Source organism: Juglans microcarpa x Juglans regia, chromosome 7D (assembly GCF_004785595.1).
Source record: "Juglans microcarpa x Juglans regia isolate MS1-56 chromosome 7D, Jm3101_v1.0, whole genome shotgun sequence".
NCBI lineage: Eukaryota > Viridiplantae > Streptophyta > Magnoliopsida > Fagales > Juglandaceae > Juglans > Juglans microcarpa x Juglans regia.
This window is the reverse complement of record NC_054606.1, coordinates 21,761,374-21,822,321: the sequence shown is the minus strand read 5'-3', so window position 1 is coordinate 21,822,321 and position 60,948 is coordinate 21,761,374. Positions and strand designations below refer to the sequence as shown.

At 37.0% G+C, this 60,948-nt stretch overlaps 6 protein-coding genes across 22 annotated transcripts; 2 read left to right on the top strand and 4 right to left on the bottom strand.

Annotated features, from left to right (window-relative positions):
• Nucleotides 1-314: 314 nt before the first annotated feature.
• On the bottom strand, nucleotides 315-6,630 carry LOC121239815 (protein NRT1/ PTR FAMILY 4.5-like). The gene is made up of 7 exons (XM_041137142.1): nucleotides 6,456-6,630; nucleotides 4,637-4,861; nucleotides 2,448-2,517; nucleotides 2,128-2,345; nucleotides 1,611-2,033; nucleotides 1,395-1,519; nucleotides 315-1,258 (listed from the first exon to the last, which is right to left on the bottom strand). Exons 2-7 carry the CDS (start codon nucleotides 4,658-4,660, stop codon nucleotides 415-417), a joined length of 1,704 nt encoding a protein of 567 aa, XP_040993076.1. The 5' UTR covers nucleotides 4,661-4,861; nucleotides 6,456-6,630; the 3' UTR covers nucleotides 315-414.
• A 6,511-nt stretch (nucleotides 6,631-13,141) lies between these two features.
• LOC121239541 (stomatal closure-related actin-binding protein 1-like) lies at nucleotides 13,142-31,815 on the bottom strand. 5 transcript variants are annotated; one of them, XR_005935316.1, is made up of 14 exons: nucleotides 31,405-31,542; nucleotides 30,352-30,651; nucleotides 29,759-29,920; nucleotides 29,387-29,479; nucleotides 25,192-25,332; nucleotides 24,512-24,580; nucleotides 22,880-22,963; nucleotides 21,336-21,516; nucleotides 19,317-19,433; nucleotides 18,932-18,990; nucleotides 16,160-16,294; nucleotides 14,997-15,146; nucleotides 13,206-13,340; nucleotides 13,142-13,165 (listed from the first exon to the last, which is right to left on the bottom strand). XR_005935316.1 is itself a non-coding variant. In XM_041136807.1 (13 exons), exons 2-13 carry the CDS (start codon nucleotides 30,631-30,633, stop codon nucleotides 14,829-14,831), a joined length of 1,518 nt encoding a protein of 505 aa, XP_040992741.1. In that variant the 5' UTR covers nucleotides 30,634-30,651; nucleotides 31,557-31,813; the 3' UTR covers nucleotides 14,519-14,828. The 5 variants fall into 5 exon arrangements, 2 of the variants coding, with proteins under 2 accessions (XP_040992741.1, XP_040992742.1); XR_005935315.1 differs by lacking the exon at nucleotides 31,405-31,542 and adding an exon at nucleotides 31,557-31,815 and having other exon boundaries at nucleotides 13,143-13,165; XR_005935317.1 differs by lacking the exon at nucleotides 31,405-31,542 and adding an exon at nucleotides 31,557-31,813 and having other exon boundaries at nucleotides 13,147-13,165; nucleotides 29,792-29,920.
• A 5,663-nt stretch (nucleotides 31,816-37,478) lies between these two features.
• Nucleotides 37,479-43,079, bottom strand: LOC121239160 (protein FAR1-RELATED SEQUENCE 4-like). 12 transcript variants are annotated; one of them, XM_041136303.1, is made up of 10 exons: nucleotides 42,873-43,079; nucleotides 41,955-42,069; nucleotides 40,914-40,986; nucleotides 40,727-40,831; nucleotides 40,564-40,659; nucleotides 40,408-40,497; nucleotides 40,242-40,337; nucleotides 39,982-40,171; nucleotides 37,888-39,899; nucleotides 37,573-37,796 (listed from the first exon to the last, which is right to left on the bottom strand). In XM_041136303.1, exons 3-9 carry the CDS (start codon nucleotides 40,971-40,973, stop codon nucleotides 37,888-37,890), a joined length of 2,649 nt encoding a protein of 882 aa, XP_040992237.1. In that variant the 5' UTR covers nucleotides 40,974-40,986; nucleotides 41,955-42,069; nucleotides 42,873-43,079; the 3' UTR covers nucleotides 37,573-37,796. The 12 variants fall into 12 exon arrangements, with proteins under 12 accessions (XP_040992235.1, XP_040992237.1, XP_040992243.1 ...); XM_041136301.1 differs by lacking the exon at nucleotides 41,955-42,069 and having other exon boundaries at nucleotides 37,479-37,796; XM_041136309.1 differs by lacking the exon at nucleotides 40,727-40,831.
• Nucleotides 43,080-43,166: 87 nt separating this feature from the next.
• On the top strand, nucleotides 43,167-46,715 carry LOC121239162. The gene is made up of 3 exons (XM_041136314.1): nucleotides 43,167-43,924; nucleotides 45,156-45,319; nucleotides 45,419-46,715. Exons 1-3 carry the CDS (start codon nucleotides 43,303-43,305, stop codon nucleotides 46,505-46,507), a joined length of 1,875 nt encoding a protein of 624 aa, XP_040992248.1. The 5' UTR covers nucleotides 43,167-43,302; the 3' UTR covers nucleotides 46,508-46,715.
• Nucleotides 46,716-51,815: 5,100 nt separating this feature from the next.
• Nucleotides 51,816-55,425, top strand: LOC121239208 (elongation factor-like GTPase 1). The gene is made up of 2 exons (XM_041136372.1): nucleotides 51,816-51,954; nucleotides 52,081-55,425. Exon 2 carries the CDS (start codon nucleotides 52,127-52,129, stop codon nucleotides 55,229-55,231), a length of 3,105 nt encoding a protein of 1,034 aa, XP_040992306.1. The 5' UTR covers nucleotides 51,816-51,954; nucleotides 52,081-52,126; the 3' UTR covers nucleotides 55,232-55,425.
• An 897-nt stretch (nucleotides 55,426-56,322) lies between these two features.
• Nucleotides 56,323-58,894, bottom strand: LOC121239989 (putative pentatricopeptide repeat-containing protein At1g69350, mitochondrial). Of its 2 annotated transcripts, XM_041137413.1 has the most exons (2): nucleotides 56,901-58,894; nucleotides 56,323-56,819 (listed from the first exon to the last, which is right to left on the bottom strand). In XM_041137413.1, exons 1-2 carry the CDS (start codon nucleotides 58,768-58,770, stop codon nucleotides 56,326-56,328), a joined length of 2,364 nt encoding a protein of 787 aa, XP_040993347.1. In that variant the 5' UTR covers nucleotides 58,771-58,894; the 3' UTR covers nucleotides 56,323-56,325. The 2 variants fall into 2 exon arrangements, with proteins under 2 accessions (XP_040993347.1, XP_040993346.1); XM_041137412.1 differs by having other exon boundaries at nucleotides 56,323-58,889.
• Between the last annotated feature and the right edge of the window lie 2,054 nt (nucleotides 58,895-60,948).

The window sequence follows — 60,948 nt, the reverse complement described above, 5'->3', positions numbered from 1 at the left end:
CTGATGTAATTTGAGGAAAGAATCTGTATTTATCATGATCACTATCTTTCTTTGCAAGACTTTGGCCTATAAATGATTTGCGTAAAGCTAATTAGAAGGTGTCATTCTTCTTTCCTGTTAGGGACCGAGTTGTTCATCAGTAGTGCCTATGGATAAGAAACAAAGGGTGCACATGATTTGTAGCAGTCCAACTCAATTTTACTTTTATTTTTTTTTATGAAGATTGAATGAAAGTTTGGGGGAGTGGATATGACAAGTGATTTATGGAATGCCAAAACATTTCTCAATTCTCACATTATTACATCTTTCTTTCCTTAAAAGATCACAATCCATTGTATTATTAAACAAAGGAATTCAAATGCTTATATTCTGGTTCTCTGTGTTGCAATTGCCACCAAATTCTTCTTCCCTGAATCATTTATCTCCATTCTGTGTCTTAGACTTGATCCCAAACTCTGCAGTACTGTCTTCCTTGTACTTGTACCATGAAGCACAATAAAGATAGATTGCAAGGTTGAGGGTGCTAAGGATAGCAAGGAACCAGTAAAAAAGATCCAAGTTGTTATCATTCAAGTTGTTTCCATGTAGCCACCCTTGTTTACTTGGAGTAATCTTCTTGGTGATTGAGTTAATGAGGTCCACAAATATACTGCTCAAGAAGTAGCCAAATGATAGGGATAAAAAGGTGAAGGAAGTAGATAGCGATCTCATTCCCGAGGGAGCTTCCTTGTAGAAGAACTCCAGCAATCCCACAATCGTGAACATGTCTGCAATTCCAAAAATGCCATATTGGAAGGAAAGCCAGAACAGACTTAAGGGCTGTAATGGGTTTTTGTGGGCATGGTTCCTTCTCTTCACTTCAACCATGGCGGCTACTGCCATTGAAATAATGGAGAGAACAAGCCCCACTCCAACACGTTGAAGCTGCGTAATGCCTGATGGATGGCCGGTGATCTTCCGAGCAAAAGGGACCACGAGGAACTCGTAGATGGGTATGAGGAGTGACATGAAGAAGAGTGGTATCACTGGTATTGATGATGTTGGGAACTTGAATGAGCAAATATAGGGATCCATGAAGTAGCCTTGGTGCACTGAGAATGTTTGCAACTGTGCCATGCATGTGTTCATTATGATTGTACTTCCAATAATGGGCAGCATTCTTGTTAATATCTTGACTTCTTCAACTTGGGTAACTGTGCAGGCTTTCCATGGCTTTGGAGTCATGCCCTCGAGAAGAATAGCAGCTTTATCGAGCGACCTGATTCATTAAAAGCAGACTTATAGCAACTGTGCACTGGAGTTGGAAGATGCCAAGAAGAGAGAATCTAAAAAATTGTGCCACACAATGATGCAATACCAGCTGTTACATTTCTGAGTAAAGTTTACACCATTACCTAAATTGGCTTGTATGTGGAATTTTTTCTTCAGATGGATCTCTATCTTCATCATCGATCTCGTACAGTTCATCTGGACTAGTTGGTATTGACAACCTTCTGTTTCTAATTGCAACCACTATAACCTGAAGCAGAAACACGAATCATTCCTTGATAATAGCTACAAATCTAAGTAGATAAAGGTCAAAGAGAGGGAGAGAGAGAGAGAGTAGCAACTTGTGCAATCTTCACTATAGGGCTACTTCCCAAGGGTTGGAAACAGTAGAAGGGATTCCCAATGGCAAGAAAGATGAATCCAACAACAGCAGTGACAGTGCCAATGAGGAAACCCCAGTACCAATCTCTGTTCATGCTAACCCACACAACGACTGTAACTCCAACCATGGATCCAATCGTTGTACTGAGTAAGTACCAATTAAAATAGCTTGCAAGAAGCTTCTCTCCTTTCTGGTCCTTGCGATCAAACTGGTCGGCACCAAGTGCTGGAAGAGACCCCTTAACTCCACCAGAACCAACTGCTAATAGACAAAGGGAGGCGTAGAACATGGCTGCTTTACCACCTTTGACACAACTTGACTTGCCACAAGGATCAGGATGCAGGCTTTTATCGTAAGCTTGAATAGTAACCATTATTAAACCCTGCAAGTTAAAGTGGTAGTTTGAAATAGTAAGGTAAAATTTGCCCCCAATAGAAACATGGATATGTAGTTGGGGTTTTGACATTGAATCTTACCAGTACTTCGAATGTTCCAAATGTCAGACACGTTTGTAGTCGGTTTAAGAAAGTGTCTGAAATGAAGCCTCCCAAGAGTGAGAGAAGCCAAACTGAACCCATGAAGTTCGTGAGAGTATTTGAAGAAGCAGATAGATCAAAGTGCATCACAATCTTAAAATACAGAACCATGGTCACCATGTTAGCTACAAATCCTATATTCTCAAAGGTCCCCAACACTGCAAATCAGAAAAGTAGTATGAGTTAACCATGAACTCTAGCTTTGCATGCATTGCTTACTTTAACATTAAAAAAAAAAAAAAATACAGGGATGTTCTTACCAAACACAAACATGCAAGCCAGGAATCCACCTTTTCCCTTGCCCCGTGGGCTGATGAGCATATCCATTTCCTTGTTATTCTGCAAGTAAAATATAGAGAAGCAACAATCAGCAAGAGACACAGAGAGAGAAAGGTATGGAGATGAGAAAGCATAGTACAGTGCTTACCATTATTTAGAGCTTAGGAGAGCAGTAAGAGTTGCCAATAGCTTAGGAAGATTCAAATAACTGTGAAGTGGGAGTGGCTCTGAGTATAAAATTGAGGGAGTGGTATATATAGTGTGTCATGTCGACTACACACCAAACTGCTAGACTTTATCATGGAATTTTTGAAGTTGTTCTTTCTAAATAATCCAAAAACTCTTTTATTCCCTGTTTTGTACTTCTAGCCGCTACCTCTCTCCTCTGTGCCGGAGGAATATTCATTTTTCTCAAATTTTTTTATACTTCCCCTCAAAATGCTGGACAATTATTAGTACCACAAATTGGATTCAGACAATCTGACTATTATTCTTACTTTTGGAAGTGTACCTTCAGTTTAACATTATAATAAACTTTGCCACTCTATTTGATAAGTACAACCAATGGCATCTCTTAGTGGGAGAGTAATAGCTTCTTGAGCAGATTTTCTAAACCCTCAAAAAGAAGATTAATCATCAATTAATAGAATTTTCCATGGTTCATATGTTTCTTATACATGCCTTGAGGAAAACTTTGACCAATCTCTCTGATCTTCAGGGCTAGAAGGCTTTTCCCTTTTCTTTTCTTTTTTTCTTTTTGTTGGCTTATTTTCATGTACCAAACGACCAGAAAATTGAACTCGGAATAGATCCATCTCTGCATTAGTAAAATCAAAACCCACAAGAGAATATTGAGGGAATACTCTACGAATATGTCTTGTGTATTAAACTTGCTCAAGCTCATTTAGCAATTTAGGACCGCAAAATAGCAACTTAAGTTCAAAAAGTTCTTCAAACAAGACATTAAAGATAAAGTTCGACCTATTTTTATGATGTCATAATTTTAACAGAGACTATTAAGCTTCGTTTGTTTTCACAACTCTTCTCAACTCATCTAATCTCATCTAATCATTATAATTTTCTCAAATTCTCACACAAAATAAAATAAATAATTCAATTTTTTCAAATCTCAAGACAAAAGTAATATAAAAAAATATATTCTAACAATATTTTATTCAATTTTTAACTTTAATTTCAAGTCATCTCATCTCATTTGCAAAAACAAACTAGACCTTAAAGTACAAGCTTATCCATGGAGGAGGGGGGATTCTAGGAATCTAAGAGGGAAAATCCAAAAACTACAGGCACAATAATTATACAAATCAAGAAAACCTTTTCATAGAAACAATTGACAAAGGAGTCACATGTAATATGGTTATTCGCCAATGGATGCTACCAACGCACCAAATTCACATGAGTCGTCCGGCGTTATTTTCAAGAACTTACGTTACTCAAATCTTGAATGCTCTCAAAGCCTCAAACACTAGGTTTAAGACAAAAAGGTTTAAAAATTCCAGGTCTAAAATTACAAGAATCAGAATGCCATTACAAGAAAGAAAGATTACTGCAAATGAATGGGGTCTTCCCCATACTCAGCTTCACTGGACCCTCCATGATCGGTTCTGATGTTGGCAACTCCTTCCTCATTCACCTTAACCTTAGCCCCACAGCAGCCCTTTCTATCGTGTGCCTTGAACTCAGCAGCTTTTCCACACCTGCCCCCATCATTTTTTCCAAGCTCCAGCCTCCTCTCTAAGAACTCAGAATTCTCCTTCCAGATCTCTCCATTAGCATAAACCTCTTTCTTCCATATTGGAACTGATGCCTTTATTTCATCAATTACATACTTACAAGCAGCCAATGCATCAATTCGATGAACTGACGAGATTGCAATGAAGACGCTTGTTTCTCCAACTGGAACTGGGCCCAGGCGGTGAGAAACTGCAATGGAGTGGAGATTCCAGGAGGATCTAGCGGATGAGCAAATGGATTTAAGGCATCGAATTGCCATGGGTACATACGCCTCGTATCTCAGCTCCAAGACTGTTTTGCCATCGAAAGAGTCGCGTGTTGTGCCGGAAAAGGTTGCTATGGCACCAGCTTGCGGAGCACTTACATAGTTTATGTATTTGGCAAGGTCAATTGGATTATGCTCTTCCAAGATTTCAACCAGAGTCTTCTCCTCACAGGCCATCGTTTTGGCTACTGTTGTACTTATCCTGAGCTCCGAACAATTATGCAACTTTTGGTGATTTCTTGTTTTATAATATATTATAAAACTGCCTATGTTTCACATGGAGTACTAGAAGTAAAGTATATGGTTCCCTAGTCCAAACCCTAGACAGAATCATTCTCAGCCACAATGTTGCATAGAAGAGTCAATAAAAACCTTCCCCTGTAAAGTTAGGATGTCAGATATGAACTAAGCAACAAAATCTTTCAATATAGAAGAAAAGGAAAATGTTATTTTTCATCTTAGATTTTGTAATCCTTAATCACACATGTTGTGTGACAAATTTTTTTTATTGGTACTGGGTGTCTGAGAACAAAGTCCTGACTAATCCCAAGGGTGCACATACCTTTAGTAAGGAGTTTTCCGCATGTGAACCTCAGGTAATTCAAATTCAAGGGGAAGCAAAAATATAAAACTACTTAAAATGTGCCACATCAGCAAGTGTGATTCGAGAATGACAAATTATAAGATGAAGAATAACATTGTTCAAAAGCTTGAGTGACATCGCTACAAGTGATTCTTTGGCTCTTGAAAATTGGGAGAGGCTGTTTCCAGAAAACTGAAAGATAACAAAAATCATAGTTGATGGCACTTAAACTGACATTTAGACATAATCAGATGAATTCCTAAATGAAAACGACCTCACTTCAAAACTGTATCTTGGCGGAGCTCTGTACAAAAGACAGGAAAACTTTTAGTTCAGCTCAAACACATTCTCTTTTCTCAAACATGTTCTCTTTTATAAGGGCTCACCACATAATATGTGAAAGGGTAAAATCATCTACTCCATCAAATTGCTCAATTGAAGGGAGAAATAAAAACCTTGCACATATGCAGTGGATAGGAAAGAGTTTTAAATATAATAATCCCATTTGGGGTGTAGATTTACATTCAGAAAATGAACTTTGCCAACATAAAATTTTAGCAGGCCTAGTCACTGAAGCCAACATGTTAACACTGAAGAGACAGAGATTATCATATTTCACAAGTGAGCAACAGAGATGATAAGTGTATTCTCGGCAAGTTAACCAGACACAAGTCTAGATAGGGCCCCAATCAAAGCTTTTCCATGAACAAAATACAGAAAATGTCCCCTAGAGGCAAGTATGAAGTATGGCCACGCTATTGAAAAAAATCCATTCATTCAACTACACACATTATATTTTGCATACAATTTTGAAAATGGCAAATACCAAATGATATAGGTTTATACATATAGATATTTTTGTGAAAAATATGCCTTTTACCCACCAAAAATTACCGCTCCTTTTCATTTTACACCAAAACTACCAGTATGTATGTTTCACTCTGTACCCTCAATTCAAATCTAACTGTTAAAATCTTTTTTTTTAATATATGTAGGAATAAGGCCTGAAAACACCATAGAGTTGTTGAGCCATTCCTAATTGCTTCGCCTATGTCATCTCCAGCAACTCAAATGTCTGAAAACTCTCAATAAGGTATATCTGAGATTATCAAGAGTTTCGGGTACATAATTACTCAGTGTATGCGATTTCAAAGAAAAGGTCAAGATCATTACTCAGACTGCTTTCAAAAACTAAACAAAATTACTGAACTTAAGAAACATTAAAAAAAAAAAATCAATAAAAAACGAAAAATAGAGACCCTTTCACTAAACTAACGAAAAATAGAGACCCTTTCACGAAACTAACAGACATCGAACAAATATCGGACAGCCAAAAGATTTTAGCATCCAAAATAAAGGAAAAATAATAATAATCAAAAGTTCCAGTACCTGTAGTTTAGGAGTAATGGGGTTTTGTTCGAATCCTCAAACAGTCCGCGACTTTCATCTGGTCGGCCGATAAAAACATGGAAACTTCAACTTTATGAAAAATGGATCCACCCACTCGTTACGCGGTACACGACAAAAATGGTAAATACACATTATTTTTTAAAATATTTTAAACAATAATATTTTTAAAAAAATGTATTTTTATAAAAAACCTTACAAAATTAATATTACTTATAAAAGTATCCTTATTTTATAATATGTATTGTGACATATATTATGAAATTGTTGTGCGGATATCATTACTCATCTAATTTTACCCTCAAGGTGTATGGTCCAAAATTGAGAATGAACTGTGGCAAGCCGTAAGTCTTGGATTCAAATAGCCGTAAACTCGTAATGGTGAGTTTGGATTCCAAACTCATTTCAACTCATCTTAACTCATCATTACAATTTTTTCAAATCTCAACACAAAATATAATAAACAATTCAACTTTTTCAAATCCTAAAATAATAATAATATTAAAAAATAATATTCTAATAATATTTTATCATCTAAACTCAACTAAATTCAACATCCAAACGCATAATGTCCAATCAAGACTCAGCTCAATAGTTAAAAGATAAGCTCGATTTAAACTCAAATAAAACTTGTTTAAATGTTCAAACTCAATTCGAACAGGACATTCTAATATCCAAAATCGAGACTCGATTAAGGGCTTGATTGGGGTTGTGTTAAAAGTTTTAAAAAATATTTAAATAACTTTAAAAGTTTTTAATAGAAAAATGAAAAATAAGATTGTTTATGTGTTACAAATTAAAATACTTTTTAATCTCAAATAAATTAAAAAGTATGTTTGAGAAAAAATATCTTAGTTTAAACTATTTCACTACTATTAACAAACTATTTTACTACTATTAATTTCTCAAACTCTCATTTCATCATATTACCCAAACATGCCCTTAGTAGTCGAGTCTATTTTTTTTGTTTACAAACAGCCTATTTAATAATATAATTGAGTCGAATTAGAGTACAACTTAGAAATTGAAGTCAACCTCGAGCTGGATGTTCTAGCCTGAATTTTGTATAAGTCGAACTCGTGCCAAGTTTTAAGATACTTAAACCCTGTTTGGAGAGTCTCAATTCACCCGAACTCGACTTGAATACAGTCGTCATATTGGAAACTGCAAATGGAGTTTTGGACATAGTTAGAGTTGTTACATTTATGATTTGGTATCCACAGGCTTCCAAGCAAAACGCTTCTAACAACTGCAGCAAAAACATTCTCACCTCGTTACTTCCACACTCAATCTTGCACCCCATTTTACCTTAATACTCTGGTGTAATATAGGGCCAAGCTCCGTGTAAGGTGCAGAGGGTGGGATGTCATGGTAGCTGGTATGTAGAAGGGAAGTTGGCATCGAAAGGAAATAAGGAACAAAACGGTGCGTAGCATTTGATAACAGAAATAACAGAACTTAAGTGAAACGGTGCGTATTGATCAATAGCAACGCGTAACAGAAATAACTGTCTGAACACTACAGACTGGCTCTTAACGACGACGTTTTAATCTTCTTCTTAGTTCTATAAATACAATCAGCAGAGCTGGTATCGAACTATCTTAGTGAAATTCTTCATTTCTTGTAAGGAGGTTTAGGGTTCCTCGAAAACCCTTGGCAAGAATCAATAAAGTGGTTCTTGATTTTATGTTATGATTTGTGAGTGAGAGAGTAGAGTTACTGAACAATTCTCTTGAATTCTATTGTTTCTGGTTTGGTACCTTACAAGTTGGTATCAGAGAGGCAATCCTCTCCTGAAGATTACTCTGATGGCTGAAGGTACAAGATGGGCTCTCAAGTCGCAGGCTGAGGGCAAACAACAAGAAGCTGTTCAAAAGCAGTTGGATGATCACAATGATGCACTTCATACTCTGGCTAACAGGTTAGATCGAATTTATGAAATTCTTACGACTGTGTTAACAACTCGAACAGTTGTTTCCAATGATAATGTACAAGATAATGGCAGGAGAGATCATGAAGAGGGAAGACCAGTCTTACCTCGAGGAATGAGGTTTGATTTACCTCATTTTGATGGTACTGATCCATTAGCATGGGTTTTTAAAGCTACTCAGTTCTTTGACTTCCATCAAACACCTTTGAGAGAAAGGTTAGTGATAACAGGTTATCACATGAAAGGTCAAGCTTTAATTTGGTATCAAGATGCTTTGGATGGGGGGATCTTTAGGTGCTGAGATACTTTCATTAAAGCAGTAAATGTTCATTTTGGTCCCACTGCTTATGATGATCCTATGGAGGCTTTAAATCGCTTCAAGCAGACCAATTCAGTGAACAATTATAAGGATCAGTTTGAGTTTTTATCAAATAGGCTTAAAGGTCTTTCTGAAAGGCACAAGTTGAGCATATTTTTGAGCGGACTGAAAGATGAGATTAGGCTTCCAGTCAGAATGCTTGCTCCTATTGACCTTAATGTTGCATTTGGATTAGCTAAGATCCAAGAGGAATATGTCTTAGCTTCACGGAAATCCACTAGATTCATGAATAATAATTTTGATAAAACACAGTCTGAGACACGTAATGATCGTGGTCAGAGGTTTGTTGGACCAGTCAGGAGGGTATTTTCTACACAAATGGATTAAAAAAGAAAAAAAGGCTTGTGTTACCATTGTGACAATAAATGGAGTCCAACTCATGTTTGTAAAAAGCCTAGAGTGTATTTGATCCATGGGGATGGGCAAGAAGATTCTGTGCCTCTGGATTCTAGTGAACCAGAAGAAGTTTTACCAAAAGATAGTGAAAAGAATGAAGGGGGAATGGAAGTTTCATTCCATGCATTGTCTGGCTGCATTAACAGCAATTCTATGAAGTTGTTGAGGAAAATTGGTGCTGTTTCTGTTGAGATATTGGTGGACTCTGGATCCACACATAATTTCCTTGACCCTCTTGTTGCTCAGGCAACTAATTTAAAAGTTGATGAAACTACAAAATTGCAGGTTCAAGTTGCTGATGGGAATTCCCTTTATAGTCAAGGTAAATGTGAAAAGCCTCTTAAAATTCAAGGTTCTAAGTTTCTAATTCCATTTCATGTTCTGGAATTAGGAGGTTGTGATGTGGTTCTTGGAGTTCAGTGGCTTAGGACTTTGGGACCCATTATTTGGGATTTTTCAACAATGTCTATGACTTTTTCTATGGGGCAGTCTGAAATGAAACTGAAGGGAGTATTGGATGCTCAATTGAGGATCTGCCAAGGAATGAGATGTTTTAAATCTTCCTTAATTAACCAACAAGGGTGGTTTTTACAAATGTTAGCAGAAGAACCTGTTCAAGAAGGGGACTCTTGTCTGGAAGAAGTAGCTGCAGTAGTAGATGAATTTTCTGATGTCTTTGCTGAGCCAGCTGGTTTGCCACCTAAAAAAAGTTTTGATCATCAAATTCTCTTGCAAGATAACACCACTCCTATCTCAGTAAGGCCTTACAGGTATCCCCATTACCAAAAACTGAAATAGAGACCATTGTTAAAGACTTGCTCAAGTCTGGGATAGTGAGGCCTAGTCAAAGCCATTTTTCTTCACCTGTTCTTTTTGTGAAAAAAGCAGATGGTTCATGGAGAATGTGCATTGATTACCGTGCACTTAATAAAGTGACCATCAAGGACAAGTTTCCAATACCTGTCATTGATGAACTTCTTGATGAGTTGTTTGGAGCAAATATGTTTTCAAAACTGGATCTTAGGTCTGGGTACCATCAGATTCGAGTCAAGGAAGAGGATATTGAGAAAACAGCTTTTCAAACTCATGAGGGCCATTATGAGTTTTTAGTAATGCCCTTTGGGCTTACTAATGCACCTGCAACTTTCCAAGGTTTAATGAATGAAATATTTAAACATTTTATAAGAAAGTTTGTTTTGGTGTTTTTTGATGATATTCTTGTGTACAGTTCTTCCTTGACTGATCATTTGGAGCATTTGAAGGTAGTGTTGGGGGTTTTAAGGCAGCATACTTTGTTTACAAAGAGGTCAAAGTGTAAGTTTGGCTTACAAGAAATTGACTACTTAGGTCACTTAATTTCTGAAAGAGGGGTGAGAGCAGATCCTTCTAAGTTGGCAGCTATGCTTGATTGGCCCATACCTGGTTCCTTAAAAACTTTGAGAGGCTTTTTAGGCCTTACTGGGTATTATAGAAAGTTCATAAGGAACTATGGCACCATTGCAGCACCTTTAACAAACTTGCTTAAGAAGAATGCCTTCAATTGGTCAGAACTAGCAACTAGAGCATTCCAGAAATTAAAGGAGGCAGTGACTGAGCCTCCTATTTTGAGGCTTCCTGATTTTACAAAGTGTTTCACAATTGAATGTGATGCCTCAGGCATTGGTCTTGGAGCAGTCCTTATGCAAGAAGGACAACCTATTGCTTTTTATAGCAAAGGTCTAAAGGGCAAGGCATTACTGCTGTCTACTTATGAAAATGAGCTTTTAGCTCTTATTTCTGCAGTCTCTAAGTGGAGACCTTATCTGTTAGGTCAATCTTTTAAGATAAAAATAGATCAACAAGCACTTAAACATCTTCTTGAGCAAAGAGTTGGTACTGAATTCCAACAGAAGTGGTTATCCAAGTTGTTGGGGTACAACTTTACCATTGAATACAAACGTGGCAAGGAAAATGTAGTTGCTGATGGGTTGTCAAGGCAGTATGAAGATGATTGTGTTGTGTTGGCTTTAATTACTTTTCCCACTCCTTTATGGATTCAGGAATTAAAGGATAGTTATAACCTATCCAATGAGTTAGTTGAGATTGTATCCAAACTCAATTCTGGGCTGTTGGGCCCTAAACATTATAGCTTGCAACAAGGGTTACTATTGAGAAAGGGCAAGTTGGTATTGGTTCCTAATTCTCCATTTAAGTTGAAGATTCTTGATTATCTTCATAACAATCCTCAAGCTGGACACGTGGGTTATAAGAAGACTCTTCAGAAAGCTAGAAGAGAATTTTATTGGCAAGGGATGAGGGTTGATATTCGAACCTTAGTGAGGGATGTGCCATTTGTCATACTACTAAACATGAAACAGTGAAGCCTGCAGGTCTTTTACAGCCATTGTCAATTCCTCATTCTCCTTGGTTAGATATAGCCATGGACTTTGTTGAAGGCCTTCCTCATTCCAATGGCTTTTCTGTCATTCTGTCTGTTATTGATAGATTGACTAAATTTGCTCACTTCTTTCCCTTATCCCATCCATTTACAACAGCTAAAGTGGCTCAGATTTTTTTCTCAGGGGTGTTCAAACTTCATGGAATGCCTAAGTCTATTGTGTTTGACAGGGATCCACTTTTCACTAGTTCATTTTGGAGGGAAATGTTTAAACTCCAAGGGATCTTACTTCATTATAGCTCAGCTTATCACCCACAATCTGATGGGCAAACTGAGAACTTAAACAAGAATGTGGAAGGCTATTTGAGATGTTATGTGAGTGATAAACCCAAGGAGTGGAGTAATTAGTTGTCCATGGCAGAATGATGCTACAATACAACACCCCATTCTTCAATAGGGATGTCCCCTTTTGAAGCACTCTATGGGTATGCACCTCCTAAGCTGCTGACTTATGTGCCTGGAACAACTTCTAATGCAGCTGTCGATCAACAATTGAGGTCCAGAGATGAGCTTTTGTCCTTGTTGAAAGACAATATCCAAAAAGCTTAGCATCGAATGAAGTTCTTTGCTGATGCCAAAAGAACTGGGAGGGAATTTCAGATTGGGGATTGGGTGTTCTTAAGGCTTCAACCTTATAGGCAAAAGACAGTGGCTTTAAGGCATAATTTAAAGCTGTCTCCAAGATTTTTTGGTCCATTCCAGGTGTAAGAAAGAATTGGGTCTGTGGCATACAGACTGGATTTACCTAGCTCATCTAAGATTCATCCTGTCTTCCATGTTTCTTGCCTCAAAAAGAAACTGGGTCAGGGTGTTTCTCCTTTACCAGTCCTTCCTCCAGTTGATATACAAGGGAGAGTACAGCCTGAACCTGAAGTAATCCTTGAGATAAGGATGAAAAGAGTTGGGAATCAAGCTGCAACCGAGGAATTAGTCAAGTGGGTTGGTGCCCCAAGTGAGGACAGTTCTTGGGAAGTTTTGTGGAAATTGATAAACTTGTATCCACACCTTGTGGGCAAGGTCCTTTGACGAGGGGGAAAATGTTAGGGCCTTGTGGGCAAGGTCCTTGAAGGGGTGGAGAATGTAAGGTGCAGAGGGTGGGATGTCATGGTAGCTGGTATGCAGAAGGGAAGTTGGCATCGAAAGGAAATAAGGAACAAAACGGTGCGTAACATTTGATAACAGAAATAACAGAACTTAAGTGAAACGGTGCGTATTGATCAATAGCAACGCGTAACAGAAATAACTGTCTGAACACTACAGACTGGCTCTTAACGACGACGTTTTAATCTTCTTCTTAGTTCTATAAATACAATCAGCAGAGCTGGTATCGAACTATCTTAGTGAAATTCTTCATTTCTTGTAAGGAGGTTTAGGGTTCCTCGAAAACCCTTGGCAAGAATCAATAAAGTGGTTCTTGATTTTATGTTCTGATTTGTGAGTGAGAGAGTAGAGTTACTGAACAATTCCCTTGAATTCTATTGTTACTGGTTTGGTACCTTACACTCCGATTCTAATGGATTTAGAATCCATAATTCCGATTCCGATTTCAACTATATATTGTATTGGATTCAACTTCGATTCCGATTTCAATTATATATTGTATTGGATTCAACTTCGGCTCTGGTCGATCCTCCGACTTGATCAGAGTAAGAGTCGAAGGTGTTTTCAGAATTAGTTCATTTCAAAATTGAGTTCAAGCATATATAGGCTTCCAAAATTTGTTAGCTGCTGTTCAAGATTGATGAGTTAAAAACATCAAAATAACTAACTTTTGTACGACCTTCTGTTAAGACAGGAGAACCATCTGCTGCTGCTATGCACGAGCACTACTCAAAGAAGAGCCTACGGCAGCACACTCTAGAAGAATCAAATATCGATGCCTAAGAGAATATTTGTGTAAAAGAAAATATGAGCTGGCACATATTTTGGGTACAGTTTGTTATGGCTATACGCCTATAAATGTAGTCACTCTTTGTACTGGGGATAAATGAGAAACACACAGCAATATTTGATTCTTCTACTTTTTCGTTTAGAACTTTCTCCATACACTTGGGTTGTTACTTTCTTTGTTACCTTCTATAGCTGCTATGTAATAATTCATAAAAGATTCATACCCTGCAAAAATACTATACAGAACGAAGAAAGCTCTAATTAGATGAAAAAAACATTCATGTTTAAATAGAGAGGATACCCCATTGATTGTCCCCAAAAGTCTCATGTGCATTTAAGAGAATCTCCAAAGAATAGGCACTTTTTAAGAGAATCTCTAAAGGAAGTATGATGCTACTATGGTTGCATCCTAATACCTTTAATCTTCCAAGTTTCGTGAGTTGAGAGAAGAAAATGTAAAACTCTATGCTTCCAAAGTTGTGTGTGTGTGTGTGTGTGTATATATATATATATATATATATATATATTTTTTTTTTATGTCGGAGAACTTCTCCAAAGCAGGATCCTTCGGACCCACCCCTACAAAGTAAACCCCGATCCCGTACACCGCACCCTCGGAAGTTTCCATACACAGAACTAGTTAAATCGCTGGCTTTTCACCACGGGGTGTGGCCCCAAAGGATTGTTTGCACCCATGAGGTATTGAACATTGGACCTTGAAGGGAGTGATACCCCAAGACCAAGGCCTTCACCACTTGGGCCAACCCCTTCGGATTAAAAGTTGTATATTATAAAAATGCCCTATTACATTGAAAAAAATAAATGCCTCAGACCACACCAAAAGATCCACATCAACTGAATTCACATGATAATATACTCTTAAGTTCGACTCAGCCAATGAACAAAGATTGTGTCTAAATGGGATGGGATGAAAGGAAAATGTAAATACCATTAACAGTGAACTATGATACTGATGCATACATGGAAAAGGTCGCCAAATCTTCATAGAAAAATGTCGCAAATTGAACTCCAATAGATATGATCAATCATGCACCAGTCTTCCAATATATCAATCATTCAAAACCTCATGTAATGTCTTAAAGATTTACAATTAGCTGCAGCTATTTTTCTAACGGAAGTAGGAAACTTGACACTCTGGAAAAAACGGCAAACAAAAAAAATGCCTTGGTGTTGGTGAAAAAAACTGCCGAAACCCATCTTACAATTATACAGCGCCATCTCTACTATTGCACACGATACATGATACATGGGAAAGACACAAATAATTACAATTTAGTAGAAGTAAGATCCTCGGAAGTTTGGTTAGTTTCCCAAAGAAGCTGTGTCATCTGGCCCAGCTAGTATGATCTGGCATTTTAAATGTTTGCAATCGATTATATAAAAGATGACGGCAGGGGAAGAGAGATTAAACTGATAACTAGAAGTTTTAATGTAAGGTATGTTGCTAGAAAGAATTTAGAGAGCACATACATTACAGTCAAACGCAAACCTCCTGGCCAGCATAATGGCTGCATTCCTCTCTCTCTCTGATTCAAAGGCTATTACAAAGGAAAGTCCTTTCTTTGCTTGCCAAAACAATGCCTGGGCTGCAGCATTCCCACCTCCTCTAACTCCACATAGCTAAGGCATGAAAGAATAGAATCAGGAATAACTGGCATGAGATGTAACTTATACCAGTTGAGACAAAGGAAAAACACTTTTACTTTCAGAAACACAAAAACGCAAGCCTGTCACCAAGGGAAAGGCTGGAATAAACAATGGTCTACCATAAACACATCACAATCACAGAAAATCTCCACTAAATTAGTAGCAAAGAACTTCAGATAATCAGACCCACCTACGACACTTTCGAGAGGTAATATTGAAAGGAAAACTTTGTTTCGATAAAAACAAATGCAGGAAAAATACAGAGAGGAAAAAAAGTAAAAAGGGTATTCCAGTTAGAGTGGTTGGGTACCAAAGATGCAGGTATAGAACTCGGTTCTTGAAAAATGTTTAATCAGCTAACCATAATTAAAGCATATGCACACCAGAGAGAGAGAGAGAGAGAGAGAGCTGAATTAGGAACATTATTTCCACTCATTTTAAAACTCAGTTCTATGAGAGAAAAAATATACTTTGATGGATGTTATTTTTCCATATTTTCGAGGTTGTCAAGGATGGCTCGCTGCAAATTAAGAAATGAAGCTTACATTGTTGCGAAATGTTTAAAAAGCTTTCATCTCTAACCAGTTTGTTTGAAGTTGATTTGGCTACCTTTTTTTCCTATTGTGTATTTCTCTTGGGAGACTCAAGGTTTCAATGGTAAGCTTTTTTAACATATTTTCCGACAAATATTTCAAGATGACCCAATACAGTTACCAACAATGTTTCAATGTATATATATAACTGCATATTCCATGTGCTCAACTATATTTGATTGAGTAGTGCTTCAGCCATAACAAGATTTTATAAAAGTAAACTCACAAACTGTCGTGGCTTCATGCGATACGTTAGATTTACTTTATAATAAAAGTAAATTTACAATCTGATGTACCGCATCAAGCCACATTAGTTTATAAGTTTACTTTTGTGAAATCATTTTTTGGCTAAAGCATTTCTCTATTCAATCCCTCACCCAACACTTTCTATACCTGCATCGCAGACCAATAGTATTCTTTGGCAATTGTTGTCTTTCCTTTACATAATTTTATCCTCATCTTTCCCACATGTAGCACATGAATGGATTCTGACTCGTAATTTCTACCATTCATCTGGGTAACAACGACCTGTAAAGTATGAAAAACCCATTGTCATAAGAGACCATACCACAGGTAATAAAAATAAACTCAGCAATTCCCCACTATCTGATTAAAATACATTTAAAAAAATAACGACTAGATGTTCACACAAACTGAGACCATACAGCAGGTGATAAAAATAAGGTCAGCAATTCCCCACCATCCGATGAAAATACATTTAAAAAAATAACGACTAGATGTTCACACAAACTGGACTAAACCAACCAATTGACTGACAACCAAATCGGCTCGGCTCATTTCAGTTGGTTTCTGCATGTTTGGCAGTTCAGTTTGATGCAGCAAATGTCAAAAACCAAACTTTTCTCAATGCTTAGTTTTTTGTCAGTGCTTAGTTATCAGTACATAAGATATGTACAGCAAGCCACCTACAAATAGGAAATATACACAAAAATCATGAGAATTAAGCCCATTAAAGTCTATAGAATAGATGTTAAGCTGTCCAGAGATTATCTGGCACAATTTTAAAAGAGGCCTCTATGAGTATTGAAGAAGGTCTTCAGCTCCTCCATTGCTCCTTCACGGACTCCAAAACTTCTTTCATTTCTTCCCTCCATATATACCATATGAAGCAGATAAGGACCATTCACACTTCCGCAATCCGTGAACTTATTTTAGAAGGTTGGGAAACCGATGTGCACCAAGCTGACCAACATGTCCCTCTTACATATTTCAGGAAAAAAAAAAAAAAAAAACAAACAAACAAAAAAAACCAAAACAAAACAGGATTGTTGCCCCACTATCTGAAACCTAAATAACATGACCATGCACAGGCCTCCACCCCAACATCCCCCAAAACAATAGCACATACTAAATAGATCTGTGCCAATTCAGAATCCCCTTCCCGATTCTCTCATTCTCACATCTACTGTCCATCTCACCTATAAAAATCTATAACCCCACTTTCATTAGTCAAAATGCAGAAACATCACTAAATTTTCAACAAAATCAACAGGAAATTCACACAGAACCTTATATTCATCTTCAAATTGATTAAATTTCCCAAAGTCTTCTGATTTCCCTCCAATCCTCTGCATCCAAGAACTACTTGTCCAAGCCCCTATTTTCATCACAAAATGGTCAATTCAGCTTTACCATGCATTCTTGCTACAATACCAGAGAAGAGGACCATTGCTCAAGGAGATCACAGTAGCTCCTTTGCAAACATTTATCCTTTTTTCTTTTAGACTTATTGCTCCCTTTCTTGTTTCCTTCAATCCCTGCTTCAGATTCAATTAAACTTTTCTCAACCTGCACACACGATGCTTTTTCTGTTTTCGTAAATATTTGGCTTTTCGATGAAGGATCACGCAACCCAATTCTAAGGTTTTTCTTCATTGGAAGGCGCCACGAATCGAGTCAGCTTAGAGTCCTGTAATCAGGGCAAAGCACAGATTGGCAGATAGCAACAGGAGCTCCGCTAGGGTGACCTCAGACAAAGCTCCAGAAGGGTTACAAGGCTCCGGCAGCTACTTTTGCTGGGGAACAGAAGCAGATTCAGTCTGTTGAGATTTTGGGAGTCAAATCATCCAACAGAACTCAACCTGGGTCAACTCAGAAGTGTGATACCTTGACGAACTGCATGGGCAATGATTCCTCAAAGGCACAGAAAGCACCGGTGAGCTTGGAACCAAGGTCCCCCCATACCAAAAGCTCTGCTCACCAGGTTCTGATGCCCGAAGTAATGATGATCGGCAGAGCATAGAGTTGAGAGAAAAACTACAACCAGTTGGTAATTTCTTTTGTATCTTGACTCATCATCCCATAGGCAACTTTTCTTGTCCATTCTCAACTCATAAGATGGGGGAACATTCTGCTAAGAGTCAGAAAATAAGACACTAAATCTGCATCCTTGCCTACAACTTTTGCGGCTTAAACACCTAAATCGTGCCTCTTCCAAAGCCACTTCAAATGGTTTAACAAGTAAATTGTTCAGCTGTTACATTTTTAAGAGTATTTAGCATAAATGGCATACTAAGAGGATAAATTCACCATTACAGTTTCTGTCATACAGAGATTGGATGTGGATAGTTTACACAAAGTGCACCAAAAACTTAAGAATTTGGTCAAATATGATTCCTTTTTTCTTCAGATGAGGAACCGATATATTTAAAAGTAGGTTGTGATAGTAAAGGGAACAGTGGATAGCCACTTAAAAAAAATATATAAAAAGGCCAAAAAGGTGCAAAAGATGCACCTTTCAACTCACCTCAGTTCACAAAGCATAAGCCCAACAAGACTACAATTTAACTATCCTCAAGATTTTTTTATGCCTTTGTCCTAAGGCAATCCTTCAATCTGCTTGTGACCTGGTATTTTATTTTCAAGTTTAAAAGGATTATATGATGCCGGAATACTGCATCTTTGACGCCTCGATCTAGACAGAAATCGACAAATCATGATTCAATCAATGGGCCCGTTCTGAGCTTTACCCATGGCTAACAGAAAACACTACAGGGAAAATGGTGAATGTAGTATCATCAAGATGACCATAAAATGATGCACATCCCCCTTACAACTAAACTCTTAAGTGTTATCAGACATTGAAGCTGACATACATTTAGTTATCTGCAGAAATGAAAGTTGAATAGGATTAGGAAAACCTACATTGAATTCAACATCATGTTTCCGCACAAGTGCCTCCACGTAGCTTCCCAAACCAGCAGCTGCTCAAGAAAATAGAATCGGCCTTTTTTCAGTTTATTTTAACAGTATAAGCAAACAAACATACTTTGCAAATGATATGAGAATCACAAGAACATGATATTAATAAACATGAATAAATGATGTGAAATGGAAACCACACAAAATGATATTTCTAAATTGAATGAACAATGCCAATGAGTGCTGACTCAAATGGTAACTTTGGTCGCATAGGACACTGTAGAGGGTGACATCGTCGGTTCAAGACCCACTAGATGCATGTGAAACTTACCAACAAAAACAAAAGAATCAAAGAAACACCAAATGGGAGTAAGGATCAAAAGTAGACCTGGATCAATGGGACCAGCCGTTTTCAATGAGATTTGCTGTCCTTCTGAAACAATGTCAGCTTGCAAGATTCTCCCAACATCAAAAGGCTCAGGAGCATAAACTGACTTGGTAGCTCCTGAAATAGGGGAAGTTGAATCAGAAATATTTAAAAAGATAATAATACTTCTAAGTTTTGCAGCTGTGTCAAGTTTGATGCCTTGGAACAATAAATTCAACATAATACCCACAACTAACATATGATTATGATCACAACAGCTAATGTGAGTAAAAAAGGCAAGTGTTTATGATGTGAAACCAGAGACAACCAGCCACAAATACAAAGAAAAATTAATATAAGAGTTTGTGACCTGTCGACCACTAGGCAGTTTTTCACATGTTAGTTGCCTATTTCTTAGGGCATGTTTGGCAAACATGAGAATATCCAAAATTCTCAAAATTTTTCATAACTTCATTACCAAACATCACTCAAACACATAACACTTTTCAATTTCAAATTTTCAACTTTTACATCTAATCATTACTCAAACACAAAAATAATACAACTTTTACAAACTTCAAACAAAAATAATATTAAAAAATTACAAAACTTTATCTATTCTCTTTCACAAACTCCAATACAATGATAGCATTGTAAAATATTTGAACTTTGTTTAATAATAAATTACTTATCAAAAAAAAAAACTCCCATACAATACTTATTTTAAAATATATTTTTATTCAACTTAATCTCTCTCCTTTCCCAAAACCCAATAAAACATCTTCACTCAAACCATTCTACTACTATTTACAAAATTTTGAGATACTTTAAGCATCCAAACATGCCCTTAGTATAGGGAGAAAAAAAATGCCAGAAAAGGTCTAGCTGCAGAGATCTGCACCATAGCACCCAAGCATTCATGGAAGAAATTCTGATTATATCTTTTTGACATAACATTCTAGGCTGCCTCCAGTTAATTTAATCACTGTCCCCCCAAGCCAAATATCTGAATCAGGGGCTTACCTCTTTCTCTCACCTCCAAGCTTAAGCCACTACTGCTTTGAGCAACAATAATGTTCCACCTCAAGCAATTGATAGAGTTTCACCTTTATGATAGATTAAAACACTTGAACCTAAATGGAGCAAGTTCAAGGGTAAATGGTATACAGGCATAATATCTAGGAAGTATATAGTGGGGAAAGTGATTTTTGAAGGCACTGAGCTTAATCAAGGAAGGATGTAACTGAGCTTCACTGTTCATTTTCCCTCACTCTGGATGAATGAACTATGCCTGCCTATGCAGGATGGCATTAAATAAATCTCTCTGGACCCTGGAGACTCCTCCCAACAAGCTTTGCCAGTAGGGATACAATTTTTTGCCTAGGTCTTAACTAGGGATCCGTCAACCTGTTATCTCATTCCTCAACTAAGACCATGCCCCCCTTTGTATTATAGGCCAACGTGAGTTTTTTCATTACCGCCACCACCAATTTAATCTCACCGCATCTAGATGCAATGTAAATGTTTAAGCCCACTTTACTGCAGTCGCATACCAGGCACACAAAAGAAGCCACGTCAACAAGATTCCAATATTTTTCCCACACAAGCATATATCTACTGTCCTGTTGAAATAGTTTGAATAAAATTGAGAATTAACCAAAAGCAACTTCTTTCCTACAGTCTTTAGAATTATGTAAATAGTTTATGTTTGTTAGGGAGTATGTGCCAAGGACCTTAGATGATATTCCAATCCCTAACACTAAAGCACAAATGAGAGTGCATAGGTTATGGGTAGATACTTTATATCCTTTGATCTGTACATAACCCTTCCATTCTCATACTCTTAAGAACAATTCTGAAATAATCATGAACTTTTGCTACAAAAAGGGAAAAAAAAACGTGAAGGAAAAATCATATATCTGTCATAAACTTGGAATTTATTTAGATGGGTAACACAATAGGGCAATCACTATGGTTATCTATACACAAAAGACAGCACAAAAGTCCACAGTGTGAAAATCAATATTACTGCACATAGACCTGATATAAGCTCCTTCTTGCCCCCTTCAGCTGATACACGATACCATTGAATCAAACATTTAGACATTTCTGGAGCATTATCAGAGCAAGGTTGAATGCGCAAGTATGAACCTAAAGCTTCGTGCCCATCTAATTCAAATAAATGGGAACTGTTTTCCACAACTCTCTTGCTCGTTGCCAGCTGTAGAAGGTATGAGGCAAACATTAAGGGCACACCAAATTAATGAAGAAACTTGCATTTCCAAGCAAGAAGATAAAAAAGAAAAATAAAAAATCAATGGTTCTTTTTTTTTACCAGTAATAGAAAATTTTATTGAAAAACATAAAAGGTATAACCCAAGTACACAAGATGTATACAAGAGAAACACCTATTTAGAAATAGAACAAGATACAAGGAAATGATGAAAATTCCTCCTGTTAAAACCTATTCCCAACTTCCCAAAGGTACAGAGCATTGAAGAAGAAAGTTTTAAGCTCATCCATCTTCCGCTCACGGTCCTCAAAAGATTAATAAAAATAACAATAAAAGAATAGATTTTTTTTTTATACGTAATAATTTTATTCAGAGAAATAGGCATAAGCCCAAGTACACAGGACTTATACAAAGGAAATACCTACATCTTCCAGAAACAAAAAGAAAACTACCACCATAAAGCTAAAACAGATGCAGAAAATTATCCGCCATTACAAAAGCTAAAACAATAAAAGAATAGATCAGCAAACCCCAACAAAACAACAATATTTATCAATTCTAGCCACATGAAATCCAAAGAAGGGGGCTGATGATTTGTTGGCTCAGATCAGATAATCAATAGACACAATACGTTTTTCATTTCCAGTACCCTACACAGGCATCTATAAAGTATACAAAGGATATAACAAATAAGTAGACATGGCAAGCTTTCCATTGCAACAAGTGCTTATTCCTATTCAAATTTCTGCAACTCTTTACCCAATATATATATATATATATATTATATTATTTTGTAGCTTGCTTCAAACTTTTAAAGTTAAGAAAGAACCCACATCCATGGACCTACCTATGGTCAGACTAGAATTTCACATCATTGCCTCTAAAGATGCACACACTTGGCACTTGGCTCCCTTACAAAACTTAAACTATGGAACAAACCAATTTATTGAAAAACACTACAAGAAAGATTGATATATTAATGATAGAAAAAAATTTAATAAATACACGAAAATTCAGAGAAAGTAAACATGAATTAATTCACCCGCGAGGCGGGGGGGAGGAAACAAGCGCTGCCAATAAATTAGGCATATCTTAACATATATATTTTTCTTTCGTAAGTAACAATTCTGAGTTTCATTAAAAAGATGTATTAACCTATGGGTAAAATAAAATTTTGTTGATAGAAGTAAATAGGCATAGCCCTAGTACACAGGAGGTATACAAAGAGAACACCTATTTAACCTATATTTTTTTTTTTTTTTTCACAATTTAACCTACATTAAGCCAATGCTTTTAAAACTCACGAGATTGTACCCAAACCTGCAAACATAGGGCAAAACAATAAACAAACCTCTTTCTGAAGCCGGAGGGAATGCTTAGACTTCTCTGCAAGTTGTGCCCTTAATGCTCGAAGCTCAAGCTCCATGTCCATAACCTGGAAATCGATGTATTAATCACTCATTATTGAGAATAGCATCCAGTCGATACTTGAAAAAAAAATAAAGAGCATTTATGACTAAGAAATAAATAAATAAATAGCCACATGGCTAGAGAACAATAAGTTTGACTACCAAAAAGGAAGATGAGCCAACTTTCAGCACAAAGCTTTAAGAATATCTGTGAACGCTAGAAACGTAGGAGGGAATATAGAAAAGATAGTCGAGGTGGAAAAAGTCAGTGTTGCTGATCATCTCATCTAAGCATCCAGCTTTGCCATTTACAAGTGATGCACCTCTTAAAATTGAAGTATGGCACCTATTAACAAGTCATAAGCTCTCTCACCCAGTGCCAACACACCCATCTTCCTTAATTATCTGCTTCATGTTGGTGATGCAGCCATGGAAGAAAGGTTAGGTTTAGGTCTCTAGAGTAATTGTTACATATTTCGAACTAGGGTTCCCAATTTTCTAGTGTCAAGTGAGCCTGAACGCACTTCACAAGTCTTCTAAACAAGTAATTCAGGTACTCACACTCGACAACTCAAGGAAATGCCGATTCATCATCATGAAGTGGTGTTGTATGTGCAAAAAGAGTGGGGAGTCAGTTGATCACTTATTACTTCATTGTGAGATTGTCATGACATTATGGAATGACTTCTTCACTCGGGTGGGACTAACTCGGGTGATGGCGAGAAGGGTGATCGATCTTTTAGCATCTTGGAGGCCTTCAGAGTAACTCTCGTATTGTAGCAATATGGAAGATGGTCCCAATATGCTTATGGTGGTGCATTTGGAGGGAAAGGAATGACAAAATCTTTGAAGATCGAGAGCGACCAATGGAAGAGCTTAGGAAATTCTTTTTGAATACATTACTTCATTGGTCGGTTGTAATTGATTTCAATGGAATGAGTTTTCATGAATTTCTTGTATTGCTAAACTAGCATGCACATGCGACGCTCTTGTATATGTCCCGTATACCTAGACTTTTGCCTATTCATATGATCAATAAAATCTTGTTTACCAATAAATAAATAAAAAAAAAACAAGTACTTCAGTTTCAAATGAAGGGAGCTTGGAAGTGACCTATCATCTATCGATAGGCAAGAACCTAACTTTTGGAAACATTTATTGTCAGGAAAAGGAAGCAAGAGATCTGTATAGCTAAGATTCAATTTAATATGCTCACACCGAAATCCCAATAGCTCCATCCACCCTAGAAAGTCATTTCGACCTACAGAAACTTGATCCATGATGGGAACTCTTCACAAATAAATTGTCCATTGCTGAACTGTATGTTTAGTAGTTCATACGGAACAAGACAGTGCAAAACAGTCAACTCATACTCAGATGAACTGAATAGCTACACAAACCAAACAACATGTGAAACACTTGAGATGTTAGGATGAATTAGAACAAAACATGGTAAGATGAACAGGTCTACAGAGGAGAAACACATGGAAACCCATATATGTGCATATTACAAGAAAAAAAAAGACAAATTTAAAAAATAGAAAAAAAAAATGACAATGCATGTGTGCACACACCTTGCTTGGCTGATGCAGCATTTTGATTCGTCTAGCCTCTTGGACCTCCTTCATCAGTTCATCCAAGTCCTAAAAGTCCCAAATAAAAATTATTTGTTCAAAAGAATAATTAGACAATAAAGGTAGGTATGCCATATCAATTAATCTCTAGTTTTCACATTGGCATACACTACTATACACCACCATAGAGAACATAAAAAGATATTAAATACTAACATTTTGCCCCTGAATTACCATTTCCTTTGCAATGTAAACCTCAAAATAAAAATTTTGACGCATTGCATCCACAAACTACTGAAAAATATACCATGTGGCACACTCTTAGAAGCCAAATCTTGATGGAACTTTTTTTTTTTTATTGGCACCTAGTGTTCGAGAACAAAGTCCCGACTGATCCCGAGAGTGCACAGGCCCTCGACAAGAAGTTTCCCACAAGTGCACATCGGGTAATTCAAGGGGAAGTTCTCCCAGTCAGATAGCCCCTAGAAATTGTTTGCACCCAAGAGGATTTGAACCTTAGACCAGGAGGGAACATATCACCAAGACCAAGGCCTTTACCACTTGAACCAACCCCTAGCGGTTAAATCTTGATGGAACTTTCACATTGCAAAATTTTGGAAGCTCAAAGTCTATATTAAAATGTGATAGTAAGCACTCTTGAAAATAGACATAATATATACCTGCTTTCCAGAACCACGAGAAATTCGATCTTGTTCTTGAAGGGCCTCTTCCACTCTCAGGACTACTGCTCTAGCATTGTCTATTTCAGCACGAGCAAAAGCTCTTTCCTCATCAACAAGTCTTTTAGCATCTTCTGAAGCCTGCAATTGGATCTAAACATTCAAAAGCAGGCAACACAAAAGAGGCATTTCTGTGCATGGACTAAAAATGGATCTAAACACTCAATGGAGGGATAAACAAGAAGCCCTTCAGTGCAAGGACTAAAAAGTAAGAGATAAATAAGCATTTATAATCATGAAATATTAATTTTTGATAGTTATAATCATGAAATATTAATAACAAAAGCCAAAAGTGAGTGAATGGTTTAAGGAACACAACTGGCGAAAATAACGAAATAAGTTTTTTTTTTTTTTTTTAGAGAGAGAGAGAGAGTAGGTTTTGAGTGGTATCATAAGGACCAAAAGGCCTGAGCAAAATGGGGAAAAAAGAAGGTGATATATGTTTAGTCCTAATGGAAAACAAGCTTTTAAGAATGATAATTTTAGATTTAGGGCTGGTTTGGTTACACAAAACCAAAGTATCTCATCTCATATAATCATTACAACTTTCTCAAACTCCCACACAAAATATAATAAACAATTCAACTTTTTCAAATCCCAAAACAATAATACTATTAAAAAATTATATTATAATTATATTTTATTCAACTTTCAACAAAGCATATCATCTCATCTCATCTGAACTGCATAACCAAACGAGGCCTTATACAAAATAGTAATAGAATCAGGGCATATCTTTTTCTTCCCCTTCTGTACAAAGTACTTGAATGTAAGGCAAAAATGTGTGGAACACAAACAGGGGAAAAACATAAATTTTACCAAAGAGAATTAAATGCTTTCCCACCTATTTATCAAATACTACAATGCAATCTTGCCCTTACCTTTACATTAAAACGAATAAAAGATTGCATCACAACTCTTTTAATAATTGATTGGTAAAGGTTATGGTAGGAAAGTAAATAAAGTTATGCTTGACTTTTGACAATGGACAAATATTTTGAGACACCCAGAAAAGGGAATCTGGAGTATCTTGATAGATGGGTTGAGTAAGAAAGAGGTAAAAAGTTGAAGAAACAAAAGTATCTCAACAGAGATAGAGAAGGAGACCATGGAGAATTTTGCAACTTATTACGCACTAGGTTCTGTTACAGGAACTTGACAGTACTTCTGCAACTATATCAGGTACTGTAAGGTGTTACATGTTAGGAACTTTACTGCGAACAAGTTCTTAACAATATATTGCATTTCTTTTTTTTATAAGTAATAATGATCTTAATTATAAAGCACGAAAGGTGAAACCTGAGTTCACAGGAAGTATAAATGAGAGACGCATATTTAGAAGCAAAAGATATAAGAAAATCATGCAACTTTAGTCCATTAAAGTCAACAGAAACCACATGAGAAAGGTGTTGATTAAAATAAGTTTTAGGCTCTTCCAACATTTTTTTTTTTTTTTTGATAAGTAAGAATAAAAAAGTCCATTTTTTTTTTTTTTTTAGGCTCTTCCAACATACATTTGAATTTTTTTTTTTTATTGGCACCGGCTGTTCGGGAACAAAGTCTCAACTAATCCTAGGGGTGCGCAAGCCCTCATCAAGCAGTTTCCTGAAAGTGCACCTGGGTTGTTCAAGGGGAAATCCCCCCATTATGATGACCCCTAAAATAGTTTGCACCTAAGCATTCAAACCTTAGACTTGGAGGGAGCGTGCCAACAAAACCAAGACCCTTACCACTTGAGCCAACTCCTAAGGGTTAACATACATTTGCATTTCTTATAAATATTGTCATTTCTTTCCTTCCAAATACACCAAATGAAGCAAGTAGAAACCATCTTCTACACTGCAATGATCTGCAGACTGCTACTTAACCCTTTCAAGGTATAAAAAGGACCCACAATGCTTCTGGGCATGACCCAATGATACTTATGTTTCACATTATTTGCTTTCATATGATATGTAAATGATGCAATTATGATTTTTAGAAATCCATATTTAAAGTATGATAATGGTATGGTATGCACTTATTGAGTTTTCAACTCATTTTAGTTTGTTCTTATCTTTTAACCACCAAGTGAGGAAGATGTTCAAGACGATGAGCAGGCAGGTCAAGATTGGATGGAAAAATCTAGCTTCGAGAACTTTATGCTACTATCTAGACTAGTTGGTATAGATTTACTATTAATTGTTTATTTGTTTATTTCCTTCCGCAATTAAGGTTCTTATTATGTTTTTATGACTTGGTTCAATTGAAGGATTTTTATGATTTAATGAAGTATTTATTAATTATGTGGGTCTCTTGCCTAGTGCAAGTTATGTGTCACGTGACATCCCTAGGCTACGGGAGGGGGTGTTATAACCTCAGTGAGTATAGAAGGAATTTCCAATTGACATGACCATGCACCTTCTCAATGTCCACTTTGCATAGAACCCAAGGCTCTCATTAGCTATAAAGAGCGGAATCTAAAATATGTCTACCTCTTAACAAATGTATTATGTGGCTTCAAAATGACCTTTTCAACCACCAAAGACAACCTATTAGCAAAAACTCAGAAATGATCATGTCAATCCCACTCACCAAACTTACAGGTCTGTAATCCTTAAGATACACTCTCCAAATTGTTTTGGTATAAGAGTGATAAAGGAAGAATTAAGGCTTTTTTTTCAAATTTACTGCTGGCATGTAGATCCTGAAATACTTGCATAATGTCTTTTCTAACCACCTGCCACTGTCTTGAAAGAAAGCCATAGAGAAACCATCTGAGTCAAGGGCCTTTTTACTATTTCAAGGCATTCACTACTTTGCGTACCTCAATCTCCTCAAAACATCTCTCAAGCCACACTGTCTCCTATTCCCCATATTAAAAGCTGATCCATCAAGTAAGGGTCTCCAATAAAGCTGTTCAGTAAATACACTAACATAAATTACGCAATATGATTTCTAATCTATTCTTTACAGCTAGGAATTGAGCCTCAACAGACAGATTTTTTTTCTCTGATTCGAGTCAGCCAATTTGATGAAACAGCTGTCCACTTATTGCCTTCTTTCAACCATGTATCTCTTGACTTCTGGCTCCGGCATATTTCCTCCAATAATGCACAGCTCAAGTCATGCATTACCTAATTTTTACCCATCTTCTCATCTCCACTTAAATGTCTTACTCCTTCCATCCTATCAAAAGCTTGTAACTCATCCATAAGAGACTTTACCTGATGTTACACAATCCAAAAGTTATTTCGTTCCACTGCTTTAAGTTCCCTTTTAAAGCCTTAAGTTCTAGGTCAATAAGTAACTTGAGGATCCTTGAAAGTGGCATGATGACCACCTCTGTCTAATCTTTTCAACAAACCTCCAGTCTTTAACCACATATTTTCAAATTTGGAATATCTTTTACCACTATGAATACCACTCCAATCCAGAAGAAGAGGGAAAGGGTCTAACTATAGGCGTGCCAACTCTTTTGATTCAAATCTAGATAGCCTCCAACTCCGGGCCATGGGGAAACTAGAAATATATCGTTTCTATACCAAGATGGAAAGTATTTTACGAACTAGGAAAATAAATTAGCTTTCCATCTTCCCTTTGTTCAAACTTAAACATCCAACCAAAAGAAGAGGGAAAGGGTCTAAGTATAGGTGTGCCAACTCTTTTGATTCAAATCTTGATAGCCTCCAACTCCGGGCCATGGGGAAACTAGAAATATATCGTTTCTATACCAAGATGGAAAGTATTTTACGAACTAGGAAAATAAATTAGCTTTCCATCTTCCCCTTGTTCAAACTTAAACATCCAAAACCTTATCAACTCTAAGATGCTTGGAGAAATCACTATGTACCAAGCGGATGGCATTGTCCAATAATACAATTTCCAATGGATTAGATATGTGATAATTGCTGTCAAAGCATCTCAATTAGATATTTCATCTTTTTTTTACGAATGACAATACTCTCAACCTACTTCAAAAGCAGATCATTCTTTAATAGCTCCACACAAGCACTAAGACAATTATTCATTCAATTCTTTCAGTTATTAAGATGTATTAGAATTGATTTCAGAAGTTAAAAAAATTTTATTGATGAAAATGCACAACAGAAACCCAGTTCTATCACCCAGATTCTACGAAAGAAGTTCATCTCACCTGCTTAAGAAAATTTGCTAGTTTCTTCACTTCTGCCTTCTCTTGTAATAACTCCCCTTCCCTTTGAGTCAGCTGAACTGCTAAAGCCTCCACCTAGAAGAAGTGGCAACAATTTGGCAATGATTACTTGCTTCACATGGAATATAAAATAGCCTATAGTACTTATATTAACAAGAAATCTAACCAACAGGAAGAATCATTAACAGGAGAAATACAAGCAGCAATTTGGAAAGAATCATTACAGTTTTAAGTGGAAAATATTATCATCTATAATATTTATATGACAAAAAAACCTAACTGACCAAGAGAATCAAGTAAGTAACCAACTGAAAAAGTTATGTGTGTGGCACAAGAATACAGAAAGTAACAAACCCAAATAAAATGGAGGATGATATAGAAACCAACCATAGAAATAGCCTCCTCTACATCATCCTTGTTTCTACCAGCCACACGCCCTTTTAAGGATTCCAGTGCATCCCTAAGCTTCTTCAAAAGAACGTGTTTCTCCAATGAAGCTGCCTCCCTCAGCCTAGCCTGAAGTTCACAAATAACTGAATTATAAGTTGGTTTGCTCTATCATCCACTCCCTTCAGAAATAATTCTTATTCTTGCCAATTGGACACAAAAACAACAGAATAAAAGTAGCATTCTAATATGAAACAAACCAACAGTTTTCCAAGTTGTTTACACTGTAAACAGACTGTTCTTTCAACTGCAATTAGAACTGCTACTTGGCATATCTTAACTGAGTTATTAAATTTTCTAAAACCTTAATAACATATACAATTTTCTGAGACCTTAGTTTTCTCAGTGACCAAAAGCTCAGGAGAAAAAAAAAAGAGAAAAGAACAAGATGATAAGAAAAAAAATTATGAGAAAATAATTAAGAAGTCTCACGCAAACACAAATAGAACACTGTTTCTTAACATTACAAAAAACCATAAAAATTTTACGTAAAACTTAACCTCTTCAGATAACTTAGCAGCTGCAGCCAACCCCTTCTCAAATTTACTGGCGAGGTCACGAACTGAGAGGCGATTCTGCTGTTCCAAAAGTTGTGCCGTCTCACGAGCAACAACTTCCTTCATGGATAGCACTTTAGGGTCATCCTTTGCCTCCACAATCTGATTGTTAGCTCCAATTTTGTAATTTGGAAAACGACTGGAATTAAATATCACGTCAGCAGATACTGCCGGGACTGCATCCTTTTGCATGGTGTCAGCAAAATCACGGGTCACCCTTGTCATAATCTCAGACCAACTACAACTGTTAACCACCAAAAGTGAGATACATCGAAAAGGATTGAACCACAGAATAACTGTAAGAAGACAGCACTTCATTCTATTGTAAGAATAAGGTGGAGGGGGAGGGGGAGGCCAGTTCAAACCCACCGGGTGCATTTGTAACTTCTTAAAAAAGGAATCAAGAAAACCTCTCAAACTCCTTTAAATTGTGGGTCAGAGCCTGCCAAACCACATTACTTCAATTAAGGAATTAATTTCAAAAGTTTATCTGCTTGGTCAGTCCGAGAATCCAGGAAAACATTTTTTTACAAGTGAAAATCTAGTAAAACACGGGCAACAAACTATTTTTACTCTTGAAAATTCCATGATTTAGGAGCGGCGGACAAGAAACATATAAAGAGAAACATTCACATACACAGCTTAGTCGAGAAGTTAAATTATTACTTGAAAATATAATCAGCAAGAAATTCGGGTTCAAAATATGTCTACAACCTCTTTTTCCTTTGTTTTTTCGGAAATCAAACAGCTGATTGCAGCAAACAACAATCCCCGCACAAACAAATAGAACTCAGAAAATTCAAATTCAACTTCTTTCCATATTTTCACCCCATAGTTCAAAAAATAAATTTTCTTCTACAAGGGAAACAAAACAAGCAACTTACACTGATCAAGATAATTGAAACGATAGTATAAAACACATAATATATGCATAGCCCGAAGAAAATAGACGAGATGTACAGAAAATGAAAGAAGAACAATAGCAAATGCAATTACCCATTACAGCTTTGAAGTCAGAACTAGAGGTAAGATAACAAGAGCAAAAAACCCTAATTCTTCGGGTTCCCTTTCCTGGTCTTTGTTAAATTTACTGGGGAGAGAGAGAGATGCAGAAAACTGCGTAAACAAAAAAGGAGACTTGGACTCACCGATTATGAAGGGTAGGTGTGAATAAGTAAATACCGGGGGGAGCCTAAGATTAGAGATTCCCTGGATCAGATAGAGGCAGACACCTCCAATTCAACTTAATTATCCAATGAGAGAGAGAGAGAGGGGTGATAGAGTCTGCGGGAAGAGAATATGCAAAGGAAGAAGGAAAGACAGTAGTGCAGCTTTTTGAAAAGTGAGAGAGAGAGAGAGCTGCTGATGTTACGCTTTTGTTTATGATTTTGGTTCGGATGGGGGGCTGTAGGGGGAGTTGTGTTGAATTGGATACTCTATTGTCATGACTCATGCGTGTGCTTCAAACTTCAAACTCCTTGGCGGTCCCACTTCTTGTTCTGTCTTTTTTTCCTTTTTTTTTTTTTAAGGTTAAATAAATAATATAATCAACTTTGTGGTAGACGTGTGTCTGCTTCAATCGAATCCAATACAATCACAATCCACAATCAGAATTAATTAGTAAATAGACAATTTCTCCTTTTCAATTAATTTGATTAAGCAATAAGTTTTTTATTCTTATACTTATTTTGTTAATTATATTATGATGTGATCTATTTTAAATTAATAAAAGATTAATATTTTAATAACAACAATAAGAGAATATTGAAAGTTTTTCTTAATTGATAATTATGAAGCAATCAACTTAAAAGAATAATTTATACCGTCTTAGAATGGATATATTTGATGCATTTAAAAAAATAAGAATTTATATAAAAAAATTAATTTTTTTATCGTCTTTATTTTTTTAAAAAGGAGAGTGCAAGCCTTATACGCTCTAAAATTATATCTAATATTAGTCATAACTATATATGATTATTATGGATAGTCTATTTTTTTTCAAAAAAACACACAAGAATTAAGAGATAAAAATCAAATGACAAATTAAAAATATCTTTATTTTTAGTCACGATAAAATTAAATACATAATAGAGGAGGACAGTTGGAGAATAGTTTGGACGAGATGGCCGTTGGTTGTTGGTAGTTGACAACATTTTTGGGTTTAATTTTATTTTTGGATTGGAAATTAAGGTTGACTAAAGCTGTTTATATTAACGTAGTTCTGTTTCAGTAACTTTGAAGTGCACCGGCGGGAGAGAGACAGAGACAGCGTGACAGAGACAGCAAGCAACCGTTTGGTTCATCATTACGAGCAGTTTCAATTGAAATCTCAAATCATTTATTGATTCAAAAAAAAGAAATCTCAAATCATTTTTATTTATTAATTTTAAAAATTATTATTATTATTATTTTTTGGCTAATCTACAAACCATATATAATTGCAAAATTATTTAAATTTTTAATACATATATTCGTTCAATTCAACAAAGTCAACTAACCGCTCTCAAGAATCATTTTCAAAAAAAAAATATATAGATAGTTTAGATTGTAAAAGTATTTCGTCTTATTTTATTTTATTTCATTATTATAATTTTTTTAAAATTTTATACAAAATATAATAAATAATTCAACATTTTCAAATTAAAAAATAATAATAATATTAAAAAAATAATATTATAACAATATTTTATTCAATTTTCATGTAAAACCATCTCATCTCGCTGTCTAAACCGCATCTATAATCATCTAAGACCACGTGAAGGGCACGAGGGAATAATTACACTTTGAATGGTAACATCAATTGAATTTGAATATCATGGGGCCTTAGATTGTTTATCCTGCCTGTGGTTACTTTCCATGCATTATTTTTTTCAGTTTTCTAGTGAATAAGCGGATCTAATTTTAACTGAAATATATTTGCCATGTTCTCGTGGGGCACTCATTTTCTCATTCAAAAAGCGCGATTCCAAAGAGAATTGAGTCCATGCTCACCACTACATGAAGATGTTTAACATGATTTACAATTTCTTAATTTAGGTCTTTGAATTGGCTATAACTAGATAAAGGGAGTTTTATTTGAATAGAGAAATATTTTTTTTCGTCTATTCAAACGCAACACAAAGATGTTTTAATGGAAATTAAGGAAGTTTTGAGAAACTGTTGATTCCCAAACATCCTATAACTATGAAAATCTAATCGGACTTTTATGTTCTTAGTTTAGAGCTAGTCATGAACTAAGAGCATATTTGCAACTGTCTCAAAACTTGAAGACTTTAGTGAAGAAACTTGAGCTCGGAATGCAAGAAGAATCAAATGGATATGAACAATAGCTAATAACATTTTGTTGGATCGGGAAACTTGTAATGATTAGATGAAAAAGTAGAATATTTAAAATTGAAAAGTATTTGTGTATGAATGATATTTAAGAAGGAAATGAGATGAGATGAGATAAGATAAAATGAGATGGGATGAGATGAGATGAAACATACTGAATCAACCACTAGTAGGGTTCATTTCACTCTCCCCGTTGCTTCTCTCTTGATTCTAGGGCAAACTTGACCCCAATCCATGAATCTAGAGCAAACTTGAATTGACGGCAAAGTGTATCCCCATTTGCGAATGCACTTGTGAGTCTCTCCTTCTGTTTCCTTGGTTCCGTCCCTGGGTCCTCCAGTCAAATTCAAACCCACCTTACTTTTGAATCTACAGCATCGTTTAGTAAGTTTTTCGATCGAACCCTAGCGGGGCCTGCTCAATAGGCTTCGGGAACTAAGGCTAAAATTTTGATTAAGGCTTTTTTTTTTAAGTAAAATTAAATATTTTAATTTTAATTTTTACATTACATTTTTATTTAAAAATAATTTCTATCATTTTGCAAAGTAAAATTACTGGTTAAGATTATATTACATTTTCAACTAATAACCGACTGAATCTAAAATTTTTGATTTGGAGAAGATTTTATCAAATCTAGTTTTACAAGACGTGCTTGGCTAGTTTGTTTTCAAAAAACATCTCATCTCATCTAATCATTATAACTTTTCTAACTTTCAATACAAAATAAAATAAACAATTCCACTTTTTCAAATCCTAAAACAAAAATAATATTAAAAAATATATTTTAATAATACTTTATTCAAGTTTTTAACTTTAATCTCATCTCATCTCTGAAAACAAACGAGTCCGTACTCTTGGAGACATAACTGTTCTCAGCTATTTTCAGATATTCTTAAATTATACTTTTTCTATCTCATTTTTCAAAATTTAATCAAACATCTTAATTCAAACTATTTTACTACTATTTACAAACTATTTTATTACTATTTACAGATATCCTGATATATTCTTAGTATCCAAATAAGTCATAGAATCAATTATAATTATCATTTTCAATAAAGTTATATAAATAATCTACACATTTAGAAAAAAAATGGGCCCTTGCCTCTACAAACTACAAAGAATTATAAAATTTACGAACACTTGAAAATTAGATTTTACTATTTATAATTTTTACATTATATATTAAACTAATAATAACAAAAAGGAAATCTATTCTTAGAAGGAGACTACCTCAAATAATTATTGTGTAGGATTCTTTCAAAACTAATAATGACATAATATCTATTCGATACTTTTGATATTCTCATTGAGTTAATTAATTTTTTTAATTAGATATTTTTTTACTATTTAAAAAATTCTACTTAATATTTTTTTTTGTGGGGGGAGGTGGGGGAGTTCTTTCTTCTAGGGGCAGGGGGGTTCTTCTTCTAGGTGCATTAGGCAATTGCTTAACTTGCCTAACGGAAGAGCCGGCCTGAACCCTAATGACATATTTTATGATTTTCAGTCTATTTTATACACCGACCATATTCAAACATGGAGGTTGTGTTCCATGAATTACTTGTTGATTCTTTGCTGTTTGTCCTTGCCCATCGATAAGTTTGAAGGAAGTACTGAACCAAATCAAATAAAATATGTAGAATGAAAATAAATTAATGTAGAAAATATTAAAAGTAAAACGTTGAAGTCTTGTTAAAGAAGTAGATTTAGATAAGTGACAAGAACAATTCCAATCTCTCAATAAGAGAAAGATCAGAAAAATATTGCACATGAACATGATAATTTCGAGATATTAGAGCCAGAAATCTCTTACTGTCCAAATTTTGTATCTTTTCCAAAAAGAAGATCCCGTGCCCCTAACTTACAACATTAATCCTTGAAGATTGATGTGAGAGCCTAAGGTCAATGATGCACCTATTCCTTCAGCATTTTTGTGTTGGAGTTGGCAGGATGAGCTTGCTATGAGATATTAGTCAGACCCTGGTTATAACTTTACACTTTTCAGCCCAGCTATTGTTTGCTTTTAGGAAATTATAGAAAAAATGCCCCTCTCATGTGGTTGCATGTAATTAGCGTTTCATTGACACGTACGCTATATGTGATCTTAATCATTAACATATTGAGCATGACATTTATCAAGTATATATCAAAAAATGAGCATGGAGGGGAAAAAAAAGGCCACACCGTTACTTGGATTTCTGTATTCAAATCCGGTCTTACCAATTTCAAAACCGTGTTCAGTTCCATGTGTGCATACAGCAAATTTTCCTTCTTTTTTGGCACTGAATAGATGCACTAATTTTCTGCACCAAACAATAAATCCATTGTAGTCGCTATGTGATTGGTTTTTCAAGTCACTTGTGAAATCAACTCAATCATTATCATGTGTAGTTGATGGGTATGTAATGGAATCAGCAATTTGTTGATGTGGTTTGAAAGCACCACTACACACCTCACACACTAACAAAAATCCCGAACGAATATTTTATGCATGCCCAAAATATAACATGATACAACAAACTTTGCAAGGTCTACTTTGTCACGTGAAATGTTCGTGTTGTGTGTAGGGAGAAGCAATATATTTATTCTTTATATGGATGGATATACTTCAATTGATAGAAGAGAACATTCGGACAAGAGAGAATCCAGTTCGAAAGAGAGAGGATGACGTATTGATGTTCAAGTATGAAACTCGTAAAAAAGAAAGAAAGAAAGAAAGATAAACTAAGAGAGAGAGAGAGAGAGAGAGAGAGAGAGAGAGATGTTCACATGATTGAGCTTGAACTTTAAAAATGGGGGGTCAATAATAGGTGTGCAAGAATATTATTGTGTTTGGACTGAATTGTATTTGGAAAACACTAGTATGCCGCCCCAATTTGACCGCTCTTTTTGACCGCTTGGCAAAATTTTTTTTTATTTTTACTTAGTAATTAAGGAAGGATTTTTAAGTGTATTGGTGTATTTTTTTTTTTTTTTAAATAATTCAATGTATTAAAAAAATGTGAAATGAAAAAAAAAAAACAAAACAAAACAGACTGGGCGGCAGAATAGCATTGCCCATTGTATTTATTGTATTAGTATTTGGTTGGTTCCGACAAGGCTGGTTTTGTATGGATCAATTGTACTGTCCTACCCTTTCTTTCTTGTATGGATTTTGTGTGGATCAATCGCTGGTTTTTGTATGGATTTTGTATGAAAGAAAGAAGAATCATTTGCTTGTATAAAAAAGTACCACCCAGTACCCACCTTTGTGAATCAATGCTATTGTCCATGCTAAGCATCTTTCTTAGCCACAGAATCACAACACTTGACTATATTTTTCAAAAGAAAATGTTGCACTCTCAAGTTGAGTGCATTACGACCCATTTCTTGATTATTCCATATTGATGCCAGCAAGCGTCAAAAGGACTTTACCATCCAGTTGCAAAAATTGCAGTCCATCTTAAGACACCCATAATTCATCAAGTATAGTCATCTTAAGTCCCTGATTTCTTGTCTTCATCCAAAGCTAGCTACCTGTCTTTGCCCTATAGCCAGCTTCAGTATGGTTCTTACCCACTAGGATGTAATCTGTGACAGTTTTTTTTTAACCAAATCGGTTTTGAAAATTAAAAAATGGATATCAGATTGACTCACCATGAAACAGTTTCAAATTGGTCCAATTTCCCCATTTTTTTATAAGGAAAAAAAAAAAAAAAAAAAAAGCTAGTAATTGATCCATATTTTTCCTTTGAGCACATCGTTTATATGCATTCACATCTTTAGTTACATAGGGTCCTTACAGTCATTTTTGCTGAAACAACACAAGCAGATCAACAGTTTCTATAGTTGATAATTAAATAAAATTATTTATTAATAATTGATTGAAAACAATTAAACAAAGAAGAAACATATGGTAAATAAATGCATCACACCTACTCATTGCCCGATGGTGTTGGTTGTGTGACAGTACTATACTGGGTTCCAATAACAAAACCATCAACACTACCATCAAGTTGAGATAGTGGGAGCTCACTTGAATGAGATTCATCATCAGAGATTTTCCTGCAAGTCTAAATTTCAGGATAAAAATTTAGACATCTATTAGAAAGGAATATGCATGTAGTTTAATATATATAATTGCAAAAAAAAAAAAATTATTACCTATTTTTTCTTTCTACTGGTTACCACTTTTTCTTCGACATTGGCTGAACAAAGTTTTGACTCAAACGTTAAGCCTTCACATTTAGGCTCAAATTCATCTAAATGACGTAAAAATGCATTATAATGCTCATCACTTGGGGATACACGCGTCGCTAATTTCAAGCATCTTTTCACCACAACCTCATACCTTCGTGCATTTGTATTGCCCTGCAAGTCATCATAGCTACTCTTGACCAGTGTGTATCTCCTCTTTAAGTCATTTCTCCATCGATCCAAGATATACTTTTTCGGCAGAACATTAATGTTCTTCATATTATATACAGAAAATGCATGCCTACAGAAAATGCCCCGCATCTCAAACAACGCACACGTGCATTTCACTTCACATTCTTCTTCGTTGTAGTAAACTAAGTACTGCACCCTCTTCACATGGTCATCAATGGAAATTTGATCTAAAACATCAAATGTGGAAATACAACCTTTAGTGCTAACAAGTGTGCAATTACATAAAATCATCCCCAGCACCTCTCGTTGGACCTCCTTGAACTTTGCATTTGTATAAACCGTTTGAAATTGTTTCTCAATGCCAAAAGGGGATAAGCATGGAATCGTTTGGTTGAAGGAATTGAAATCAGCTATAGCCTCAACCTCCACCTTTTTCTTTAGCGCATTTTCAAATTGATCAACAAATTCCTTTAATGTCGTACCAGAATACACAAACCCGTCAAAAAAAGCATTCATTCTTTCAGACCGCTGTGTAGTGCTCATACCAGCCCAAAAAACATTCTTCAAGTAAACTGGTACCCAAAAAGACCTGTCATTGTACAACCCTTGTAGCCATGTATTAGAACCAAGATTATACATATCAAGTAGTTGCCCCCATTTGTCCTCAAACTCCCCACAAGTTTGTGAATCATATAGAGCACTCTGAATAGAAGTCTTCAACCCTGCATTGAATTGAGAGTGGGATCCCAATTTTTCTGGTAGTTTTCGCATGATGTGCCAGAGACAATATCTATGACGAGTATCTGGAAATACAATGGAAATAGCACTCTTCATTGCCTGATCATGATTTGTTATTATGGCTTTGGGAGCCCGATCATGCATGCACTTCAACCATGCTCGAAACAACCAAACAAACGTACTTGTGTCCTCACCTGAAATCAATCCAGCCCCTAACAATATAGATTGCCCATGATGGTTTACACCCACAAAGGCAACAAAAGGCATACTATACCTATTTGTTAGAAACGTCGTATCGAAGGTGATAACATCTCCAAAATACTCATATACTGCTCGACTGCGTGCGTCAGCCCAAAACACATTTTTTACTCTAAATTCATCATCCATATCCATAACAGAAACAAGGCCATCATTCATCTCTCTCATTCTATCAAAGTAGTCACTAAGTGTTTTACCACATCCTTTACCAAGCCTTAAGTGTATAGCTTTGTCAATAAAATTCAGACAATCTTTTTCTGCAAATTCAAGATTCTCAGACCCCCCCGCGTCAACAACAACATCATTGAAATTTTTGTCCATTCGAACACCTGCTTTGTCATTCAAATCAAGCATCCTTTGACTATATTCATCTAAAAACTTATGAGATCTAAAAAATCTAGAATTTTGTGGGCTTACGGTATGATTGTGAGCAATCTCAACAGTGGTCAAAACCCATACCCCATTCGCCAAGTGAGCATTTATCTTCGCCTTACAATCTGTTTTAATTGTCGGTCGTGACCTAGAAACATTACCATGGCTAGGATGATACTTGCCACTACGTGCACACCCAATTGTGACATACTTAACACTACCATTTGCCTCTCGCTTCGTCCTTTGTGTTTTCACACCAAAACCCACTTGCTTGGCATATCGTTTGTAATAAGCCAGAAGCTCTTTCTCAGTAGCAAACTCCATACCAGATTTTGGTATTTCAACTCGTTCATCATCATTAGATACATCATTAGTCCCCTCCGCCTCTTTATGTACGTCGGATGTTGCTTCTTTATCCTCTACAAAATAGATGAGATTAGCATTCACATTATATACATTGAGTATGACAATCATCAAGTTTAAAATGGTTTAGTGTAATACCGCTACTAATATGATAGCTTTGATCAGTTGTGTGTGATGTACCTCCAACATTCTTCTCACTTTCTACACTATTAGGCATGGTGGACGAATCACTTACGCGTTGTGTGGTCACTTCAGATCTTCTAAACTCCTCCAGACTACTCGACAAAGGATAGGGTAGAGTTGGTCCAAGAGGTGGCATCGAGGGATGCTGCAATTATATTTGTCTTAGTCCATTGCTAATGCACATTGAAAAAAAAACTTAAAAATAATCCATCTACCTGACTAGTCTCTTGATATCTTTTTAACTCCTCCAATTTTTTTCCAGACGAAGGGCAGGGTAGAGTTGGTCCAAGAGGGGGGGGCACCGACAAATGCTGCAATTATATAGATTTGTTAATTCATTGCTAATGCACATAGAATATTTGTTAAAAAAATTCAATCTACCTGGCTAGTCTCTTGAAATCTTCTTAACTCATCCGGATTACTAGACGAAGGGTAGGGTAGAGTTGGTCCAAGAGGTGGTATCGACGGATGCTGCAATTATATAGATGTGTTAGTTAATTGTTAATGAACATAGAAAAAGAATTTTAAAAAAATTACATCTACTTGGCTAGTCTCTTGAGATCCTCTTAACTCCTCCGAATTACTTGACGAAGGGTAGGGTAGAGTTGGTCCAAGAGGTGGCCTCGACGGATGCTGCAATTATATAGATGTGTTAGTTCATTGCTAATGCACATATAGTTTTTTTAAAAATTTCATCTACCTGGCTACCCCAAGGATACGGATGTGGATTTGGATATGGATTTATATATGTATTTGGAAGCATCATAAATGGCGGGTAGTATGGATTTACGGGACTATAATATTCCTAAAATACACAAATAAACAATAGATTAACTAAATGAATATATCAAATACCAAGACATACAAATGTCCAATGTGTATCATACCTGGATCGACGACATCGATGTAGAAGGCTTGGGTGACCTTCCAGCTTCCTCTTTGCCCATTAGGCTATTTTAACTGAGAATTTGGTTAGAGTCAATTCACAATAGTTCAATAAAATCACTTCATGCAACATAAAATTCTGACTAATACAAAAATCTTTACACTATCCACTTGGTACGTATTGGATGACGCTATCCACAATTTTTTCTTTTCTTGAGGATTCTTTTATTTTATTTCATTTTTTCTAATCAAGAAAGATATGCTTAATACAACAAGTACAATAATTTAAACAATACTCTAGCGCTCCTTGATGCTTCAAGCTATAAACTTTTTATTGTTTTTTAGTGGTAAGTCAGTGCAGAACAAATTGAAATCGTTTTGTGTCGATTTGAATTTGAAATAAAGGATATTTAGCTTTCATAAGTCCCTTGAACTACCTCAAACCAACTACACACAAAAGAAAATTAAAAATGGTCTTCACGTCAAACAGGTTTCCCATCAAACACCCTGCAATGGCAATGCTAGACCATATACAGACCATCTTGGTCTGTCATTACTGCCACTACTAATGCTTATTTATCGTACGTTTGAAAATGCGACTTAAGAGCATTGGCATTGGCTTCATCAAAGTTATCTTCAAAATTTGATGAAAAGTACATGTTTTCATAAATCTCAAACCTCTGTATCCATAATCTCACATTGAATTGACTATTAGATTCATCAAAATAATAATATAATATTATTTTTAATAATAATATTTTTAATTTTTCTTTTCATATTTTGCAATTACACTAATTATATGTACATTATTAGACAAACAAGTAACATCAACAAATTAATTCATCCGTTTTTCTGAACCCATAAAATGAAAAGTGAGTGTTCTCCAACACCCAGCTCCAATTCGTAGCTGAGAAAAGTAGGGAAAGAAACAATATTGAAAGCTAAAAATTCACAAAAAAATAAAAACAAAAGGCTATTTTTCTTTAGCCACTGCAGAAACCATACAGAGCCAAATAAAAATGTTGAAATATCTGTATTGGCACCACTACCGCCAAAGCTCATCTGGGCATCAATATCTTTCTCCAAAGCCTTCAACTCCTCAATGATTTTCGTGACCATGGCTGGTACAGGAGACGTGGTGCCCCAACCCTGCCACTCCTGCAATGAGATAGACCCAAACTCAATCCCAGATAGAACCTAATCATCCTTGTTCCTGATTACTTATTCCAAACCCAATCCAAGCTCTTCCCCAAATAAACTCATCTAACAGCTGGGCTAGAGCCTAAATCCCAAAATAAACTCTCTTTTCACCAATCATTTCTCTCTCGGACATTTTATCAATCTGATAATGGTCACTAGGCTCGGATTTGCAGAGCAATTGTGATATATAGGTGGGGGGTGCGTAGTTCTGTTGAGGAAGAAGAAGAACCTAGCAGAGAAGGTGTACTGCAAAAGCGAGAATAAGAGAGAAAGGGAGAGAGAAAACACACGGAGAGGAAAATTCATGAAGCCCAATAAAACCGTGAATAAAAAATAGATTTGCTTGATGAACAGTAACTCTTCATATTTGAAGAAACTCATCCATTTAATGTAGCTCAAAGTTTTCCACTCATCCCTTTAGCTAATCCAATGCAATTGTATTTTGATGAAATTTATCATATTTTGCATTTAGCTAGGCTTTTAATCAAGCCAATGCTAATGCTCTAACGTCCTCACAAGTTGCCATAGTGTCCCCTCGAAACAGTAAATATGTAAACCATCTCAAGTTGTGTTTGGTTCAGTACTTCCGTCGAACAGATGATGTGCCAAGACAAAAATCAACGTATAAGCAAACAAGTAACAGGAAAAAAAAAAAAAAACCATGAATCCATATACAGAGGCAACTGTAATATCAGAAAAACAAAGATAGAACAAAAAGAAACTTGCACACAGAGAGGCAAGCACACGGACAACCAACTTACAGTGTAATACCGAGCTCCAAAACTGTGCCTGAGACCCACACGTCAGGTAGTCACTGTGTCAATGCGTTTGTGAGTGAGAGATAGAGAGAGTTTTTCGGTGGAGGACGCCACAGACGCCGTCGTCAGGGGAGATTTGGGGGAGGGGAGAAGACTCAGAAGAGGGCAAATGACTCGGGCGGGGGGGTGGGTGGGGTTGCGGTTGAGAACGAATTCGTAATGAATATTTGATTCTGTCCCATCCAAAACGCGTCGTTTAGGTTATAAAAAAAAAAAAAATTTCCAACCTGGCAGGTGTGCTGTGAATCTGTGATAGGCTCCCTCTCTGTGTCATGGTAGCTCCCCCTCACTCTCCTCTCACTCTCAACTCTGCTTCCTCCCAACGCCTCTTCTCAATTCGAGCTTCCGGCACAGCTCTCAGAACCTCTCAAGAATGGTGGGGACGAAAAGGCAGTTCCTCCCACTTCTCTTTCTCTCCCTCTCCGCCTTCTTCTTCCTCTTCTTATGCCACTCCTACTTCTCCTCCCCTAGCCCTAACCCTTACCCCGATTTCATCCATTCCCTTCAAACTCATAATATTAACACTAATCGTGGCATTATCAATTCCCAGAATTTCACTTTTATAATCAAGGTCCTAGCCTTCAACCGCCTGGACTCGCTCTCCCGCTGCCTCCGCTCCCTTGCCGCTGCCGACTACCTCTCCGACCGCGTCCATCTCCATATCTACATTGATCATTTTGCCCCCGTAGACAATGACATCCTCGGATTGGAAGGTTCGCATCGCATTCTGAGCTTCGTGGATGCGTTCGAGTGGTTGTTCGGAGAAAAGATTGTGCATTATCGGACCAGGAATGCGGGGTTGCAGGCGCAGTGGTTGGAGGCTTGGTGGCCGAGCTCTGACGACGAGTTCGCTTTCGTGGTCGAAGACGATTTGGAGGTGTCGCCGCTCTATTACAAATTTCTGATGAGATTGATCATGAATTTCTATTATAACGCTTCGAACTTTAGCCCCTCCATCTACGGGGTTTCACTGCAGAGACCAAGGTTCGTCCCAGGTAATATTATTTTAATAGTTCTCCTCTTTGGGATTGATTTTTAAAGTTGGGAATGAGAAGTCTAGTTTGGAGATTGATATCTATCGATCGCTTCATTGTTCTGAAAACTGAATGTAAATACAGAAATAGAGAAGGAGGTGTTTTATAGATTAGTTTAGAAAGTTTAATTGGGAAAGCCTTAAATTCGCTTTTCTTTTGCTCAGGGAAAAAAAGGGGGAATCTTATCAGCAGAGTGACAAGATCAAGAGTGAATTCTTACTTAAAACAGTGTTTTTGGATTTCAACGTGGAGAAAAGATTTATTTTACTTGTCCCGTATTCATATTACTCAGAAATCTGTTAGATAGCTTTGTATTTCTAGAGCGATGAGGAACATAGCATAATATTTATCTGAAAAGTAGTCAAAAGACTTTTGTCTGTTGATTTCTAATTTAGGAGTTTTTCTCATTTTGATTTTATCATGCTACTTTGTGTAGCCTTATTGAGTCTATTCCTAGGGGTTAGGACTCCCTCATGTCATCTATGTTCCAATCCAAATGGGCTGATTTACCTTAAAATACATGCCAAACAAGTTTTTTTTTTTTTTTTTTTTTTTTTTTATCGGTCTGCCAAACAAGTAATTTTCTCTTCTTGTTTTTGTCTTCAATAATTAAGCTTTCTTCCTAATACGAGTTACCTGGGATGTTAACTAAAATATCAGACCCAAAATTCTTTGACTGAGATGACAGAGGGGACTGAAGGAAACCAGTGAATGATTGTTGAAGCAATTTGTTATCTAAACGATAAAGCCAAATTTTTTTGTTCTCTCTCATGTCAGTTCTGGGCTTTTACTTTTTTATTATTCTTGAATTCTTATCTCGTCCATCCTGCCCTGCACTGCGCCTACATCTCCAGGTGCCAAGCTATCAACCCCTACTCGAAAAAAAAAAGGAAAAAAAAAAAAAGCTGATAAGATTGAAAATCTCTCCAAGAAATTCCATGTATACTCGGTCTTTCATAGTGTGTGCCATTTATTACCAGGTTGATTAGTCGTGTTACTTTTGTTTTAGGTTAATGTGGTGGTCGACTTTTCTTCCTGAAATGGAAGATTATTATATCTGTGCCCCTCTCTTTCTGTGTTTGTGCGTTATTGTTATTTTACCAATTGGCCTTGTTACATTTCTTGTACTTAGACTCGTGGTTTTTAAATTCGATCCTTATACACCTCTGATTTAATTGGTTGTTGGATACAGGTAAACATGGAAACAAAATACAATTGGATAGCAGAACACGACTTTTCTTGTACCAGATAGTTGGCACTTGGGGTCAACTTCTCTTTCCAAAACCTTGGAAAGAATTCAGGTTGTGGTATGATAAACATAAGGTCAAAGGAATCAAGCCATTTCTTGATGGGATGGTAATTAGATTTATGTTCTACTCATATTTGTTGGTTTCTAGCTTTCTTGGTAATGTCTATGGTACTGACTCAATATCTCAATTGAATCTAAAATTGAAGGTGACAACGGGATGGTACAAGAAGATGGGAGAGAGAATATGGACTCCTTGGTTCATTAAATTTATTCATTCCCGTGGTTATTTTAATATCTACACCAATTTTTTACGTGAAGGTGCGCTCAGTGTCTCTCACAGGGATGCTGGTGTTAACTATGGAAAGACAGCTGGGCCTGATTCTAAATTATTGGATGGAAACTCCCTTGATTTCAGTCTTTTGGAAATGCCAACCTTGCGTAATCTTAAATGGTTTGATTTCTGTTTCAGAGAAGTACGTCCTGGAAGAATTGTGGGGAGCATTGATGAACTTGGCCCTGTTCTTCAAGCTGCACAGAAACAGCAGACCCTTATTTTTTTAAGCCTCTTTGGAGTATCGGCATTGGTCACCAGAAACTTCATATGTCACTTTGAGAGGCTAAACATTTGGAACTACATACTTGTGGGCCCAGAATCTGACTTCCTGCTTGATCTCGCAAGAAGGGGGCATCCGGTGATAAATGCTGACAAATTTTTTAGTAATGTTAGAGAGCACAAATCGATGCCTTCTCAATATTCCAAGGCAGAGCTGAACAAGCAGATTTTAGTCAAGGCCTATGTAATCAAGAAGTGTTTGGAGTATAGGTATAATTCTTGGATGGTGGATGGGAACATGCTTTTCTTCAGTAGTGGATTGTTTCTTGATTTCATTGATCCAACCTATGATTTCTATGTTGGGAAGAGCTTAGAACTTTTATATGTCAAAGGCTCATATTCTGCCGAGAAATTCTGGGTTGGCAATTTATTATCCAAGGTGGAAGCAATGATGAACTCAAGGAAAGTCGCATTGTCCAGGGATGGAGTTAGTTTTGTTTACATAGCAGCTAAATTATTGGAACAAAAGGGTGAGAAGATTATGGGGTTCGATGAGACAAGCTTTGGCATAAAGATTGGTACCGAAAATGTGAATCAATCTTCTACAAGGGATGGGAAGAAGATGGTTTTTTGGTCTTCTGAGATAGGTCTAAATATAATTCAGATGCGGCTTCAGGAGTTGGGTATGTGGATTCTGGACAGTGACTCATCGTGCAGGGCTGTTGCGTGCCACAGATTATAGCATCTCTAATGTATCCAAACACTAAAACATTTTCTGTAATCAATCTGTACAAAATATTGCTCAAATTTTTTTACACCCTACTACTTGATAGGTTTGTCATATTTTCATTGCACCAATGCTCTAGAATTGATTTGCTCAGCCTGCAATAAGTGTTTTGTGATTGGAACACGCTTTCAGATTGACTTCCAAGGCTGACCTTTCAACTTTCTGGCCGGATTACCTATGTGATGAGATAAATTAACACCCTGCTCTCCCGACTAAGAATAAAGTCATTTTTAAGAAATTTCACAAGCTAGAGTGTTACTACTGAACTTGGCTTAAAAATATATTTATTTCTTTTCTAAAGACAGTGCTAAGTATAATGATTCTTTATAATAAATAGAGTTGTTTTGTATTAAAATGCTGAAATCATAAATGAAAGCGCGCAGAAGTATTTATTAAAATTTTTCAAAATCTGTGCTATAAAAATCATAACTTAAAATTCTTATACATGATCTAAGTCATTGTCACGCCTTCCTAAACTAAGTCTCATCCTGTAGCTCTACTTTCATAAATATTCTAACTTATGGTAGTTTAAAAATATAAAAACAAACTAAAATGAGTTGATGATTCAGTAAGAAACTCATCATAACATCAACATACTTAACATAAAGTTTTCATAAAATATTTCATGCTAAGAATTAAACTCATGACTGATTATACTGGTGCTTATATTATTCATAAATGATTTATTTGAATTAACTGATTGATCTTATTGATCTAACTAATCTGATTAGCCAACACACTTAATCCAGTGTGGGAAGTTGTGCACTAGCCCCACGTCCCACGACCACAAGGGGAATAGTAGGACTCCATGTTTTGTGGCCCATGGCCAAGCCACTAGTCATGTCATGACAAGGCTGGACAGCCACACAGCAACCCCATGGGCATGCCACGGGGCCTGCCAAGACATGCCCAGGATGCCCAATGAGGCTGGTGACCAGGCCAGCCCGTGCAGCACGCCCAGCCTGTCCAACGCGTGCGCAGCAGCACAGCGCGCACATCCAGAGCGCGCACAGCGCGGAGCAGTTCGAGCAGTTCCGCGGGCAGCCCAGTGCGCGCCCTTGCCTGGGCCATGCCAGCCCACCCAGGCAGCAGCCCTAGCATGCAGTCTCAGTGCCCAGACCATGCCAGGGCCCTGTCAACCACATGCCAATAGCCATATCCATGGGCCAGCCTAACCCACCCATGGGCTCATGCATGCCATAGGTCAACTTGGTTATGCCAACTATATTATTTTTATTATTTATTTTTATTTAATTATTTATTTTCCAAGTGATCTATTGGGAGTTTCCAAGTTGTAATCCTTATAAATAGGACCCTTAGTCTTTGCATTGACATTTTTTGGCAAATTCCCTAGTGGGTAGACTATTTTGTTCTTGAGATCACCATTCGGTGCTAAGGCACTTGGGCTCTTTGAGGTGCAATACGTGAATCTCTTAAGAGAGGATCACACCTTGCAATTCGTGAATAGGTGTGGTTCAATCTATCTTGTTCTTTTCATCTTTAGGGTGTAATTCGTGAATCCCTAAGAATCCATTAATCTTATGAGTATTTTTCATTCCATCTCTTGATTTCCATTTTCTATCATTTGATCTTATTATTTTATGTGCATTGTTCTTGAATTGTTCTTGAGTTGTTCTTGAGAATTCATAGTGCTCATCCAGTCTTCATTACCTTCATTCACACATTCACCCATTTGATCCATTCCATACCACATAGTCGACCACTTCATTGTTTACCCTAGTCCACTTTTCATAAATTATATTGCCTCCATCATCTCCATAAAACCCTAGCATATATCTTCCACTCACCATATTCGGCTACCCCATCACTTCCCTAAAACCCTAGGCGCCAACTCCCTCATCTTACCCATTGACCTAGATGAACCCATCTTGCCTCCCATCTTTTCATCTTTGTCACTTACCATAATTAGCTCATCATCCACATAAGCCCTAGCCGTCCACCTCAAGACTCTATAAGGTGATTCTTTCCTTTTAAGAGTCTTGCCTCCATCATCCATTGATCTAGCCATCCATCAAGAGTCCCTCTTTGGTAACTTCTTAAATTTTAGGAAAGTTGATTCATCCAATCACATCCCTAAAATCTCTCCATCCTCTTACCCTATTCAAATTCAAATCCCAATCCAAATCCCTTAATTTAAAGAATTGCAAATTTTTTTCAATTCCTTAAATCACTCTTCCTACAATCTCTCTAAGTCAACTATTGACTTGTCATCTTAATTCAAATTCAAATTCCCCTCTTCACTCAAAGATTCCTTCCATCTTACAAACTTTCCATACCCACTCCTAAACCAACAAAATCTAGCCAATCTTCCTAAAACCAAATCAATCTCAATCCACCCATCTTAGCCACCAAACCCTAGCCTCACTCTTCCATTTCATTCCCAAACCCTAGCATCATCCTAAACTCCAACCCTAAGCCAACTATTCCAAATCTCGAAATCCACCCTAACCACCCCACAAAACCCTAGCTACACTTCACTGTACCAACCCTAATTTCCATCCAAGTGACCTAAACATCAAGGGCAACCCCCAAGCCATCTCCATTGCATCAAACAACCCTAATCAACTCTTAGAACACTCTCACTCCATCAACTTGGCGCCACTCTCCAAGAACAAACCCTAACCTCATCTCTTACATTCAATCCTAGCCTCCATCATCTTGGCACCCCACTCAAGAACAAGTCTAGCCACCCACATTGATTTGTCTTAGCCTAAACACTTAGCCTATCCAAGCGCATCATCTTCATCATTCTATTACTAAAACACCATTCCTTTGGTGAAAGCCAAACAATATAGCAAGATCACTCGGTCATCATCTTCACCAAGGCAAGCTCGTGGACCTTAGTGATAGGGACAAGATCGGGGTCCCTAACAGCTGCTAATAGTCTTTTGGCATACTATTGTGGACCATGCTTGAGTTCGTGGCTTGCACATATATCCTAAAACTGCATTAGTATCATACATTTGAATGGTCATCTGATTAACTGTTCTGAGTGTATCTTGCACTTAATCTTACGAAAGCTTACGTGTTTTATGAAACGTGAGATACATGAGATACATAATACATACATAACTATAATATGCGGAATGAAATATGATGAATGACGTGCTTGCAAATATCATGACATGCGTGGTGCATAAACATTGTCTTCTAAAAAACTGACTTTAATAATAATATATATAACTAACTAACGTATACTAATCCTAATTTTATGATCAAGCTACTTACATTATAGTGTTGCTTCCTAACATTTTCGACATAAATTCGATCATGGTGCAATGGAGGGACGACAATGGTTGTGATTAAGAGGGATGAAGAGACGATGGTGGCCTTGCCGTATTTCATGGTAGGGGAGATGAGGTTATGACATGTCAAAGGTAAAAAGAGAGTTAAAAACAAAAAGTCGAGGCACTTTTTTTTTTTTATTTGGGGGAGTGGGTTTCAAACTCCAAATCTCTATTTTGGAGGCTGGAGATTATGCCAACCAGGCCACAAGCATTTGGCATAAATTAAAAAAAAAAAAAAAAAAAAAGGCTTGAAGAGGTAAGTGCACGTATAGTGCATGTGATTGGATTATATGGGTTAGGTAAGGTTTAGGAATTTTAAGATGGAGCATCCTAGAATTGTAAATATACTCTAGTAATTCATTTAATGTAACATTGGGAGCGACTGAAATTGTGTAAGAAATTTTAATTAGTGATGATTTTAAATTAAAATAAATTTCTAATAGCCGATATTTAAATTCGAAAATAAGTCTAACTGTTTCAATAAATAATAAATAAAATTTAACTTAGTTATTAAACCTAATTAAAACTTATAATTAACCTCAATAATTTATCACTCGTTGACAAATTCAATATGCCCCATTGAATATAATTTAACTCTAATAAAAATTATCAATATTTTGATTTTAAAATTATTAAACCGGGTCGTTATAAAGCAGGATAGCATCATCATATTCATTATGATGGGAAGGATTAAGCATATATTAAGGATGGTAAGGAAGTGGACAGCACATTTCTCTTACCAGAGATTAGTGTTATTTACTTCTAAGCATCCATATGCATCTGAAGCCAATAAAGAGAAGAGTGCCCCTTCTGACCGGATGTCCCGTGATCCCAAATCGACGCGGGAACATTTTGAAAAGATTAACAAGTTGTACAAATTTCAAATAAATAAGTTTTGTATAGTTTTGTTTTTAAATAAAATTTATCATGAAAGTGTAAAAAAAAAACCATTTATTTTTTAGTGGAGTCTTTTTTTTTTTTTTTTAATGAAAGGCATGTTCGTGGCTTGTTTATTTGAAATTTGTACTTAATATTAATTTTTTTTATAAATAATTTAGTGTGAGGGAGTCTATTTTATTCATCTATGAAAAGTTGACCAAAACTTTTAACTGAAGGGTACAAAAATCTTTTTGATACCACATAAGGTTTTAAAATTGAGTTATTTTTTTTTTTTAAATCGGTGTATAGAGTACATTATGTATGTCACTTAAATGGTAAGATTTAATTTATAAGATTAATATTTAAAAAAAATTATTTCAAATCAAATTATATCGTATAAATATTTTACTATATATTATCCACACAAACTTATAATATAATTTTTCTTTCCAATAAATTCTGAAGAGAAATGTAATTAAATAAGTTATATGACACAATCGAGGGTTAGATCTTAAGAGAGTGTACAATGAATCATTTTGGTAGTTTGAAACTGTCAAGTGTCAATTTTGGTAATTTAGGGTGCAGATTATAAAACACTTGTTAATTGAAAGACACAAAATTTTATTTTTCCAAAAATAATAGAACTAGATACATGATAAAGACCAAGAGAAAGCTTTATTAAGTCTCGTTTGTAATTTAAATTGAGCTGAGATTAATTTAATTCAGTTTAATTTTAAGATGAATATAATATCTAAATATTTAACTCTTAAATCATTAAATTTATTTTAACTCAAACATTTTTACACGTTGGGCTCATAATATTTTTTAACTTTTTATAAATATATCTAAACTCATTTTAATATTTTACTACATGTAAACTTAATTTGGGTAAATCCTATAAAACTTCGTTTATTATCTTAATTCACTATTATTTATAAAAAATTTAACTTTTCTCAACTCATCTCGACCAAAATCAAAACGGGTTTTGAACAAAATCATTGTTTCTACTTTTTTTTATTTTTTCCTTCTAATCGAATCGGGGCACAAAGCCCTACTATATATACATATATGAGGCGGTTCGGATCCCGTAGGTACTCACCAACCAAAAATGGGATTCGGATTCTGTAGCAACCCTACGTCTACGGAGCAGAGCAATTTCTCCACAAAACAGTGTTACAGAGAGAGAGGGGGGCAGAAAAACTCTCCGAGCTCAAGGTATTGAGATTTTGTGTTGCACACAATTCCAATTTCGTGATTTTTAATTACGCAGGAGTTCAATTCGCTGAAAATTTCGTTTCTGTGAATTTGTTATGTTTTTTGTTCAATCCTCGGGAAAAGTAGGACCCTGAATTTGGTTTTCAGAAGAAACTCGGGAAGACAAAAGTAAATGGGTGAATCTGACTCTGATCCCGATTCCGAGACTCGGAAAATCCGAAACATATGCATACTGGCACACGTTGATCACGGCAAAACAACACTTGCCGACCATTTGATCGCCGCTTCGGGTGGCGGCGTGCTCCACCCTAAGCTAGCGGGCCGCCTGCGCTTTATGGACTATCTAGACGAGGAACAAAGGCGTGCCATCACTATGAAGAGCTCCTCCATTGCTCTTCACTACAAGAACCACTCTATTAACCTTATAGACTCCCCTGGCCATATGGACTTCTGTAGTGAGGTGTCCACTGCCGCTAGACTAAGTGATGGAGCCTTGATATTGGTCGACGCTGTGGAGGGCGTCCATATTCAAACCCATGCTGTTTTGAGGCAATGCTGGATAGAGAAGCTATCGCCATGTTTGGTACTTAACAAGATTGATAGGTTGATTTTTGAGTTGAGGTTGAGTCCAATGGAGGCCTATATCCGGTTGGCAAGGATTGTTCATGAGGTTAATGGGATTGTTAGCGGGTATAAGTCGGAGAAGTATTTGTCTGATGTTGATGCGGTGCTTGCAGGGCCGTCAGGGGACACGGGTGATGAGGAGAGTAGTGAGTTTGTGGAGGATGATGAGGAGGATACGTTTCAACCCCAGAAGGGGAATGTAGCTTTTGTATGTGCCTTAGATGGGTGGGGTTTTGGAATTCATGAGTTTGCTGAGTTCTATGCTTCAAAGCTTGGGGCAAGTGCTGCTGCGTTGCAGAAAGCTTTGTGGGGTCCTCGGTATTTCAATCCGAAGACAAAGATGATTTTGGGAAAGAAGGCAATTGGTGGAGGAAATAAGGCAAGGCCTATGTTTGTTCAGTTTGTGCTTGAACCGCTTTGGCAGGTTTACCAGGCGGCTTTGGATGCTGATGGGGACAAAGGGATGCTGGAGAAAGTGATCAAGTCATTTAATTTGTCTGTGCCGGCTCGTGACCTTCAGAACAAGGACCAAAAGGTTGTGCTTCAATCTGTTATGAGCCGTTGGCTTCCTCTGTCTGATGCAATATTATCTATGGTGATTAAGTGTATGCCAGACCCTATTGCAGCACAGTCATTTCGTATTTCACGTTTGCTGCCTAAGAGAGAGCTCCTTGGTGATCAGGTTGATTCCATTGTGCTTGCAGAGGCAGAACTGGTAAGAAAATCCATCGAGGCTTGTGATTCGAGGCATGAAGCTCCTTGTGTCACTTTTGTTTCCAAGATGTTTGCTGTTCCACTGAAAATGCTCCCAAGGGATTCACATGGAATGATTATATATGGTCCAGGTGAAGAAGGCGGAGAGGGTGAGTCAAGTGAGTGTTTCCTTGCATTTGCTAGGGTCTTCAGTGGAGTCCTTTATTCGGGACAGAGGGTTTTTGTGCTTTCGGCTTTATATGATCCATTAAAAGGGGAATCATTGCAGAAGCATGTGCAGGAGGCTGAGTTGCAATCCTTGTATCTAATGATGGGTCAAGGCTTAAAACCAGTGGCTTCTGTGAAGGCAGGGAATGTTGTGGCAATTCGAGGCCTTGGTCAGCACATACTGAAAAGTGCAACTCTGTCATCCACAAAGAACTGCTGGCCTTTCTCAAGTATGATATTCCAGGTTGCACCAACTCTCAGAGTTGCAATTGAACCGTCTGATCCAGCAGATATTGGTGCAGTTTTGAAAGGTTTAAAGCTTCTGAATCGGGCAGACCCATTTGTAGAGGTTACTTTTTCTGCTAGGGGCGAGCATGTACTGGCTGCTGCAGGAGAAGTTCATCTGGAAAGATGCATAAAGGATTTGAAAGAGAGGTTTGCGAAGGTAAGCTTGGAAGTCTCTCCACCTCTTGTGTCCTACAAAGAGACCATCGAGGGAGAGGTGACGCACATGCCGGAGAATTTGAAATCTTTCAATGGGGGATCGGAGTATGTTGAGAAGACAACACCAAATGGTAGATGTGTAGTTCGGGTGCATATCATGAAGCTTCCGCCTGCTTTAACTAAGGTGCTTGATGAAAGTTCGGATTTGCTTGCAGATATTGTTGGATCTAAGTCTGGGCAAACCAACAAAAGTTTGGAAACTCAGAGACCAAGCATTGCAGAAGATGAGAATCCAATTGAAGTGCTTAAGAAACGCATAATGGATGCGGTGGATAAAGATATTTTTTCAATGACTGAGATTGACAAGGAACGGGCTGACAAAAGTAGAGCGAAGTGGCTAAAGCTTCTGAGGAGAATTTGGGCACTCGGGCCTAGGCATATTGGTCCAAATTTCCTTTTTGTCCCAGATTTCAAAAGAAAAGGTGCCGACAACTCTGTTCTTATACATGGTTCCTCCTATGTATCAGAGAGATTGGGCTTCGTGGGTGATTCTATTGATGGTGACACAGCTGCTGAGACATCTTCAGAAGCAACTCAAGTATTATCAATGGAAGCAGAGCGTCTCGAGAGTAGTGTTGTATCTGGGTTTCAACTTGCTACAGCAGCCGGACCCTTATGTGATGAACCCATGTGGGGTTTGGCATTTGTTGTTGAGGCTTACATTTCACAATTTTGTGGGCAGGCCGATGAGTCTGAAACTTCCCACCAACAACCTGAGCAGCATGGCATCTTCACAGGGCAGGTTATTGCAGCTGTCAAAGATGCTTGTAGGGCGGCTGTGCTTCAGAAGAAGCCAAGACTCGTGGAAGCCATGTACTTTTGTGAGTTGAACACCCCTCCCGAACATTTAGGTCCCATGTACGCAGTGCTTGGTCGAAGACGGGCCCGGGTGAGCAAGGAAATAATGCAGGAAGGTTCACCACTGTTCACTGTGCATGCATATGTGCCAGTTTCTGAAAGCTTTGGCTTCGCAGATGAGCTTAGAAGATGGACTTCTGGAGCTGCTAGTGCTCTTCTCGTGCTTAGTCACTGGGAAGCACTTCCTGAGGATCCTTTCTTTATACCCAAAACAGAGGAGGAAATTGAAGAGTTTGGAGATGGGTCTAGTGTGCCTCCAAATACAGCCAGGAAGCTCATCGACGCTGTGAGACGACGGAAAGGCCTTCCTGTGGAGGATAAAGTAGTCCAGCATGCAACAAAGCAGAGGACCTTGGCTCGTAAAGTGTAGAATTTGTTGTATTATTAGCTCTTATGAAAACTAACTCCATTCATCACATCATATTTATAAATGGAAAAAAAAAAAAAAGCTCTGTTTTTGTCATTGGCCATAAGAAATATCTAATTAAGTCAGTACTCACGATTGATCGGGGGGAAAATATAGACTCTATGCTTAAAATCAAGTTTCTGGTTGAGTTTGATCTACTCTTTTTCTGATTCTGTCAAATGTTGCATCTCATGATAAATATTTCTTGAGAAATTCTTCACATCAACCGGTTTTCTCATTTCACTGCCCACACCTTAGGTGGCAAATCAGGTTCAGTAACAAGTGAACCATTAACCTCTTTCGCCTGAACATTCCTCTTTTCCATACAAAATCATTGCCCTCTTCTCCGTACAAAAACCCTCGAATCGCCGCTAGATTCTCCAATCGTCGCCCTCTTCCTCACGAAATCGTCTCCCTCTTCTCCATACGAAATATTTGCAAATTGTGGCCCTCTTCCCCAATCGTCGCCAAGCTTCTTCCCGAAATCATTCTCCATACGAAAACCCTCCTGCAATTGCAGGTATATAACCCACTATATATTCACCCTGTCGTATCTTGATTGGTGATTGATTATTAATTCATAAATACAAGCATTTGTTTTGGTACTACTGAGGTTTGCTTTGAGGTTATGTTGAATTCAATAGGTATCCATTTTTTGCTTTGAGTTTTCATTTAGATGATTGCGATGGCGGATAATATAATTCTTTGAATATGTGCTTTCAAATTCACTAGAAATCATATACTAGTATTCTTAATGCTACACCATTTGGTGATTGAGGTGGTTCCCTTGTGAACTTTGAGGATTTTTGTATGTGGGGTTTGGCAGATGATTTTCATTAGGTTATTCTTAACTTGGGGGAGATATGTTGCTCTTCCTTTGTGCACTAACACATTTTTCCCCTCGTTTATCACTTAAGCGTTGGGAGAAAACAGTAGACTGCTACAGCCCAGCAGAACGAAACATGAAATTAAGCTGGAGTTATAGAGATTTTTGCATACCCCTGATTGGGCATGGTGTCCTTTATCCATTTGTAACAAAGTACTTGTAGTAAAACAAATCAACTGCTTTCTGCAAGCCAAATATCTGAATCTAATCCCTCTATTCTCTCCCCAACTACAAAAGTATGCACCTTGTCACGAATTTGAACCCAACTACAACCGGGATTCTTCTTCACTCCCCTTGACTTCATCAGCTCCCTAATCCTATTTGCCTCATCCCATCTCCCAGCTTCTGCATACATGTTCGAAAGAAGAATGTAGTACCCACAGTGCTGAGGCTTCAACTTGAACAGATGCTCTGCTGCCCAACATGCCAACTCTACATTCCCATGGATTCGGCATGCCCCAAGCAGAGCTCCCCAGACATTGGCATCTGGCACAATTCGCAGGCCTTTAATGAGATCCACTGCTTCTTCCATTAGGCCAGCTCGGCCAAGGAGATCGACCATACAAGCATAATGCATCTGCGTTGGTTTGATATTTTGAGCCTGCATTTCCTCAAAGTACTTCTTCCCCTTGTCGACAAGCCCTCCATGACTACAAGCTGACAAAACTGCAATATACGAAACGGAATCATATTCTACACCATCTACCCTCATCGCTTCAAAAAGATTGATCGCAGTGTCCAACTCACCTAGCATTCCATAACCCAAAATCATAGTATTCCAAGAGGCTACATCCTTTTTCTGGATCTGGTCAAAGACCTTACTAGCAGTATCAATTCTTCCGCATTTGGTATAAAAGTCCAACAGTGAGTTCGCGACAAAGAGCTGAACATGTAAAAGCTTTCTTACTAATAATCCATGGATCTCTTTGCCTTGCTTGATTGCGGCTAGATTTGCACAAGCTGATATAACACCAACAAAGGAAACAATATCATGCATCATACCTCTAAGCATCATTTCTGAAAACAAGCTCAGAGATTCTGCGCAATCACTAGTTTGAGAATATCCTACAATTAGTATATTGTAAGACACTTCATCTCTGAGGGAGACGTTAAAGACATTTCGAGCAAGATTTGGGTAGCCACATTTTGCATACATGTCTGTCAGAGCATTGGACAAAAATAAATCATAGGCAGATCCCATGCGAATAGTCCTTGCATGGATTTCTTTCCCAGGAAGAAGAGAACCCAGCCGTGCACAAGCTGGAAGAACATTAGTGAACGTGACAGAGTTGGGAGTTTCACCCTGAGCTTGCATTTCTCTTACTAGTCCTAGGGCAGCCAACTCAAGCCTATTTTGAGCGAAATTAGCAACCATGGCATTCCAAGAGACAACATTCTTTTCATCAATATTATAGAACACGTTGGATGCCTTAGTTGTACAGCCTGACTTTGCATACATATCAATCAATGAGTTGGCAATAAAAACATCAGACTCAATACCCTTCCTTGTACAGAAACCATGAATCTCTCTTCCAGCTTTGAAAATTTCTAGTTCGACCAATACAGGCAGCATACTAGAGATGGTAAAAGAGTTTGGTTTAACCCCTGAATCAATCATCAACCTGAATATCCCCAAAGCATCCTCATTAAGCTTTGTGAAAGCAAGACTAGTGATGATCGCATTCCAAGAAACTTCATTCCTTTCAACCATTTGATAGAAAACTTGCTCTGAAGCCTTCACATTCCCACATTTTCCGTATGCGTCAACCATAGCATTACCAATGGTGACGTGAAGATCCAGACCAACCTTCACGACGTAACAATGAATAAGACTTGCCATGACCGCATCTCCAAGCCCAGCACAAACCGGCAACACATTAACAAAGCCAACCAAATTCGGCCTAAACCCAGACCCAAAATTCATTTCTTTGAAAAGATTGAGCGCCTCCACATAACAGCAATTAACTGAAAACACCCCAATCATAGTATTCCACGACACCGCATCCCTTTCAGGCATTTCATCAAACACCCTCCTTGCATATCTCAAATCCCCACAGTTTCCATATAACAGCAAGAGAGTATTCCCAACAAAGACATCCATGTCAAAACCCAGCTTGAACACAAACCCATGAGTCTCCATTCCCTTCCTGAGATCCAAAAAGTCTGAACACACCTTGAGAACGAAAGGGAAGGTATGATCATCGGGCCGAACACCGGTCCTAACCATCCGATTATAAGTCTCAAACCCATCATATACCTTAGCGATTGTATTAGCCCGGATAAGCGTGTTCCACAAGAAGGCAGTGCAGGAGTGCTCAACGGTCTGCTCGAAGAGATAGCGAGAGGCAGTGGAGTCTCCGGAATTGGAGTAGCTGAGCATGAGGGAGGCACAGAGAGAGACACTGCGTGGAAGCAAGCCATTGAGAAGAGCAGAGGCGTGGGCTTGCTTGGTTTGGCGAAGTGACTGGGCATTGGAGCAAATGGTAAGCAGATCTGAGTTGGAGTGAGTGCATGACGCGGTAGTACAGAAAAAGAGAATCTGGGCATGGTTTTGTTTAGATTTGCATGAGCGTGCCGAGACTAGAAGGAGCGTTTTGCTTGCATGGTGGAGGAACATGGAATGGAGACAAGCTTTCGCCTTCTAAACATTGGTTTCACTGGCACATGTGTGTTTACCACGATCACCAAAAATACTCTCTGAGACGTTAATTGCAATTAATTTTTTAAGGTTAAGCATCTTGTATCGGTAATATTAATATTTTTCTTGACAAGTAATATTCAAGCGAAAACACGTAAATACACGTTAGGAAGTAGGAGCTAGGAAAAGCTAAAAGAAAATTATGTAGATTATCCGTGAATATTCACCCAAATACAGAGTTACAGAGAAAAACTCTTTAAATTCTCTGAACAGTTCTTCTATATACAGTCGTTAGATACAGCCGGTATGCAGTCATCCATATCACGGGAGACGCATATTATTATTATTTTTCCTTTCTCTAAATGCACATGTTCTCTCTCATCAGCGCTCTCTCTCATCAACTCTTTCTATCTCTCGCTCATCGGGTCGTCTCTCTCATCAGCTCGGTCTTTCTCTCTCATCAGCTCGGTCTCTCTCTCATCAGCTCTCTCTCACAGCCCGATAGTATTTTGAATTCGGGGGGTTTGAGATGAGTGGTTTCCACGTCAGCCCAGTTTGCACCAGGCGCTTGCAACAAACGTTTTTCTTCTCTGAATGATCGTTCTCTATTACCAAAACACTGCTCATTCATTCCCATCAAACATAAGGAATCATCTTTCAAATAGTAGCAATATGGTGACTACACATAAATCATTTCCAACAAATCAACAGATCCACCATCCTCTTAGGCATCACCCAAGCAATCCCCGACTTGTAGAAAATCTCCTCTCAAAAAATCTTGGCCACCTCATAATGTATAAACAAATGATCAATAGATTTACCATCTTTTTTACACAAATAGCCCCAATCTAAATAAATTATACCGCACTTTCTCAAATTATCTGTTGTTAATATCTTTCCAAAGGACACCAACCAACAAAAAAAAAAAAAAACTTTTCTAGGCACCTTGGATCTCCAAATACACTTCCAAGAGAACCGGTTGACACAATGGCAAGTTAGTATTTTATAATAAGAGCTGACAATAAAAATGGAATTTCTTGCATGTTTCCACAATAATCTGTCCTCCCATCCCTGCGCAATAATTGTCAAGGCAATACAAGAATCTCATATTGCTTAAGTGAGACTCTTGTATTGTTTTGACCTTCTATACAAAGGTCACATTAGGATAAATTACACAAAATATGCACAAATAAATTTAAAAATTATGTTATTTATTTTAAAATTATGGTCATATTTGTAAATTTAAATTTACAATTTGGATCTAATGTATTTTTGGTCACTTTTGGGTCCATGAATAATTTCTTGGCTTTGCGGGCTATAGGCACTATTGGAGTGGGCAGGATGGGCGGCAGATGAGGGGTTTGCCTCCGCACTTGCCACCAAGGTGGGGGACCCTGCTCCCACATCCCGGGAGTGGGGTGCGGGGAAGGGTCGACCTCGCCCCCGCATGAGCAGGCAACATCCCTACTCTATATATCCTTTGTTTTGATTATTGTAGTCGTTAATATATTTATCAACGACTTTTAAGTTTCGAAATTCCTAGCCTATAATTTTTAAGTGAAAATATGAAATACAACGGCCAAAATTATCCTTATTTGCTGTTACTAATTTCAGTCATTTTATTTTATTTTACGAAGAATATGATTTAGGATTAACTTTTGTCTATGGGGAATTTTTGGCCGTTGGTGGATTTCAAATCGAAAGGATAGGGTTAGGGGTGTAAATTTAAACCAGTAAATCGGTCTGGTTCGGACTAGTTGGATTGGTTTTGAACCAGTCCGGTTTGGGACCGATTCTTGCAATGTGCAAACCGGCTGGAACCGGTCTGGTTCCGATTTTAGGATTTTTCGGACTGGACCGGACCAGTTGATAAAAAATATATATATAAAAATTAATATTTTATATATAAGTTTTATACAAAATTAAAATTATACAAAATATTATATATATATATAAGTTTTATATATAATGTATAATTATATGTGAAATTTTTATATATAATGTATATAATTATATATCATATATGAAATAATTTCATATTATAATTTATAAATTATAACATAAAATGTTAATCTTAAATGTAAACATTTGTAATTTGTTTGATCATATGCTATTAATATAATTATATATAATATAATATTATTATAAAATAAAGGT

Excerpts from the sequence above, each read along its gene's own strand:
- LOC121239541 (XM_041136807.1), bottom strand. The coding sequence starts at position 30,633 with ATGACAAGGGTGACCCGTGATTTTGCTGACACCATGCAAAAGGATGCA. Across the intron at positions 29,480-29,758 it reads TCATCCTCCATTTTATTTGG|GTGGAGGCTTTAGCAGTTCA; the intron begins GTTTGTTACTTT and ends CACTTCTTCTAG. Across the intron at positions 15,147-16,159 it reads ACTATTGGTCTGCGATGCAG|CTATGTGGAGTTAGAGGAGG; the intron begins GTATAGAAAGTG and ends TTCATGCCTTAG.
- LOC121239989 (XM_041137412.1), bottom strand. The coding sequence starts at position 58,770 with ATGTTCCTCCACCATGCAAGCAAAACGCTCCTTCTAGTCTCGGCACGC.
- LOC121239208 (XM_041136372.1), top strand. The coding sequence starts at position 52,127 with ATGGGTGAATCTGACTCTGATCCCGATTCCGAGACTCGGAAAATCCGA.
- LOC121239815 (XM_041137142.1), bottom strand. The coding sequence starts at position 4,660 with ATGGCCTGTGAGGAGAAGACTCTG. Across the intron at positions 2,346-2,447 it reads GGCTTGCATGTTTGTGTTTG|TGTTGGGGACCTTTGAGAAT; the intron begins GTAAGAACATCC and ends TCTGATTTGCAG. Across the intron at positions 1,520-1,610 it reads CTATAGTGAAGATTGCACAA|GTTATAGTGGTTGCAATTAG; the intron begins GTTGCTACTCTC and ends TTTCTGCTTCAG.
- LOC121239162 (XM_041136314.1), top strand. The coding sequence starts at position 43,303 with ATGGTGGGGACGAAAAGGCAGTTCCTCCCACTTCTCTTTCTCTCCCTC. Across the intron at positions 43,925-45,155 it reads GAGACCAAGGTTCGTCCCAG|GTAAACATGGAAACAAAATA; the intron begins GTAATATTATTT and ends TGTTGGATACAG. Across the intron at positions 45,320-45,418 it reads AGCCATTTCTTGATGGGATG|GTGACAACGGGATGGTACAA; the intron begins GTAATTAGATTT and ends CTAAAATTGAAG.
- LOC121239160 (XM_041136301.1), bottom strand. The coding sequence starts at position 40,973 with ATGGGCAAAGAGGAAGCTGGAAGGTCACCCAAGCCTTCTACATCGATG. Across the intron at positions 40,498-40,563 it reads AAGAGACTAGCCAAGTAGAT|CATCCGTCGATACCACCTCT; the intron begins GTAATTTTTTTA and ends ATATAATTGCAG. Across the intron at positions 40,338-40,407 it reads GATTTCAAGAGACTAGCCAG|CATTTGTCGGTGCCCCCCCC; the intron begins GTAGATTGAATT and ends ATATAATTGCAG.